This window comes from Peromyscus maniculatus, chromosome 1 (genome assembly GCF_049852395.1).
Source record: "Peromyscus maniculatus bairdii isolate BWxNUB_F1_BW_parent chromosome 1, HU_Pman_BW_mat_3.1, whole genome shotgun sequence".
NCBI lineage: Eukaryota > Metazoa > Chordata > Mammalia > Rodentia > Cricetidae > Peromyscus > Peromyscus maniculatus.
This window is the reverse complement of record NC_134852.1, coordinates 64,344,719-64,416,807: the sequence shown is the minus strand read 5'-3', so window position 1 is coordinate 64,416,807 and position 72,089 is coordinate 64,344,719.

Below are 72,089 nucleotides of genomic sequence, written 5' to 3'. Positions count from 1 at the left end.
CGGGGAACCCTTCAGAAGAGAGGAAGAAAGGAATGTAGGAGTTAGAGCAATCTAGAACACAGCGAGAACCTGGGTAACAAAATCAATCAGGGCTCACATAAGCTAACAGAGACTGAAGTTACAAACACAGACTTTGTAGGGTTCTGACCTAGGTCTGCTGCAGGTAGCTGTGGAAATGTACAGCAGTGACAACTAGGGTTTAACAGGTCGCCCACCAGACACATGATTCCCTGTTTGGGATTGGAGGCCTTGGCAGAGGGCCCTGACAGCTCAAGGTTCAGCCGATTGTTTACTGTCTGCGATACCTCACCAACTTAGAGCTACATGCATTGGGTCAATGTGACATTACTAGCCTAAGAGAAACACATGATTTATCTTGTGTTATGAGAATGGGTAGGGCCCTGAAAATGTAACTTATAGTTGACTAGAGTTTGGCTATAAGATAGCAGAGGTGGTATGGAGAGAGATGGCTGTGTAGAGCTTTGTGAGAGCTGCTACAGAATATGATTGAAGTGTGTGTGTGTGTGTGTGTGTGTGTGTGTGTGTGTGTGTGTGCGCGCGCGCGCGCTGAGTGAGAGATGAGGGTAGTGACAATACAGAGGAGGAAGCTATACAGAATGTGGGTGACATGTATGTGTGCTGAGTGAGAAATGAAGGAGAGAAGTGTTAGAGAATCTGAGAGAAATGTGAGAGAATGAATGAGGGCAAATGATCTGAAGGAACGGTGTAAGAGCTGGGCAGAGGGTAAGAGTGAGCATGTGTTGGTGTGCATGCTAAGTGAGGGATGTAGCTGAATAGGCAGAGAGAATATGCAACATCAAATTGTCCAAAGTTGGGTGGAAAAGAAGTGTGGGAGTAAGATGAGAGAATGAATGAATGAGAGAATGAGTAAAGAGTACATAAATAATGTAATATGTGAAGGAATGTAAGAAAGTAGAGAGAAGAAATGTGTAGCTATAACTGTGCAAAAGAGGTATGTGGCTACATAGAGAATTTATGGAGAATGCAACAGTGTGAAATGTAACTTGGGTGTATGGAAAAGGAAACAATGTGGAATGTATTTATGTGGAGACAGATTTTCTGAGAAAGATTTTTCTAGATGAAGTAAAAGGGTAACTTACCATCAGAAAGCACATGTGTTTCCTTATTTTATCTCTCAGATAGATAGAAACTTATTTTTAAATACCCTCAGATAGAAAAAGTCTCGCCTCTAGATAGAAAAGAATTTTTCCTAATCCCTAGCTACTCTGAGGTCTTCTATTCAAAACCATGGAGCAGTTTGGGGGAGGTGGCCTCCCCACAGTCTGGAATGCCTTATGGTTGTGTAGCATGGTGTTTTTGTAGGACTTCCAACAATGATAGTGGTATGTGTTTCTAACTCTTTTGCCTGTGCTTGGGATCCTTTTCTTTCTACTGAGTTGCCATGTCCAACTGTGATATGAGGGTTTGTACCTATTCTTAATTGTATCTTGTTAGACCATGTTTGATGGATATCCCTGGGAAGCCTGCTTTTATTTATTTATTTATTTGAAGAAAAACTGAGGAGGAGTTGTATGGTGATATTTTGTTTGTAATCTAACAAATAAAGTTTGCTTGAAGATCAGAGAATGGAGCTAAGCCACTAGTTAGCTATAGAGGTCAGGCAGTGGTGGCACACACCATTAATCCCATCATTCAGGAGGCAGAGGCATATGTATCGCTGTGAGTTCAAGGCCACTCTGAGCTACACAAGATTGATCCAGTCTAAAAGAGAAACAGAGCTGGGCAGTGGTGGCACTCACCTTTAATCGCAGCACTTAGGATCTCATGCCTTTAATCACAGCACTAGGGAGGCTGAGACAGGAAGTGATATGCTTGGGTGGAGAGAGGAATATAAGGTAGGAGGAGACAGGAACTCGGTCACTTTTGGCTGAAGATTTTGTAGAGGTAAGGACTAGTGACTTGTTTCTCTGCTTCTCTGATTTTTCAGAATTTACCTCAATATTTGGATCTGGGTTTTTATTAAGACCAATTAAGATTTGTGCTACAGAGTTGATGTGCAGGAGAGTGGAAGAGAGACTAGGAGGTATGGAGGGATGGTAAACTATGGTTGGAATGTATTGTATGGGAGAAGAATAAAAGATAAGAAAAGGAAATGGAAATGGGGTGTGATACAATGCATGGAGCAAGTATGACACACAGGAGTGCACACAATGTGCATATGCATGCAAACATATATATACATGCATGCACACATACATTGTGCATACACAGGGAACAAGCATTTGAACTTGACAACTAAAGTTATTTCTTTATTTACTCTACAGACCACACTGGCCTTTTACTCACAGTAATCTTTCTTTAATGAATTCCTGAGTGCTCGAGTTGCAGGAGTGAGCCACCGGGCGTGGCTTATTCACACTTACACTTGAGAAGATGATATACTCACAGACAGCTTGATTCACTAAAGCAAATAATATCACTCTGCATTTCTAGTTTTGCAATTAATGAGAAGCTGGACAAGAAAATATTTACATGCTCTCCTTGTGATAACCAGAACCAAGTTACCCCCTGTGGTGATTTAAGTGAGAATGGCCCCCATAGGTCCACATATTTTCATACTTGGTCATCAGTTGGTGGAACTGTTTGTGAAGGATTAGGAGGTGTGACCTTGTTGCAGGAAGTGTGTCCCTGTGGACTGACTTGGAGGTTTAAAAGACTCTAGCTATTCTTAGTTTCCTTTCTATATCTGCCTCCTGCTTGAGGTCCAAGATAGGAGCTCTCAGCTGTTCCTGTTGCCATGTTTTTGCTCTGCCATCATGGACACGGACCCTCTGAAACTGTAAGTTCTGTTAAATGTTTCATTTTAAGTTTATTAAGTTGCCTTGGTCATGGTGTTTGTCACAGCAGTTGAAAACAAACTAAGACAACCACTCAGAACCAAGAGACGTCTGAGACCAAAAAACTGCTATAAAATAAACATTTGTTGATTTAAGCTTCTGGGTTAGTGGTGATTTGTTACTAGAGCATTTTTAAATCCATATAAACCCATGACAATGAGATAGAGCCTCAGACAGTGGCCACTGCCCCAGGAAAATTTACACTTCTAGTTAAGGGGAAAACATTATATATTTGTGTTAATATTATAGTGTACCACAGACTGGGTAATGAATACAAAACAAACATTCATCACACAAAGTCCTTGGGTTTGAAGAGGCCTACACCAAGGCATCAACAGATTTTTCTCTCTGGTAAAAGCCAGTCTTTTCTTCTGAAGTGGGTTCTGGAACACTTGCATCCCTGGAGGAGAGTAATGCAAGACAAGAAAACCATTCCCACAAACCCAGCTTAATTGAGACCATTCCCTGAAGATTCCCAATTAGTAGCAACACTGTTGCATTTGTGATTAAGTTTTAATTTGTGGATTTTAAGGGGACATACATTTAAAGTATAGCAAGGAAAGAAGAAATTAAGGAGAAATACAATAAATGAGTAAATTGTTTACAAAAAAATCAACAAATAAGGAACTTCTGCATGGATCAGGGCAGGGGACGACATACTAAAAACAACTAATTTTTATCCCTGATGAAGGAGAAATTAAAATGTTAATGTTGAACATAGCAAAACAAGCAGAAATACTGAAAAATGACCACAGCAGGCAGGCTGGGGATGTCTCATTCAAGGATATTGGCATTTGGAAGGTTTGATAAAGCTTTTCTCTCTCTTCAGTGAACCTTGGCAGGCAGCTTAGGGAGACAGGCTACCTCACCATCATCCAAGCTGTTCCAGTGCACAGTGGGAAAGCTGTGGTTTGACACATTGCATTTGTGGAAACTGTATGGGTCCTGGCCTTCCAGATCTGTCTGTGCAAGGGGAGATGGCTTCCAGCCCATCTACAGGGACCAACAAGGGAGGCCTGGCCCCCACTGATCCTGGTCGGGGTCCACAACTTGCCCCTGCATGAATCCTGGTGGATGCACAGAAACAGAAGTTCTGCCTTGCCCGAGATGGCATTCTCCCTCTGCCCAGCCAAGGGAATCAGAAAAGCCAGGTTCCCATTGCTGCTCCACAGCAGCAAGCAATTCCGCAGATGCCAAGAGAGGGTAAAAGGCAGCCAGTGGTCTACCCTGCTTGGCAGGAAGAAGACAGCGTTCTCTCCAGCTCTGTAGGAATGGTGTCAGGGAGGACAGAGGTATGAATAGTCCATGCAATCTTATTTCATGATATCAAGAAATGATCATCTGAAATTTATTATTAAAGTAGACAATTGAAACTAAAGAGAAAAGGTAGCAGGTGGCAATACTAAGATGGAGGAGTGAGGGGTGAGTTCACAAATGTTTACTTTGAACACAGATCCTTTATCTGACACTATCATCATACAGTTTCCTGTGCACAGTGCTGGGCAATGTTAGGTACCAGGCTAAATGAGGAAAAGAAAGGTGTCTGACATAAGGAACACAGAGAAATAATTATCAGAGATAGACATGGACAGATAATAATACTAATGATAATAATAGATTGTATCAAATCCTATAGAACACTAGAATTTGTAGGGTGACAGATTTGTACAGTAGGAACAAAAAGGGTATTTACAAAGCACACAAACAGTTTGCAAGTGTGCTGGAGAGACGTAGAACAGGTGATGTATGTGATGGAAGCCAGCAGCACAGGCATTTGAGACAAAGTAAGAAGTACAATGTAGATGACACTAAATGTCCGGAGATGGTTTAAGAGACAGCAATGAAAGTCAGGGTCACATCCTAAGGTCCTCACCTGGAATCCTCATGTTTTAGTATTTACTTTACAGGTTGATGGTTCTCCAAGTCAACCAGAGAGGAATCAGTCTCTGAAAACCATTGCATAGTTTGTATATTTTAAAGAAATTTATAAAGTCACAAGAGAGGATTTTAAGAAGTACAGTAAGATGAGTAGATTTTTTTCAAAACAACATGGGGAACAAATAGAAATAGATAGACATGGGAAGCAGGGAATGCAGAGAAGGCAGTGTAACTGTCAGATTGGAAGGTCTGGGTGAGGCCAAGGTGCTCTGTGTAAGTGAGGAAACACTCACCAGTCACACCATGAAGAACCCTGGATGCTCTGCTAGACTCTTTGCTGGAGCAGAGGCTGCAGTGGAAGGTTTTAAATGTTCATTTACATTATTATAGAAAGACAGAAAAGGAGATGAAGAAAGGACTATAAAATTCCAGCAGATTTGCATATGCCCAGAACTGAGAAAATACACCTAATATTTAGACCCATCTGCTTCAAATATTTATTCTTATCAATCAGCTCTTTTTTTAAAATCAATTCAGAAATTTATGAATATATTTATCCATTAAATTTTAAACTATTCAATCAGAATTTGTCTTTGAACTCCCCACCCCATCCCCATTCCTGTCTTTAGACAGACTTTCTCTACATAACTCTCGCTGTCCTGGAACTCACTATACAGAACAGACTTGTCTTGAACTCATGGCTGGGTTTGAACATCATCTGTTTACCCTTTTACCAACCATAGAAATAAATATTTAAGCACATATCAAGATTGCAAGTCATTTCTTTTCTGTTTTTTATTCATTTGACATACCAACCACAATTCCCCCTTGCTCCCCTCTTCCCACTACCCCGCTTCCCCCAATCCACACCCATCCACTCCTCTTAAAGGGTAAGGCCTCCCATGGGGAGTCAACAAGGCCTGACACATTCAGTTGAGGTAGGGCCAAGCCCCCCTTTGCTCCCACGCATCAAGGGTCATCAAAGCTGATCAAGGCATTCCACCATATCTAATGGGCTTCCAAAAGCCAGCTCATGTACCAGGGATAGATCCTGGTCCCACTGCCAGGGGGCCCACAAATAGACAATATGACAGCCTACAGAATGGGAAAACATCTTCACCAACCCCACATCTGACAGAGGGCTGATCTCCAAAATATGTAAAGAATTCAAGAAACTAACTATCAAAATTCCAAATAATTCAATTAAAAAATGGAATACAGATATAAACAGAGAATTCTCAACAGAAGCATCTCAAATGGTCAAAAGTCATTTCTTAATCTTATTTGAGATGAGCAGCCTTAGAAAGTTTATACTGTTTTTCTGGTATTTAAAATTTTGTTTCTGATATCACATTTTAAACATACCACTACACTTGCTTTAACAATTTTATCTATATGGGTTCTTGAAAATTAACATATATGTACATTCAATCTAATATCTTCATTAATAATAACCATTGCATTTATAAAGAGCTGTGTAGAAATATATTCCAGTATTGGTGGACATTGAATTTTACTTATTTTTATTATATGCGTGCGTGCGTGCGTGCGTGTGTGTGTCTGTGTGTGTGTGTGTGTGTGCCCAAATGAGAGAAGGTGTCCTCAGAAGCCCAAAGAGCATGTAGGATGCCATGGAGCTTGAGTTATAGATGGTTATTAATTTCCTGATGTGGGTGCTGAAAATTGAACTTTACCCTCTGCAAGAGAAGCAAGAACTCTTAATCACTGAATTATTTCTTCAGCCACAGACATTAAAGCCTTACTTAAATGATCTTTTTAAAATCATAATGAAATGATACTTGCAAACATGAATTTCAAAGCAAACAGTGTTTTCGGGAGGACTTGGTATTATTTCCGTTTCTGTCCATGCTGAGGGATATGAGCCTCTTCCTTTGGACTTCCATGGGTTTATCATGTAAGCTCCATCACCTTAAAAACTTAAGTATTCTACTTTCAAAACCTTAAGATATCTATTTAACAAGTGTTTTCTACTATCTTGAACTTTTTCCTTCTCTTCCTTCTTGTGTATCACACATATTATGCAAGTATTCTACAACTGAATTGTAACCAGCCTTCTTTTCATTATCCCAATGAGCTCTTTGACAGAGAAAAATTTTAATTATATTAAAAACAATACTATAGTCACTTGTATTAGCTAATAACAGAATACTAGTTTGAGTAAATTATAAAGAACACAGGTTTATTATTGCTTACAGTTTTGGATCAGCCTTGGGGGAAAATCACATCGAATGTTGCAAATAACAAAACAAGGCAGAGTATGTGTGGGTGTGTCCTCAAATCTCTTTCATCTTACAATGCTACCTAGATCCTATGATTGGCTTTCAATCCTTCAGACATCGTCAAACCCAAACTCTCCCCTAAGCTTCATCTCTGAGTTTGTTTCAACTGTTAACTTAGCACAACCAAGAATCACCTGGAATTAACTATTAATAAGGAAGTATCTAGATCAATTTGGACTCTGCCCATGTCTCTGGGAGATTGTGTTGATTGTTCATTGACCCACTCTGTATGAATGTGAGAGGCTCCTTCTCATAGACTGGGCACTGAACTGTATAAGAGGAAAGAAAGCGGGCCAAGCAGAAAGCAAGCACTCAGCTTGGATTCGTTCCTTTCTCTCTGCTCTTGACTGCGGCTGTGATGTGACCAGCCACTTGAGTTCCTGCCTTGATGTTCCCCAAACACTAGTCTGAAGCCTGGAATTGTAAAAGAAATAAACCCTTTTCTCCCTCAGTTTCTTCTGGTCAGAGTATTTTCTTACAGCAACAGAAATAAAACTAGATAAACCTCCAAACATCACGATCTGTTTAACCCCTACCAATGACTGTCTTTGTACATGTTTCCATTCCAGGTAGTACAAGGGGCCCCTGTACCCACATCCTTCTCAGCACTTGTTATCATTGGTGTTTTTCATAATAGTCATTCTTACTGGAGGAAGGCACTGATTCACTTTGTTTTTTATTTGATGTTTGTGAATGTTAATGATGTTTTATTTTTCACAGGCCTCTTGTCTCTGTCCTCTTGCCTCCCTTTTATTAGTATGTACTAACAGTGCAAAATGGAGAGTTTAATTATTAAATTTCACACATGTGCTTTACATATATTGGCCATGTTCACCCTGATACCTGACACTCTTATTTATCCTCCAAGTCTTTACAGAAATATGAATTTAGATCAATTTTCAACTTAAGACAGATTACATATGTTTCTACTGTGTACCTATTAAAATAATTTGTATAATCTGGATATTAGTCTTTTGTCAGATGCATAGTTGGAAAATATTTCCCCCATTCTGTAGGTTGTCTTGTCACTCTGATGAGCCTTCCTCTAATCTCAGTTGTCAGCTTGTGTTGCCTGTGCTCTGTGGCACAGTCTTAATCTAAAATATCCTGGGCTTGACTGGAATTTCCTACAGAATTTCTTCCAAATTTTCTATTTCATATATTATGTTTAAGTACTTCAGAAGTATTTTATGATCTTTTTTTTGTACAAGTGATGAGAGGTAGTTCTCTACGTTTATGATTCTGCATATGGATACACAATTTCAAGCACTATTCTGAAAAATCAGCATTCTCCAGTGTATGCTCTTTGTAACTTTGTCAAAAACAAGTTGGAAATAGTTGCATGAATTCAATTCCAAGCTCTATGTTATATTCTACTGGTCTGTGTTCATTTGTGTCTGTTTTTCCTTTTTAATGCCAATACTATGCTGTTTGATTAATTTTCTGTAATAGTAGGAAAAGTTATAGTGCGATTTTTTTCTCAGAGCACTGTGCAACAGTGACCTTGTGATATATACGCAGCAAGATATAATGGATAACCTAAGAAATGGAAAATGTAGAAGAATTTACAAAACCAGGACTTTAAAGTGACTCTACACATTAAACATGGTGAATTGCTATTGATTATTTTCATGTGGTTAACTAAATAGATAAGGAAAAAGCTCTGTAAAACATCCTCAAGTAGGTTCCTGATGAAAAGTCAAAAGCACTTGACTTTCAACAATGGCTTCCACTACAATGTACAGAAATATTTGTCAGCAATTAGCATAGCCAAATGCTCATTTCATTTTCATTTTTGCAGCTAAGAACAGGGTAAAGGCCTATCACAGTATGAGTAGTGTAGAATATGGTCTACGAAAAGGCAGGAAGGATATATATACATTCTACAAGAGGTCTGTGACTAGTGATACCATGTAAAGTTCCTTCTTTGTATTGCCTCAGATACCCAGCAGATATGACGGTACATTATTTCTCTAGCTGTAGTGAACATCAGTTGAGATAACTGATGGATGCACTTCAAGAATAATTAATAGAATGTCTGAAGACAATGACCTCAGCGATGGTGATAGAGTAGCTGACTTTTTTTGGTCCTATCTCATATCTGACAACAGCATGGACCTCATATTTCATATTGCTCCCTCTGAGAATCATTAGTTTATAAAATCAACCCAGATTCAGAACATAAAGGCTGTAAGTAGCAGATTCTCTATTCACAAGTTGCAAAAGTGGGAAAGTTCTGTTCACAAAATGATACAGGTTAGATCAGGTGGCAATTTGAACACAATTAGATACAATTCAAAGCATATGCTGTTCTTAGCTAATGCTCGACAAATTCCTAAATATTGATAGGCTAATAGAATACATTTATTTTTTATTCATGCAAAATCCCACTTTAGCCTCTGAGACAGAAAAAAAATCTTCATAAGGACTTTCTTCATGGGTATGATTTTTCCAATTTCCACAATTTATATGCTCACTGAGAACAAGGGGCAGGGACAAGCCTGGGGACTAAGCTCAAGACTGGGTCTAGAGAAAGACTGATTAGATCTCAGCATAAACTCTGCTCTTTAGAACCTGCATGAATTTGGTCTTGTGAACTTAGTTTTTCAAATCAGTTTTATCCATATAACTTGTACAATTGATCTCTGACTCTCAAAGTTTAACGCAATAGCTGAACATAAAGAATGTGACTAAAGACAAAGATAAAAGTCAGCAAGCATTTCATTGACACTACCTTTTTTAATGTTTGTTATATTGTTGAGACTGAATATATAAATGTGTGTTTACAAATGTCTACAAGCATACATGTAGGATCACAACTTTCCAAATACATTACAAATTAGAACTTCTCTGCAGTTATTTAACATCTTTCCAAACAGTCAGAGCCTCTGAATGGAAAGTGTAAAGAAGATGAAGGTGATGAATTCAAAGCAGGCAGCTGAAAAACAAAATTACCACTTGGAGTCAATATAACTATGTGCAATTTTCATAGACTGACCGACACCACATGCCAGCACTGGAGAAGGTTGTGAAGTACAGAAAGGAACTTCCTTAGCTTCTGAGGAACCTGGAAGACCTACAGAAGGTGGAAAGGGTGGGTTTCCAGAAGGCAAATGTTTATGCTGCTCACAGCAATATTTGTAAAGAGATGATTGCAGCTTCCCTGTGGTGTCCAAATCAGAGGCAGGAAGTATGCCTTCATGTGTATCTAATATATTCAAGCTTCATAAAAGTAAATTACTTAAGGCTCTCCTGTTTTAATTACTTTTACTCATCCTGGGTCACTTGTGAGCTATGTTCTGAGTGGGTACTTGGAAGGACAGAAGAAAGTCAATGAGTTCTTGTTCTTCATGAATAATCTCTTTATTCCCTGGTCAGTCCTTTAATAAAAGCAGATTCTTAACTGCTCCAAAATTGATTGCAATCAAGTTGCTTCTGCATTCTTCATGGTGGAAACTATGCATGAGCAGAGCTGTGAGCTGTTCACACAGTCTTTTATATCTTCAATAAAAACATGCATAGGAAATCACTCAAGATACCAAGTCGATTCTATGATACACATAATATGAAGACTCAGATCGGAGGCTAAAGTTGGCAGTTAATGACAAAATCTACTGTTCTGGGAGGATTTCAAACAAAAAAATGTATTGGGACAAAGTATTCTATGGTGATTAATAAAAAAAATGAGTAGAAAAAATAACTTTTTCACTTTCTAACCTGGAGACTTGACTTAATCCTGTTAATGCTTAGTGTACCAATCTATAAAATACAGTTACATAGATACAAACTGATGGCTTGACTGTGACCCTTATTAATGATGGCATTCATAAATGTCATTGAAGTTGTGACATAAACTGATGCATCAGTTGTGTTGGGTAAACATAGTATACCATGAATCAGGAAGTATGTCTAAAGATGAAGATAAACAGAATAATTAACTGTGCTCCCTAAACTCATAATTCTTATAGCTAATACAGAAATTCAGTAACAAATTATTTTAAATTGATATGGGAAATTTAATTGTAATAACTACTATTGTGTTATACATGATGGAGTTGGGACATGATGGAGTTGGGAAATAACTCCAAACTCACTGTAATTCAAGAGCTTTAGTGGTGACTCTGTTTACTGGAGCAAAGCAAATAACAACAAACCAGACTATGTTCTTGCTGTTTGAGTAATTGAATGTAACTTAGTTTTAAGTCTTATATCTGGATAGAGAAGATACTTAAAATTTATAAGAGTGCCAAGGCCTCTGTTAAAATGGCATGCTCTTTAATTGTCTGAGACTTTATTTCATTTATTAAGAAGTTATGAAATGTTGATTATAAATCATACAACAATGAACTTAGAAATACAAATTTAAAATATGTGTAAATTCATTTGTGGTAGTTTCTGGAATTAACATATCTGGACAATAATTGTGACTGTAATTTGGTATATTATCAAAGGAAAATTGTGTAACATCTCAAAGGTATTAATTTAAAAGCAATACTTAAACAAATTAAACAGCCTGCCTAGGACCCTTAATTACGTGTTTCTGTGATGTCTTAGGTAATAAAACCATTTGATTGAAATATTTCCCTGAGCTTTTCTTTTTCTAATTAGAATCAATAAGTTGATTCAATCTGGGTGGATGAGATATGGCTCAAATCCCTAAAAAGTCATCAAGCCTCCAGGTTCCCTACTTACTCAGGATTCATATTGTCCTAATAGAGGAAATATATATCCCAGTACTTGTAAACAAAGAGTTGTTTGTCTGGCAACTCTCACATTCCCCTGAGGGTAAACCCTGTAATGTATCATACTGTCTTTTTAACGATGCTGCTCTGTGTAGTACAATTCCTGCTTGCTTTATTTCATTAAAATATTAAGATGAGCTCAGCTGTGGCAGGGAAACTTCATAGACACAGCTATTAACAGAAAACCTGAGATGCAAACTGATCAAAATCTTGATCCTGGAAATGAGAAGTAAAGAGATTCAGTTCCTCATATGATTAATTAAATACTCAATTAGCCCATTTCAAAAACTCTAGAAGAATCATAGGGAAAAATTGCAGGATGGTATTGAAGAAATGTGCCTTAAATGTGTTCTTAAAGCTGTAATTTTAATAGCAAAATTATTTTTATGTATAATTGTGGTTAAACATTCACCAATCTGTTCTTAAAAATTGACTGTTTGTATCCTGATAATAATCAACAAAGTCTCTTCTGTACTCTCCCTCTATCCCTCTCCCACCTGATCCCTCATGTTCCCATCTCTACCTGACCCCAGTCCACCCATAAAATCTATTCTATTTCCCCTTCCCAGAGAGATCTATGCAAAGTTCCTAGAACTCTCTTCTTTATGTACATTATCTGGGTCTGTGGATAATAGAGAGACTAGAATAGGTGGCCATTTAGGGGACGATATGGAAACAGTGTAGTGGAAACCCTTCTATACTACTTGTGTAGTGAAGGTGACCCTAGCCAGGACTCCTAGTAATGGAGGATACAGAGCCTGAACCAGGCATCTTCTGTACCCAGGCTAGTAGTGGGACTAGGACATCAACCCAGCCACAAAACCTGTGACCTACCACCTGTCCTGCTTTCAAGATGCCATGGAGCAATAGTGACTTAGAGCTTGTGGGAACTGCCAAACAATGACTGTCTAACTTGAGGTCTAAGTCCAAGAGGGAGCCCATGATCAACACTGCCTTGATGGCCAGAATCTGGAAGTCAGATGGCTCAGAAACCTAGGATAGAACCAAACATGTGTGATTAAAAAAATCAATGAAATCATTCCTTATGATATTCTGCTATATTCATAGTGTCAATATATAGTCTTCAAAGAGGCATCCTTCAGCAACTGATGGAGCAGATGCAGAGACCTACAACCAAAATTCTAGACAGCCAGGGGAACTCCACAGAAGAGGTGGGGGTGGAAGGATTGTAAGGGACAGTGACACTGAGGACAGCATGAGAACACAGACTACTCCATAATCCTAAAATTTTCTTTATGTCCCCCTAAGAATACAGCACCTTCACCCAGTAGGAAGTAGTAAATGAAACTATGCCCAAATTCCCATGAAATTGACTCACTTCTTCTCTAAACCCAAGTATATTGCCCCTCGCCCCCCCCAAAAAAAAAAAGTTGAGAGATTTTTCTGTCCCATATCAGAAGAGCCTTCTGTTGTGGGACAGAGCAAAACCAATATTTTTATTTAAGGCAGGTTTATTGTAAATGTGATCTCTTTCTGGGAAAAGAAAGGGGATATAGATGTGATAGGATAAATAGTAGCAACTTGTTTAACAATGTTTTACATTGCTATAGATTTTAGTTTATTGTTACAAGTTTAAACTTAATTTTGTTGTATTGTACTGTATATATATATATATATATATATATATATATATAGTTTTACTCTCATTTGAGGTATTATGTTTATGTAACTCATTTAGATTTTAATGGATAATTAAAAATACAGATTAATAATTAGTCTTCTATGACAGTCAAACTTATAGTCATGTTAAGTTATTCTTTTTCTTGTCATTTCTCTCACACAGTTTGTTTCTTTATTCTCTCATTTCTCTTCCCTCACTCTTTACCTTCTAGCTTCATTCTATCATTCCTTCCCCTACTCCTTTCTACCTCCTTTTCCTCCTTCTTCTGTAAGTTAGTTTGCTAGCCTACTGAAATTTATGCTTCCTGCTGTATGTTACTTCTGTACCTCTGAGTATCCATAAAGCACAGGGTGGTGTTCTTTGTTGGGTAAATAACTTGAAAATTGGACCATGTCTTAGGGTTTCTACTATATAGAGACACCATGACCACTCCAACTCTTATAAGAAAAACATTTAATTGGGCCTGGCTTTCAGTTCAGAGGTTTAGTCCATTATCATCATGGCAGGAAGCATGTTGGCACACAGACAGACATAGTGCTGGAGGGGTAGCTGAAAGTTCTACATCTGGATTGGCAGGCAACAGAAAGAGGCAGTGAACCAGTAGGCCTGGCTTGAGCTGCTGAGACTTCAAAGTCTGCCACCAGTAACACACTTCCACCAACAAAGCCACACCTACTCCAACAAGGCCACACCTCCTAATAGTGTCACTCCTTTTGAGCCTATGGGGGCCATTTTCTTTCAAACCACGACAGGGCAACTGATGTTTGTTGCTATTAGAAAACAAACTTCCAGGGTACAGCCTGTGATTTCCTTCAGAGATGGCATTAGTACACACATGCTTGGCTTTAAACACAAGCCTGAACCTTACAATTGCAAAAAACTACATTTCATCTTCAATTATCTTGGCGTAAATAAATAAATCCAGGAGAAAATGTTGACATGAAGTATTTGTGAAAATGCCCAGTTGCATTTTACATTAACCCAAGTGTCCACTCTATCATCTGCAACGTCCATTTGATTAACACTGAAACATGTCCACACATACTATTGACTAATCTGTGTCATCAATAGTAAAAGGATTCTGGAGTAGGAGTTGAAGCAGGTGGTTGTCACATCCTTTCTACCACTGAATTGAGTGGGACTGGATCACTGAACCAGAATTTCACAAAAAATAAGTGTGCTTGACTTTTAAATTTCAGTGATTTAAACTTACCATTACATTCATCTCAGATAAAAATGGTACAGGATTGGCCTCTTTTAAATGATAAAATTTCATTTTGGATATACTAAATGCTACAAGTCAAAATTTGATGTTCAATACAGTATTACTGATATTTAAATAAATATACTACTCTGTGCATTTCTTGTTTGATGTTTAAAATCCTTTTAACAATAGAAAAACTTAACCATGAACATGGAGTTTGTAGAATGAATTCAATACTTTTGAACTTCTTTTTATTATTATTTATTTTTATTAATTAACTAATTAATTAATTTCCAACCTAATCAGAGATTCCCCTCCCTCGCTCCCTCCAATACCTTTGTTTTCAGAGGTGAACTGCAAAGCTGGGGCTTCTGCTTCTGTGGAATGTTGCTCCTCTGCCCAGCTTGTTTACTTGTTATTTAGCAACGCGTGGCTTAGTTGTCTTCTCACTGAGGTTGGGCTGTCATGTCAAAGTCAACAATGGTGGGTCCAGCACCTACACAAATCCAAATGTCCCTATGCCATAGTATGGGGTTTTGAAATCTAAAATGACAGTGTACAGAAAGTTGTCCCTTCCTTTATTAAAAGGACTTCAGTGTTTCTCTGTGTGCAGAATGCCTGTGCGCAATGGCAGGGTTTTGACAAAACATTTAAGGAGTCATCATTTTTGTAACAACTCAAAAGAGAAGAAAAATATAAAGGGGAATTAGTCATATATTGATATGCAGGAATTCTGCCAGTAGACCCCAAGAAATGAGGGGAGAAAAAAATTTAAGCCATGAGTCACAGAAGTTAACAGTAATGTAAGAATTAGAAAAAAAAAATAGTGAAACAAAATATACTCTAGGGACTCTAACATGAGTTTCAGTAAATATATGAGATAATGACAGAAAATCTGTGAATATAGAATCCTATAGTTTTGTTTCTTAAACTACAAAAATTGCTGATATTGTCTGAAGAGACACTGTGATAATTCATAAAACAAAACCCCAATAAATCTAAATTATTCCTTATTCTTATACTGATAAAAATATAGTGAGGTGGATAGCTAATAAGCTGGTACACAATAAAATAAAATTGTAGGATAGACACAACACAGTGAAAGTCAAGAGTACAATGGATGATGGCAAAAGGTAGATCAAAAATGAGCTTTGTGTTTTCAAAAACATTAAAATTAAGTGTCATTAGCAAAGTCAGCACATTGAAAACACAGAAAAGCAAGGGAACCCAAAATATTTAAGTTGATTGAATTGTCACAATTTGACAACTGAATTTAGAACACAACCAACGACCCATGAAGTTAGGACAATAGCAAAAGAATACTATTAAGTATCAATCTGAGAGTAGTTCTGCAAGCTAACAAAGAGAAAGATACAAGTGAAATTTGAGTAGAAAGGGAAAATATGGAAGGATGTGTGGTCAGAATCATTTTCTAATGACCTATACAGAAATGTATTTACGTCTTTCATAACAAACTAGAAAGTGCTCTGGACCTCTGTGGTTAGAGAAGACTTAATTTTACCAGAAGTCATGTAAAGATTTAAGATATTTTGAGTAGGAGTCTCCACTGCCCTCAAGAGTTAGTACCAGAGCCTGAGCAGAAATGAAGACATTTACTCATCTTCATGATTCCCTTGCTTTGACACTTAATTTTATTACTGGATACCAAGCTCATGTTCCTTATCTTATTCATGGCTTTTAGAACTCACCTGACCTGCCAAGTGTGCTCATAGAGATATCTAGATTTCAGGACTCATTCCACTGCTGAGTGTCCTCCAAAGACCCTAGGTAAGATGGTTTAAGGTCAAACATGACCTTAAGGTCAAATACTTCCTTTCTACAAATGTCACTCACCCAATGTTAGTAAAGGGCTGGATTGAAAGCATGTAAACCACACAGCTACTCACTGGATTCTGTTCCCCCAAGACCCACTCAGCCACTCAACCCCACCCATCTCATCATCCTCCCCACGGCCAGGTCTCCTTCACAACCCCAGCAGACTCCATAGGCACTGGCACAACACATACCAGTTAGAACAGGAGGATACATTGTATCTAGGCATCCAAACCCTCACAAACCTCTGCAGACACAACCCTACTGGACCTGAAGACCTGCAAATCACCTAAACCCTTGCCATTCAGGCCAAAAGAAAATAAAGAAAACAGATAATAAAGGAACAACACACCCATTTGACAAAGACAGCACAAAAATCAACACCCATACCTATAATTATCCCAAACCCAGATGTGTAAACTCCAGTGTAAGAATAACTTCAACAACAGAAAGGGTGATATGGCACTACCAGACTCTAGTGGTCCTACAACAGCAAGACCTGAATATTCTCACACAGCTGAAATACAAGAACATGACCTTAAAATAACTTTTGAAGATGATAGAGACCCTTAAAGAGGAGGTTTTGTATATATTCTGTGAGCCTTTGTCAAACTAAAATTAATCAAAAGAGATGCAGAAGGACATTTTATATTCATCACAGGAATCCAACAAGATGAAGTCTCAATTCTGAATGTCTATGCTCCAAATACAATGGCACCAACATTCATAAAAGAAACATTACTAAAGCTTAAATCACACATAAAACCACACATATTAATAGTGGGGACTTCAACATCCTTTCACCAATGGATAGGTATACCAGACAGAAACTTAACAGAGAAACAAGCAAACTAATCTATGTTATGACTCAAATGGACTTACCAGACGTCTACAGAACATTTTACCCAAATACAAAAAAGTATGCCTTCTCCTCAGCACCCCATGGAACCTTTTCTAAAACTGGCCACATACTTGGTCACAAAGAAAATCTCAACAGATACAAAAAAAGTTGTAATAACCCCTGTATCTTATCAGATTACCATGGGTTAATGTTAGAGTTCAACTACAACACAAACAACAGAAAGCCTACAAAGCCATGGAATCTGAACAACTCTCAAATGAATCACCACTGGGTCAAGGAAGAAATAAAGAAAGAAATTAAAGACTTCCTAGAATTCAAGGAAAAAGAATGCACAGCATACTCAAACTTTATGGGACACTATGAAAGCAGTGCTCAAAGGAAAGTTCACAGCCCTAAAAAGAATTTAGAGAAATTTCAAAGTAGGGACTTAACAGCACACCTGAAAATGGTAGAACAAAAAGAAGCAAACTCACCCAGGAGGAGTAGATGCCATGAAATAATCACAATCAGGGTTGAAATCAATAAAATAGAAACAAATAGAACATTTCAAAGAATCAATGAATCAAAGAGTTGGTTCTTTGAGACAATCAACAAGATAGACAAACCCTCATCCAAATTACCAGAAAGCAGAGAGAGAATATCCAAATTAACAAAATCAGAAATTAAAGGGGAGCAAAACTACAGTCACTGAGGAAATCCAGAGAATCATTAGGTCACTTTAAAAATCTGTACTCTACAAAATTTGAAAATCTAAAAGAAATGGACAATTTTCTTGATAGATACCACATAGCAAAATAAAATCAAGACTAGATAAACAATTTAAATAGACATATATCCCCTAAGGAAATGGAAGCAGTCATTAAAAGTCTCCCAACCCAAAAAAGCCCAGTGATAGATGGTTTCAGTGCAGAATTATACCAGAATTTCAAAGAAGAGCTAATACCAATACTCTTCAAATTGTTCCACACAATAGATAGAGAAGGAACATTGTCCAATTCTTTTTCTGAGGCTGCAGTGACCTGTTGATGTAACCAACCGTCTTATTAAATAAGAAACACAGAACCAATGTAAAAGAGAAAGCCAAGATATCAGAGCTCAGAGCTAAAATCTCACCCTTCCTCCTGTGGTGGTCCTAGCTTCCAGAAAGAGAGCTATTCCCTGTGTGTCTGTCCTTTCATAGTATTTTGTTCTGCCTTCTCATTGGTTGTAAACCCAAACACGTGACTGCCTCGTCACTGTCTGTATGTACAGCCCTCGAGGTCTTAAAGGCGTATGTCTCCAATGCTGGCTGTATCCCTGAACACACAGAGATCTATGGGATTAAAGGCGTGCGCCGCCGCCGCTGCTGCCGCCACCGCCATCGCCACCACCATGCTCTGTCTATGGCTCTAATACCTCTGACCCCCCGGGCAACTTTATTTATTAACATACAATTAAAATCACATTTCAGTACAATTAAAATACCACCACAGTTACCCTAATACCCAAACCACACAGAGATTCAAGAAAGAAAGAAATACAGACCAATCTTCCTCATGAACATTGGTGCAAAAATACTCAATAAAACACCAGCAAGCCAAATTGAATCCAAGAACACATAAAAAAAAAAATCATCCATCAAGATCAAATAAGCTTCACCCCAGAGATTCAGGGATGGTTCAACATGTAAAAATCCATCAATGTAATCCACCATATAAACAAACTGGAAGAAATAAAAACACATGATCATCTCAATACATGCTGAACAGCCTTTGACATAATCCAAAGCACCTTCAAGATAAAGTCTTGGAGAGATAAGGGATACAGGGACATATCTACACATAATAAATACTATTTACAGCAAGCTGATAGTCATCATCAAACTAAATGGAGAGAAACTCAAAGCTCTTCCACTAAAATCAGGAACAAGACAAAGCTGTAGACTCTCTCCATATATATTCAACATAGTACTCAAAGTTCTATCTCAAGCAATAAGACAACAAAAGAAGATCAAGGGGATATGGATTGAAAGGGAAGAAGCCAGACTTTCACTATTTGCAGATGGTATGATAATATACATAAGTGACCCCTGAATTCTTCCAGGAAACTCCTACAGCTGATAAAAACCTTCAGTGATATGGCTAGAAGCAAGATTAACTCAAAAAAATCAGTAGCCATTTTATATACAAATGATAAATGGGCTGAGAAATGAGGGAAACAGTACCCTTCACAATAGCCACAAATAATATAAAATATTTTGGGATAATTCTAACCAACCAATTGAGAGACCTATATAACAAGAACTTTAAGTCTTTGAATAAAGAATTGGAGAAGATATCAGAAAGTGGAAAGATCTTTCATGCCCATGGATAGGTAGGATAAACAATAAAAATGGCAATCTTACAGTGAATTTCTGAAAAAAGGTTAATTATGGAACTGGAAAAACAGCTTAGTATTTAAGAGTATTTAACTTGCACCTTTTCTACAAGATCTGGGTTCAATTTCTAGCAGGTTTGCAAACATCTGTAAATCCAGTTTCAATGGAGGGGTTCCAACACTCATTTCTGGCATCTCTGATGACTGCACAGATATGCATGCAGGTAAACACTCATTTATATAAAATAAAAATAATGGAAAATATTTAGTAATTTATTTGTGGACATTATTTCCAATTGTTATTATATGTGGTAGAATTCTCCTTTGTAAGGTTGCACACACTAAAGCTTGGCCAATATACTTTCCAGAACTTGAAAACTCAAAGGTATTTTCTACCTATGATTGAGTCAAGGTTTGCAATAAATCCAATTCTTTGATTCTTCCCCACATTTGTTGACCTAGAAAAATACTTGGTTTATATCCTCTCATTAATTGCATATGTTTATGTAACATTCATGTATAATATGTGTCCCATGAACTATTGTTCATCTAAGAGTTTAAAGATTCCTGTAAACATGTGTGGTATTTTATATGTAATTGGCCCCCATAATCTCATAGAGAGTGGCACTATTGGCACTAGGAGATGTGGCTTTGTTGGAGTGGGTATGGTCTTGTTGGAGGAAGTTAGATTTACTATGCTCAGAATACCACCCAGTGTCTCAGCTGATTTTCTGTTGCCTGCAAGGTGTAGGACTCTCAGCTACTTTGCCAGGATTATGTCTGCCTGTACACCACCATGCTACCATCCATGATTATAATGGACTGAACCTCTGAAAGTACAAGCTAGCCACCCTAATTAAATGTTTTCCTTATTACAGTTGCTGTGGTCATGATGTTTCTTCACAGCAATAAAAAACCCTAGCTAAGACACATGGTCTCGTTTACTTTCCATTCTATCACCTTTCTTCTCTCTCTCTCTCTCTCTCTCTCTCTCTCTCTCTCTCTCTCTCTCTCTCTTTCTCTCTCTCTTTTCCAAGACAGGGTTTCTCTGTGTAGTTTTGGTGCCTGTCCTGGATCTCACACTGTAGAGCAGGCTGACCTCAAACTCACAGAAATCTGCCTGGCTCTGCCTCCCCAGTGCTGGGATTAAAGGCATGCACCACCACCACCTCTCTACCACCTCTTTTTAATAATCTCTCTCATTTGGGCATATAATCAAAGCTAGGATACTTGGATGGTTTTCCCAAGGTCAAGATTCAAACTATGAAGACAAAGAAGACAAGATAATGATAATTGAACTTCCATGTCTGTGTCACAGTTGCTGAAAATGTTAAGACCCTTCCACACATGCTGTTAATATCACGGAGCTCTTGTCTGATGGTTGAACTGACCCCTCACACCAAAATAAATAATGTCATTTTTTTATGACATTTTAGAATTTGATCCTATGCATGGTCTGATTCTAAATCAATATTTCAGTCATCACTTTAAAGTTAGAGATCAAAGTTTAAGCCGAAAGACAACTGTAATTTAGAGAATACTGACTCTAGATGAGCACTTACCATGCCACAGCTATTTGTTCAGGAAGTCACCTCTATGTGATCAATACTTAACAGAACTTGAATTTCACAGATGAATAACTTCCACTGAAAGAAGCTAAGTATTTTATCCAAGGTCACACTACTAAAGCAGGGAAAGCTGAGGTCTTTCTCTTTTAAATGTGGTCCCCTTATACTCCACAGGCTGGCTTCAAACTTGTACTTCTCCTACATCAGCCTCTCCTGTAGCTGGGATTACAGATTTCTATCCTTGTGCCTGGTTCTGAGCTGAGAATTTTAACTTATTTTTTTTTCTAATGGGAGAGTATACATGGATTTCTGTACAATAAAGTCTATGTGCCCGGGGAGAAATAACTTAGTCTTGATGCTTCCCATTGCCAGGGGCTGTGGCTAGTGCAACTTGCCTATCCCTTCATTTGAGCCTAGAATACACTAACCACACCCTCTCCCAAAGTCACTGTGTACGGAGTAACCACAATCTTCCATTCTTCTGCTGCTTTCACTCACATTGCTAAGAGCCCACAAAGCAGCTCTAACCCTCACTGGGTGTGTGCACCACTCTGGCTGCCACTCCTCACATACTAAGTTCTACTTAACATGTTAACAACTTCCTGACATGTTCCCTGACAACTTCACCAGGCACATCAAATCAACACTATTGATTGAGCTGAAGAAGCCATCAAAGGTCAACACTGCCATGTCCAGGAATTTCCTTTAACAGATCACAGAGGAAGGGAGAATAATAGGAGTCAGTGAAAAGTTCAGAGGATGAGGGAGAAACATCAGTGACTCAAGAGAATGCACATGGGGAGTCCAATAGCATACAATGTAATTATTTTTGAAAAACACTTGGATATCAAAAAATCATGCTATTGAAATGGTTATTAAAACAAAAATTAAAATAATTTTGTATGATCTAACTTAAAAACAAAAGATATAAAAACATTAGGAGCACAGCAACAAAGAAGCTGTTTAATAAGCACCTATATCAGAAACTGGAGAGATTTCAGATAATTAACCAAACAACAAACTTCATGGATTTAGAACAGAAAGGTTAAAGAAAACCAAAAAAATCAGAAGGAATGATATAACGTGTAGTGGGTAGCCATTCCAGCTTTGATCTGGAAATTCCAACCTCCATTGAGGTTTCGGCAACTGTCACTCCTGCAAGGTGGGGCCAAGGGAGGTGCCAAGAGACCCGAGATCTGGATGGGCCAGCGTGCTCTCTGTTCCTGGACCCTTGACTGTGGAGGTTGACCGAGTAGAGCTCCAGAGAACACCGCTGGACTTCAATACACCTTCCCCAGACCCCACGACCTACCTTTCCCTTTTATGTAAGTTACACACTAAATAAATCTTTTTAACTAAAAAAAAAAAAAGACATTGTTGAAATTATTAAGGCCACTCCACGTAGTTAAAAGGAGATATATATATATACTAAGTTGTAACTATAACCGCTAGTCTTCAATCCCATCAAAGACCTGAGAAGGAATATAATGGTACCTGAGAAATGGTAGATGGATGCAAGCAACTTTCGGGAATCTTGTAAGAGTAGACCAAGACAGCTGGCAGCCTGAACAATCACCTGTTTCTCAGCATTGTTGGTGCATTCAAATTGTCTACAGGCTTAGAGTATCTGACAGACCATTTTCAGAAGCAGGAATTCTGAAAGACCATCTTACTTGGCAGAGTACAGTGGTTGCTTTCCTTGTGTCCCACTTGTCCAGAAAGGACAGTACCAATAATAACGAATGCCAAAGGAGAAACAAAGGAAATGAGACTTAGAAGATCAACAAGGTTAGCTGACAAATTTTGATCAAGACAAGTCAAAAATGGGCAGATACAGACAAGAACACACAATTACCACATAATTATATGTTATTTGTATTATAGTTACTTTTTGATGCTGTAATACATCATTTGGACCAAAAATTAATTGTAGAGGAAGGGGTTTATTTCAGTTTACACTTCTAGATCAGTCTATTGTTGAGGGAAGTCAGGGCAAGAACTCGGGGCAGGAACCTGGAGTCAGGAACCTAGACTACTCTCTCTCTATCTTGCTCCAAGGCTGATGCTCAGTTACCTATCTTGTACAGCCTAAGATCACCTTCCTAGTGATAAAAATACTATCCCTAGGAATTCCTTACAGACCCCTAGGCACTATCTCTACGCAATATCCCTAGGCAATTCCTTAAAGAAGAGGTTAATGACCAATCTATTCTAGGTGATTTAATTGAGGTTGACTTTTCCCAGGTGACCCTAGATTATGTCAAAATAACAATAAATCTAATCAACACAATTAGTAGGTATTTTTAATAACTATAGTCCAACAAATTATAAAATCTAGATGAAAGAGATACACGTCAAAGAATATGCACACAATCAAAATTGAACCATAAGCACAGATTGTTGAAAGGTACATACATATGTGCATTTGGATGATCATAATATACATAAAACATACCTATATACACACATTTGTATGTTCATATATACCTATAAATCACCCAAGGTTTTTCAATGCCTATGCATATATGTATTAAGTATTTTAGTTATGAGTCTTTTTTTTTTTTTTTTTTTTGGTTTTTCGAGACAGGGTTTCTCTGTGTAGCTTTGCGCCTTTCCTGGAACTCACTTGGTAGCCCAGGCTGGCCTCGAACTCACAGAGATCCACCTGGCTCTGCCTCCCGAGTGCTGGGATTAAAGGCGTGCGCCACCACCGCCCGGCTTAGTTATGAGTCTTATACAGGGAAGACATTAATCTCCATAATGCTCTTATTCACATGTAAGAGATACTTTGTGTATGTTTTATAAGTTATATGAACATACAAATGTGTATGGATTACACTGTCTCTCACTGGAAAAGTATTTGGTAGATGATTTGGAGTTGTTTGACTCTTATATGATCTTTTAATAAAAAACCCAAAGCCAGATATATCAGGGTGAAGGCTGAAAGATCAGAAAAACAGAGCAAGCCACAGCTACCACCTATTACCTCACCGACTCTGCAAATCCTCAGACTGAAAGCCTCTGAGTCCTCACCTGAAAGGCCTCAGCCAAAAAGAGGCTTTAGTTCCTGTTTCTTCCTGCCTTATATACCTTTCTCCGTTTTGCCACATTACTTCCTGGGATTAAGAGCGAGTGTGCTTCCCAAGCAAAGGCATGAGATCTCAAGTGCTGGGATTAAAGGTGTGTGCCACCACTGCCTGGCTGTTTTCTCTCCTAGACTGAGTCAATCTCATTTAGTCTAGGGTGGCCTTGAACTCACAGAGATTTAGACAGATCTCTGCCTCCCAAGTGCTAGGATTAAAGGCGTGTGCCACCACTGTTTGGCCTCTATGTTTAATCTAGTGGCTTGTTTTGCCCTCTGATTCTCAGGCAAATTTTATTAGGGTACACAATATATCACCACAATTTGGGTTTTTACATTGAGTTCCCAGCTTGGACTTCGGTAACATACATTAAAGCAGTGACTGGAAATCTGACTTGAGGAAACACCAGACTGTGGATGTAACTTTGTAATGTTTTAGTCCATCTGAGATATTACTGAAAAAATGCTCAGTGTCTCAAAATATGATATGTTTTTACTTCTATGTTTCACAGGAGAAAAACATCAACCCTGAGATAGCTGCACCAACTCTTCTAGCAATGAGAAAAGCAATCAGATATCATATGTTAATATTCATTTTACTGTAATCCATCAGTATAAACTCTCTCACTAGAAACTACCTCTCGATAAAAACCAGGACAGTACAATAAAATGCACAAGAAAATAGGTGGACAAGTTCTAAGATGCTGGTTTAATACCTTTCAATATTTTGTCAATGTTCTAGGAAGCTTAGCTTATCAAATGTACTAATTCTGCAGCTCTCTTGTTATAGCAGACACACTGCTGACACTTGGCATTCTCTGTGCTTGATTAGCATTAATGTAATTAAGAACCGTCAGGAGATTAGTTCAGTCTCCAAATGTTTACTTGGGTTAGACAGAACTGTGTCTTAAATCACTTATTCAGAATAATAATAAGAAGCCAATTTGTCATTGGCAGAAATGTGATAAACAGAGAAAAGGAGGGAAAGGATTACGGTGGGTTCAGAGGGAAATCCGAGGATATTGGATCTCTCTCTCTCTCTCTCTCTGTCTCTCTCTGTCTCTCTCTGTCTCTCTCTGTCTCTCTCTGTCTCTGTCTCTCTCTGTCTCTGTTTCTCTCTGTCTCTCTGTCTCTGTCTCTCTCTGTCTCTCTGTCTCTGTCTCTGTCTCTGTCTCTCTCTCTCTCTCTCTCTCTCTGTCTCCATTTTTCCTTAACTCCCTCTCCCCTCCTGAATTACCTTAAGTTACTTACTGGCTTCATAACCATGATTTCTCCTCTCTACCTTAATCAAATGTTTACTATGCACTGGGACTTCAAAGTTTCAAAGTATGACGGGTGTACAGAAACAGACTTATTTTCCCTTCCTAACAGTTGAATAGAAGATTTATTATTAATTTGAGTTTCTCAACTTGGGCATTCTTCTTGATGTTATTTTCTTACAAATTTGAGAACACTCAAGTGTTCATTGAATGGCATACTGTGGGCTTCTCTTCATCTTTGAAGGGTACTGCATAGAGCATGGAAGTTGTATTAATAAATACACCCCAGGAACAGGTACAGATACTGATAACACAAAGTGAGATGGAGTAAGAGTGAGAGCTCACTGTCTATGCTCTTCATCCTGATGACCTCTTTTACTTCTTTCCTCCTTTTGGATTTCATTGTAGCCCATTGTTCCAATGTCTTCATTTAAATTCTATTCACCTCTCCATTCTCTCCCTTTCCCTTCACTTCTTGTCTTCATCCTTTTCCCTCAGATGACTCTATGACTGGGTATGTTTTCTTTGTTTGTTATCATGCTTGGAGACCATGGAGACACAAGTTCTGTAAGCTGATATATTTTATGAATTTTGGCAAATATTACATAAAAATTTTAGGTCATTCTTTCTATTTCATGCTTTTGAATTTTCATGTACATAAATGTAAAAACTTTGTTGTTTTCCGTGATGACACAAATTCTATTTCCAACTTGAACTATCTGTTCTTGTGTTTGTTTCTTTGGGTGCACATGGATGCATGTATGTGTATGTGTGTGCTGGTGGGGGTCTGGTCTTCATGCCTGCTAAGCAAGCTCTCTAATACTAAGATAGGTTCTGAGCTCATCTCTATGTTTCCATTGGTCTGTGTTTTATTAACACAGACTTTAGTAACATGATTTCTCATTAATCCTTATTTGCTAATACATTCTCTTTTAAGTATTTAATTGTTTTGTTTAAAGTTTTCTACTACTTGAGGTATTCCTAGCCAGGAATAACATTCCTGTGTTGTTGTTATTCGGCACTAAAGATGACACAAGAAAATCTGAGGCTACCAGCTAAAAGAATATTTCCTCGACAATTCAAATTTACTGCTTAAAAAACATAAAAAAAAACAAACAAACAAACATAGCAACACCAACCACCAGACTGCCAGTTAAGCAGAGAAGAGAAATGAGGTCCAGGGGCATGCTTTTCTTAAATACAAAAGTTGGATTGGATGTATGCCCTATTTCTTCTTGAGCAACGCTTGTGGTCACCTTGGGACTCTCTCTTCCTTCTTTGCTTTCACATTTTCTCTCTGCACATACTCTGCACTTTGTTTCTTTTCTTTCTTTTTTCTCTGTGGAGACTAGAGGAAAAAGGAAGTTCTGCTGAGACTTGGATTTCAAATAATTCACAGGTCCCTTCACTAATGAAAGTGCTATTTAAATATCTGGCATTCACTAAATATTTTCAATTAAGAAATAAGTAAACCGTGAAGACTTCTGCTTAACATAAAGATGATCAGTTTCCTGACCTCATTTTTCTAATTAAAATAAAAAATAGTTTCAGATATTTTCTGCAGCACACCCGTATTTTAGAACCTCCAAAAGTCAGTTTATGTTGGAGCTAGTTGTTCTGGTATCTGCATTTTGACGCTCAAAGATTAATATGACACATTTTAGATTTAGGTAATGAGTAAAAAAAATGGAAGATTTTAAATATACATTTTAACAGTTTCTGTCTGGTGAACAACTTTAACAATTGCTCTTCTAAATTAATTGACAGAAGAAAAATCAGTGCACGGCAGTATGTCAACTGAACAAATTGGAAGAATACTTACTTTTCCAATGAATCATGAGAATTAACTTTCTGAGTGAATCTACACAAAAAAATAAATGGTCTGGGTAAAATAAAGAATGACTGCTATAAAATGAATTAATTGAGTAGTTAATTTGATTATTTGCTGAGAGATTCTTTTGAGGTACCGAATATTAGCATTGTAGTGAAATTTCTGTTTTTGAAGTTCTAATATTTCTTAGAAGTAGAAATGAAAGGAATATAATTATGCAAAAGATGTTTAATTATGTATGAAATCAAGATAAATTAATATTTCTTTTAAAGAACAGTCTCCTGATAATGTGAATAAATGATACATAATTTTAAAAAGAAATGAAAAGCTAATGATATGTGTGTTCTTTCCTTGCTTGGCTGCGTTTTACTTCAAAGAGCTAGTTTTAATTTTTTTCAGACTTCTTGGTAGTTTTTAAGTCATTGTTTATCTTGAATACTTCTTCTGTCTCAATTAGACTCTGTTCTGCCTTTTTAGAGCCCCATGGAAACTCCCCAAGGTGTCTTCACTTATTTCAGGCTACAGGATCTCTTTATGCTGTGTAGCTGGAGTTATCTCCAGTCCTGCCTAGGACTTTTATTTATTTTTTTATACATAAACCTTAAATCTAATGTCCTTTGCTTAGCCATTTTCCTAACCATTAACAATAATTTTAACCAACAACCTAAACAAAGACAAACATCTAGTGCTGTGGGATGTCTTTGTATATGCTGTGAATGTGTTGCTCTGATTGATTGATAAATAAAATGCTGATTGGCCTGTAGTCAGACAGGAAGTATAGTATAGGCAGGATAAGCAGAGAGGAGAATTCTAGAAGTGGAAGGCTGAGTTAGGAGATGCTACCAGCCACCGCTGCCATGAGAAGAAAGATGTAAAGATATTGGTAAGCCATGAGCCATATGGCAAGGTATAGATTTATAGAAAAGGGTTAATTTAAGATATAAGAACTAGATAGCAATAAGCCTGCCACAACCAGACAGTTTATAAGTAATATAAGTCTCTATGTGTTTATTTGGATCTGAGTGGCTGCAGGAGCCGGGTGGACACAGGAAAGCTCCAACTAAAATGCTGTTTCTTCATTCTGCTTTCATTAAGCTGGGATACACCTATGCCTAAAGCCAGTGTCCCTCATCTCTGGATAAAAATGTCCCCCAAGAAATTTTCCATGGTCACTACATTCAGAAAAAGTCTATTGCAATTTAGTAATTTCAAATGGTTGCATTCACAGGGACATGTGAAGAGTCAGGTTTGTCTGTATCTCAAAAATGGTCAACTACTCAGTCCCTCATATTCTCTTAAGTATAGCATTCAAAATGTGGATAGATAGTGTCAACTATCAGAAAAACATGACTTATATTTTAAAAGTATAATTAAATTATTCTCACCTTTTCCTTCCTCACTCCAACCCTTTCCATGAACCACCTTGGTCACTCTCAAATTCATAACAGTTTTATTTTATTGTTGTTATAGTTTCCTAAATACATAAACACAACTTCTTCAGTCCATACAGTGTCATCTGCATGTATGTGAACTCTGGGATGAATTAACTTGGAGTCTCTACCCTGGGAATAATGATTTCTCCAGCTCTTTGTTTTCCAAGCTGCCTGTAGTTCTTTGTCTAAGGTTGAGGTCCAGCGAGCTTAGTGATTATTTTCTATAGAGTAACAGTCCTCTGCCATGCCTTTATTTGAATATTCCATATATTTTCTTACTTAATCCTTTTATAAACCATTTACTCAGGTAATTACTGTAATTAGACCTATTTTATTCATGAATGAAGGAAAAGGTCAGAAAGGACTCTTCACTGTGAATATAGCAGCTACCAACAGTGGTGTGATTAGTACAGCTGTGGGGAACTGTGGTTCTCTTCCCATAATGGAAATGATGAAGGAGGCAGGGATTATATTTTCTCCCACAGAATGTAGGATAAGGTCATGCCCTTCAAGTTCTGCATTTGTGTGTTCACGTAGCCTCTTATATTTCCAGTTCCTGCTTAAGTCTTGTGGGAAGACAGTTAGTCTAGCTCTATATTTTTATCCATTTACTGTATCTTCACTCTCTCAGAACTTATGTTTTTCTTTCAGAAAATGTTGATATTAAGAGAAGCCAGACAATGAACTGATTTATTGAAAGTCTTAACTGTGGATACTTTCTGTTAGAGGATGAATTATTTAATCCATTTATGCCATGGCTTTCTCATCTCTTAAGCAGGGATAGAGGTAACCATGTATGACATGCAGAAAGTGGTATGAGTCACTGTACTTATCAATTTCCTTACTAATTACTCCCCCTCTGTTAGGAGATCTTTATCACAAGCAGTCTTCTTACCATACTTAATTTTCATACTGAATAATGACACAGCGTGCACATTGTTTTTCATGTTTACCTACTCTATAAAAATACAAGAAACCAAATGCAGAAAGAAGAAAATTTCTAATTTTCCAAACTAAATTAGAAGTTTAGGGAAATCTACCAAGGCCCCTTTTCTGTTATAGAAGAGATGAGGAAATGTCGATGAACATGATGAATTCAACAAATACTTCTTTTATTTATCCAAAGAGGAAATATGGATGAACATGAACTCAGCAAATACATTTTTAATTTATCCAAACATATTAAAGTAACAACCAATTCTGGTTTTAATTTATACCCCAAGTATTGGGAAACGTTTGTAGTATGATCAAGCCAAAATCATTACCTTCTGAAAGACACAAAGTCCAAGTTTTATTTATAAACTCTTACCTCCTCTAATGAAGTGGTGGATGCCACCTGAAGAAGGAGCTTAATAAGTGAACTTGTGTCCCTTTCCAAAGGAAAGAGAGGGAGCCAGACAGGATCATGGCAACAGAAAATGAATTTCTACCTCACAGGTGTTAACCAAACCTGATGCAGACAGAACCATAAAAGCAGAGTAAAGTGTAAATATATAAACTTCCTATATTTGTGTACAACCTGTATAGTGATATATATTATACACAATATACATACATATATGTGCATATAGCATAAATATAAACATACAGAAATATTTTGAATATATATTCATTTAAGTCAAATGGAGTTCCCAATTATCATTAACCTCTTCAAGAAGAAAGAGAATTAGATTGGGGCAGGATAACATAAACATTTTTGCAAGAGATTGTCACTTTGTCTGAGCTGTCTCATTTGATGTCTTAGTCCAAATCATCACTAATATTCGTAGCCAGAAACACTAAATGAGCTTTTCTTCACTGTAAACTCAAGCAAATGGCATTCCTGCTGAGCTTCTCAGCCTCAGTGTTGTTTGGGGGTTGCTACCAGAGACATTCTGACTACAATGTTTAATCGTGGTTGTAAACTTGAATAGATCTTGGATCCCTTAAGCGATATCACTAGATAGGTGTGTGAGGGTATTTCCAGGAAGAACAGAGAGAGAAAACTTTCACCCAGAGCAGACAGCACCTTATCACAGAGACCCAGATGTAAAGATCTCTGAAGATAAAGCATTTGCTTTTTGCCTGCCCTCCTTTTCTATTTGTTGGTAAGCATACCTAACTTCACACGGGATGGCAGCCCACTAAGAATCTTTCATCCTCCAGACTGAACTAGTACTGCACCTAGTTTTGTGGACTGATCAGTTATTGTGAGCTCGGTCTCCCCAGTGTGCAGACAGCCATTTTTTTGTATTATCAAGTGCACATCATATGTAACAATCTAGTAAATCCCCTTCATAATATAGATCCATTTTCTCAGCTTTGCTCCTCTAGAGCATCTTAAATAATTCACCAACCCAGTAACCTGAAAATAAAGGCAGAAAGGAAAACTATCATTCAAAGATAGGTTGAGAGCTAGACTTGGAAGGCTATAAAATACTGGTAACAAGATCCTGAAATAAGAGACTTCATGAAGATTAACTTTCTTCTCTATGAAAGATACTGGGAACAGATTTGATCAATGCCATGTGTTGGATATATTAAAATAACTGTTAAAATTTAGAAAGAAAATCAGCCAGACAAATTAAGGTACATTTTTTTTACATAGATCCTTCAGAGTCTTCACAAAAGACACACACACACACACACACACACACACACACACACACACACACCACACATACTAAAGTTGCTGATATTCAAAATTGTAATTATTAAGTCTCTTATTGCCCTTTCATTCCTATCGGGTTTTACTTCTACATTAATGTTGAATGAACTCTTGGGTTATATGTATATTCCTGGTATGTTCATCCTTTTATGATTTCGTATGTCCTATTTAAGTAACTTTCTCTGCCACAAAATCACTGCATCTATCGAAAACTGATATAACTTAGTCATATATATACATATACACACATATACACATATATCATTTTAAGGACATTTTTATTTAGTGGACTTACTTTTTATAACTGACTTAAGCTCCTTGAAGCCTCTAATGGAAGGGTAGCAATATCCCTGTTCCCATTCTCTCTTGTCAGAGTGCTGCACTTAGTAAGATTTGGGAAACAATATTGAATACTCTTACCAATGAAGCCCATCATGGGTTCAGCATGCACCTTGGTTTGCATGGATTTCCCATGACTGTACAACCAGCACAGAAGATCAACTACCCAATCAGCAAAAGACATTTTATATACCATGAGTGCTGCACTCTGTGATGTTTAACAAAGTCTCCTGCTGAAATTAACTGTGTGGTAATAGTGCTGTCAGGGAGTGTAAGATGCAAAGAAACAAAGCAATACAATCTCCAGTCCACCATGCTTCTTCTGAGATGCTGCAGCTTCTTTGTGACTTTTACTGAGTTGATCCAACACAGATATTTATCTCTTCAATAGAGAACATATTTGCTATACACCACTTCTATGTTACACTGCCTGATGGCAGTTATTCTTAATATAGTATGTACAAGTCTTTTGGTTTTAGCTTGTGTTTCCCTTCATGGGAGTTCATGATGAGAAATTGTGTACTACCTCTCACTGGTTTTGAGACTTTCCCCAGAGGAGTAATGTCAAGAATAGAATGCTTTTAAATGAAATGGTTTACTTTAAATGGTTGACCAAGAGCACAAGGAGTGTGGATTAAGAACAGCAGAGAGATTTATAATGTTTCTTGACTTCTAAAAATACTTCGTCTGCCTTTGTTCAGTGTGGATGCCTTTAATTGTTCCAGCACCTTCTCTCCTTGACTCTCTTAGTGGCACTGACAGGTTTGTCTGAATGAAAACCTCTCCCAGGAGACACTTTTGTCACACAGCCTGAGCCATCTACCAAAAGCAGTGGCAGTATGCTGTGGGAGGCCTTTGTGTGAATGTCCCTCTCTTCAGTGAAGGAAAGCATGATGGGAATGAGCTTCTAAATGCTTTAAATATTCTGGTCTGACAGGGTTGCCATTATGAGCAAAGGTAATGAAACAGTCTTGAATAGTTGAAGCTGCATAATAAAAGAGCTATAAAAAAAGTTACAATATAAGAATTGTCAGTATTCCCATAGAGTAAACTGCTCCCTTTAGAAGGTCCTTGCTAACAGAAATCACTTCCTCCAAGGTCCAACTCTGCCATTTTTCAATGTTTAATGACCTCAAAAGGCCCTTAGCTTTTCCCCTCTAAAATTTAATACTGATTTCCAACATGGTCATTTGTTTCTAGAGTTTACTTCTTGCATGAAGAGTATTGATAGAAAGCTATCATGAAATAACAGTCACAGCATAAAATATTCCTTACAAGGCATGGGATGTTCATGTTTTCTGACAGTAAGGCCTTGAGGACTGTGGCATTTTTTCCTGGTGACTGCTGATTTTGAGGTGACATTGCTGTTCTCTCCCACACTGTTGGTACCAAGGCTCATCTTCCCACTCTGTCTTCAAAGAACTGTGTGGGTGGACTTTCTAAGGCTGACCTGATTCCTAGTATTCTTTTTTTTTTTTTTTTTTTTTGGTTTTTTTGAGACAGGGTTTCTCTGTGTAGCTTTGCGCCTTTCCTGGAACTCACTTGGTAGCTCAAGCTGGCCTTGAACTCACAGAGATCCACCTGGCTCTGCCTCCCGAGTGCTGGGATTAAAGGCATGCGCCACCACCGCCCGGCCTGATTCCTAGTATTCTAATAAATGTTCTTGTAGCCTTCCTGGCCCTGTCCCCAACAAGTCTTCAGCCTTTGCTTTCTGAAATGAACATATCTTCGAAGCCCAAACAGTTAGCCACCTTTTTCCTGCAGTTTCTCGGGCATGAAATTGTTGTTTCAGTTATATATGGGTTTTGTTAAGATTTGGTTTATCTCATGTTTATTAATGTTTGCTCTGAATAAATACCTGTGTACCAGAAGAGGGTGTGGGATCCCCTGAAACCAGAGATACAGAAAGTTATGAACCACCACATGGGGCCAATTCTAGTTGTCTGGAAGAGCAGCAAGTTCTCTTAACTACTGAGCCATCTCTCCAGCCTTGATAATACACTGTACCTCCATTAATTTACCTTTTTCCAATTGTGTGTATCTAAACCTTATTTTAGCATTACTTCCCCTACTTGAATTTAAGAAAAAAGTAATTTTCACTATTTACTCATTGTTCACTCTTCATATTTCAATTTCTTACTTAATATAATGTATAATCAACTCACATTTGTAAATAGTTTGTTACCCATTAGGCCTGTTACTTTATACCATGTGTTTTCTTGAAGCCAGAGTTTATTGTAGTCGAAGTGCACTAAATAAGTCTTGAAAACATATCCACCCAAAAGTCTTTATTGATTGATTAATTTATCCTTTATTTTATTCAATTTCATCTTAAAATGGCCAAGGTGAATTACAGCCTAGGCACAGAAGGGGAGAGAGAAGCATCCTGTACGAAGTTGAAGCTTTCTTTAGCAAGATGGCTGCTGAAGCCTGAGGGATGATAATTCTGCTTCAGATAGCTTTGGAAAGGGCACAGCTAGTGTTTGGAATTGGCAGTAAACTAATGTCTTTGAAGAATTGGAACTCCCTCTGATCTCTTTGCTGTCAGAGAGTGGAAATGATTTAGAGTCTCTACCCCAAAGCAAGGAGAATGCTCAGTCAATTCACACACATTCCAAAGACCAGCTGGGTTCCGAAGGGATAAGGCGAACTTAATTTTCTTCTGGCATAAATTCAGTGGTACAGTGAAGCATAAAGGGTGATCACTTCAGTTCACAGCATATCAATAAATTCCTTCTGCAGTTCAATCAGCAGGTCACCCCACCTGCCTTGACAGCTTAGCCCCCTTCTGTGTGGGAGACCATCTCATTTTCAGGCCATTTTGATTATTAGGAAACCTTTTCCTCTTCATCTGTTGAATCTACTGAAAGCCTCACTCAATGATTAATTTTACCTTTCATGTTTTTAGGCCTCAAATACGGCCAACTGGCCTGTATGTCTTCACTAAGTAGCAATGAGTCCTGCTGTAGTGTCTCATGATACTGCATTTTCTCATCATGCCATCTTCAGTTTGAATGTGTTCCGATTTCTCTATGTTCGAAATATGAAATATGTGAAGGTGTTGTGACAGGTGGAGATGCTGCAGGATATTTGTCAGGCATTTCTTTATTTTCACTTCCTTTTCTTTCATTCTTTCATTCTCACTTCCTCCATTTTTAGAGTTTAGATAATATTCCCCTGCTTGGCCCATAGTGATACTGCAGCTAGTGGCTGCAGCTTCCTGAATGTTTTTAAATCTTCAAGTTGCTTTTCAACACATCATACTGGCTTATTCTCAGAACTGAACATAGAAAATTGTTTTGAAGCTGTAGTGTCCTTTGCTCATGTCATTTCCTCATTTTTAATTTATGCCAGCCATTACTGGTTTCAGAATCACCAACAACTTCATCTGTTAGGCTGGGATGCGTGTGCTTGAACCTGTGACCCAATTAATGACACTGGGAGAAGTGGTGTCTGCAAGCTCCTCTGTAGGTGAGTACACACATACCTGGTGAACGAGGATGTTTGGACAGGCAGCTCAATGCAAATGATGACGACTTATACCAGTCAATTGTAGAAATGACGTGTTAGTCGCTGAGTAGTGCATGCTCCATCTGAATAACTCCAACCACTCCCTTCTCCCTAGCTGTGCTCCATCATGGTCACAATACTCCTCTGAACTGTTGATGTCTGAGCTGTTGATGTTTTGGTTAATACATTAATTCTTAACATTCTGTAACTCTACCCATCAAAATAGTTGAGAGTAAATGAGGCATGCCTTGAACATGACCTCACTTAATCTACAGGAACAGATCTGCAGATTCGTAAGATTCTTATGCAGACTCCTCTTATTTTTTTATTTATTTTATTTTTTGGTTTTTCAAGACAGGGTTTCTCTGTGTAGATTTGGAACCTTTTCTGGAGCTCACTCAGGCTGGCCTCAAACTCATAGAGATCTGCTTGCCTCTGCCTCCTGAGTGCTGGGATTAAAGCCATGCACTACCACTGCCCGGCTTCCCTCTAAGTCTCATCTCTACATCGACTCCAGGGGCTGTCATTTGTGCCTACACATAAACTTTTCATCTGCAATACCGTCCTGACTTCACACATGACATGATATCATCTCTGGCATCTCAGGTGAGAGGTTGCCATTTCAGAAGCCTGTGTTTGTCCTCAGGTGGGACAAGGTGCTTTTCCTTTGTTTACCATGAGGGCCATGTTCTTCAATCACAACATTTAATCCTAGCTCTTTGCTTTTCATTGTTTAAGAATTCCATTCTCCAGTTCCTAGGATGTGGATTCAAAATGAAAGAATTGTGATTTAGTGTTTAACAGATCATGTGCTAAACACCTCATGAATTTCTCTTGGTTAATTCTTCTTTTAGATAAAAGAACATTGAGAGAGGCTCTGCTCTGCTAAAAATTACATGAAGTTTGAAATGGATTAGAGTGCATCCAGCAACAAATCTTTACCTGGTCTTGGTACCAGATTGTGTACCATGAATTAATCTTCCCTCTTCATCAAGCCTTATCAGCCTAGGAGCCTTTGCAGTCTACCAAGCTACTGTTCTCTCACACGGGTCACGTGTCCCCTCACTGGGATCAGAGAATTTTTTAAATTGCTTCTAAAAAGGTTTAGTCTATATGAATCCTCAGCACTTAGATTTGGTTCTGTACGTGGTTGTTAAGCTCAAACTCCACTGAGGTTTAGAATTTCCTGTATCATTAGTTCAATAGACTCTTATTTCCATGTGCTTTTATGTCCCCATGCTCCCTTAATTTACTGCTTTTTCTTTTGATCTGTGAGTTTTTCTCAGCACTTGGCAATTTGAAAACATTTTGTCAGCCCCATGCTTTGCACAGGTGTGTCATTACCTAGTAATATACTATGGGGAATGCTTTTTCAGACCTCCCTCTCTTACAATGAACTTTGTTAAATTACAGAGTGTTAAAAGTTAACTAGTGCTGCCGTGACTCATAATTTCTTTAGTTAAGTTGATATTTGTTCTGCTGTTTCAAAATAGCAAGGATTTTTTATTGCATTTTATTTAAAAAATTCATGTATGTCGGCAGTTTCAGTCAGATGTAAGTATAATTACTTGCTCTGGGTCTAAAGGAATTTTAGAAAAATATTTTTCATGTAACATATATATATGTTACATTACATATATATGTTACATCACATATATATGTTACATTACATATATATATATATATATATATATATATATATAAAATGCTCTAAACTAAACAGATTTCAGCTTCTAAGCACAAATTATAAAAGTAGGTTTTAAGCCGGGCGGTGGTGGCGCACGCCTTTAATCCCAGCACTCGGGAGGTAGAGCCAGGCGGATCTCTGTGAGTTCGAGGCCAGCCTGGGCTACCAAGTGAGCTCCAGGAAAGGCGCAAAGCTACACAGAGAAACCCTGTCTCAAAAAACCAAAAAAAAAAAAAGTAGGTATTAAATATATATATATATATATATATATATATATATATATATATATATATATATATATATGTTGGGTACACCTGTGAAGGTCAAAGATAACTTTTGGGAATCAGTTCTCTCTTTCCATTATGTTGTCCCAGGGATCAAACTAAGGTCTTCAGGCTTGACAGCAAGTGCCTTTATCTGATGATCCTGATCCACCTTGATGACCTCAAAATAGATGTTTTTGAAATCTCTGAAATATTAGATTATATTTTCATATGCTTGATCACAGTAAAAATGACCCCCAGGCTTTTCACTATTCATTTGTTCAGAAAATTAAAATTGTACAAAAACTGTGTTCTGATGCACAACAAAATATAACCATAAGCAATTTAGGGGAAATTTTTAGTAGTTAAAAAAGTATTATTAAAGGTTATCCAAGACTGAATGGCTAATAAATGAGAGCTTATAGTCACATAGTGATGAATGACTTTAGTTCAACTTAGTTTATGCTTTTATCACATGGTCTGTATGGTATATCACACAGACTCATAGGGACAAATCAAAAGCAAAAACATAACCAGTTTCTATTGAAACAGTGGTAGGTAGATGGGTGTTTCAAAAAACATCTCACCTCTAATTCCCTGATATCTGTGGAAATGTGTCTTATATGGAAAGTAGTTAGACTGTGTATGGAACTAAGGCTGGTTATCAGCTGACTCCACAGAAGGAGGCTATGTGGTATGATGTGGGTCCTAGCATGGTCACAGGCTTCTCATGTGGGAAGGAGGTAGGCAGAGGCTTTCTTGTCAGAACCTGGGAGTGTAACAGAGCAAAAGCTCAACATGGCTGCTCTGAGGATGGAGAGGGCACAGAAAAGTAGTCAGCTTTTGCAAAGTAGAAAGCACGGGCATAAAACTGTTTTAATGCCTCAGAAAAATCCAACTTCATCGTAGCTGTGCATGTACATGAAACCAGTATTTGTTTTTGTTTTACCTAAAACACATAATTTCATTGAATTTTATTATATTGAACTACCTAGTTTGCAGTAAATTACTGAAAAGAAACAAAAAGCAATACCAAACATCTACCTTGCACATTTGATCTGTATGTCAAGAGCCAATCATGTGGTTGTTGTTATATTACTGGTACTAAGAATAGAGCCTGGGTCATAATATATATTCAATAATTATTTGTTGACTTTAACTAATTCTTAGTGCTTTTATGTAATGATTGCAGAATACTGGTCAAACAATAACTGCAACACTTTGAACTGTGTAAGGCATGTTCATAATTTATGTTATGCAATGAAGGACACTGGTAGACAGTATTGCTTTGTTTTTAACTTGCAGTTACAGAGAAGCTACAAGATGTGAGAGAAATGTGACTGTTTCACACAGATTGTAAGTGGAGAACCTTGTGCACCTAGTCTTTTCTTTGAATTCCATTACCTTATGAGCCTTTGCTCCTTAACTAATTAGTTCAGATGTTCACATGAAGAAGTGAATACTTAAGAATTTTTTTATGATACCAGTGATATGAAGCAAAATAGATGAACTGAATCATCCTGTAATTCCCCAGACACTGACAGCGAATAAAGACATAGGAGTAACTATCCAAGGAAATGATGTAAACTCACTAGTGAAAGGCAGATTCAACACACGTTTAAATGTCATTCAAACGTAGTTTTAAAATGTCTTCAGATAAATAATACATGTAAAGTAATATTTCAAAGCAAAATCAGGAAGCTTAATTGATTTAGCTGAGTGTTTCAATTTAGATTTCCAGATAGGAGATGGATGAAGAATGGTGATTCCATGTATAAAGACAAGAGTTCACAAGTAGATGAAGCTACACATCTGTCACATATATGTAGAAGGCCTAGGTCCATTCTATGAGGCTTGCTGGTTGTCCATTGAGACTATGTGAACTTTCATGAGCCAGGTTTGTTGTTTCTGTGGGTTTTCTTGTGATATCCTTCTCCCTTCTGGCTTGTATAATCTGTTTTCTCTCTATCTTCAGCAGGATTCCCAGAGCTCGGCCTAATGTTTGATTGTGGATCTCTGCATCTTTTCCCATCTATGCAGAGAGGAAGTGGGGTGAGGGAATGGGAGGAAAGGAAACTGAGGTGGGGATGTAAAATAAATAAATAAATTTAGTTAAAAAAAGAGAGGACTTCACGGCTACCAGTTATCACAAAGATGGATCCAGATGACAAAATCTAAATGAGCTAGTGGATGGAGAAGCAGGTTGCATACTGATGGCAAGGTAATGAACAAGAGAGACCAGGGAGTAGGAAGATAAAGGATGTGTGATAATGGTGAATGTGACAATCAATTTTCATTTCCTTTGTGAAGATTGATGGAGCAGAACAAAGCCTCACATCTCCCTTGTAATGACCTGCTAGAGAGGCTGGGAGGAAGACAGAGAAGCCATTAGGAAATGTTAGGTTCTTGTACTTCCCAGTATAAAGCTGAGGTCACTGTGTACATGGGGACCTAGTAGATTAGAAAAGGACACCAATGAAGAGCTCTGAAATAGTGCATCATGGGAAATCAGATAACCAAAATGTGAGTGGGGACAGGTGTGATGGCAGGGGTGACAGCAATGAATTTCAGCAATCCATCTCTGTGGGAATGACAGGAGTGGAAACTTTAGTGGGTAAACTAAAAACAAGACTATGTCTCATTTTTGAGAATAGATTTAGCACCAAGGAGGCCCCAGGCTCAACCTGTAGATTATATAATGAAATGAGAGCTATGGTAATCAAATACCACCATGTTTTACTTTTGAAATCTTATACATGTTTCCTGATATCTTGAGGTTCATATTTTTGAATTCAAAAGAGAAGATAGTGATGTTTAACCCAGCAGTTTGTGAGGCTGAGAAGTCAGTCCCTATGCAGAAGTTTTTGTTTACTTCACAGGGAGAGCTAGAGATGCATGTGGCTCTACACTCAGTCTGGTAAGGAAACCCTGGGGAGAAGATCTGTGCTCCTGTTGTGGCATCAGTACATCTGGAAAGAACCCACAATCTACCATTCAGGTTTCCTCCAGTGATAGCTACCTTTGATCCACTAGCTTACAGGAGAAAACAAATGGAATGCTTGTCGACTGTGAAGGATAAAGCCTTCTCCCAATTAGAACTTCACACCAGATTGTAACTGTGTTTTTCACCTTTAGACATTTCATCAATAAATGTTATTTCTTTGCCACCTTGAGGCTTCCATCAGTAAGAACATATAACCTTTGAGCTAGGTGCCAAAAAGAGTGAGGAGACCAGCGATCAAATCAATGAGTCACTCAAGGTTTTGTGAATGACAGTGTGAGCTTCATGATCCCTAACCTTGACCCCATGATAGATATTTGTTAGGAAAACCAAATAATAGAAAATAAAACTGTGTGCAAGCTCTCCACCAGATAATCATAACAAGGGCTAGATAGTCATTTTGTGATTATTAAGGTCGATGCAAAGGAGTTGAAAATATTGTCCTACCACTGTTAAAGTTACATTGACAAAGTTTGTTGCATTATTGTGTCTTAATATTCAAATTGGATTCATATCTGATTATGAGTAAAATCAACCATGGGAACTATGAACCTGCCATAAGAGATAACATGGACACCAAGAGGGCTGGAGAGAGGGCTCAACTGTTAAAGTGACACTCACAACCAGAACAAGAGAGTCAGAAGCAGTTCTGGATGTCAGTCTTCATGCTGTGCTCTGGGAGCATTTCCTTTCCCACCCAAACAGTCAATAATTAATGAGAAGCTGCTCCCTGCTCATGAGTCACACAAGGTCACACTATATTTTGGACACATAGCAGCTCTAAGTGAGGGGTTTATTTTGCTTCATCAAGTTTTGTTTTTGTACTTTTGTTTTTACAAAGCTGAATAGTTCTCAGTTTAGCTATGGTCAATTAGTGTTACAATTACCTTTTCATTAAGTTTTCTAAACCAAATTTGTCTCTGCAAAGATTGGCGCTTTGTTTAGTTAACAATCATGAAAAGCTATTATAAACAGCATTTTGATTAAAAAAAAATACTGATTCTTATGATTTAAACAGGATTTGAAGATATTTTTGACTTTTGGTTATTTAAATATGCTAATGAGAGAAGAGGACAAAACTATATATAGATGTGAAAGAGAATCATCCTTTCCTTTGTTAGGGGTTTAAGGAAGGCTTCATTCGGTGGGTCTTTCTTGATATTGGTAAGGATGGCTTCAGTGTGTTATGTAGTGATAGGGAGTCAGGATCTTGTATGCAACATGGTGATAGGGGGATGCACAACCATAATCCAAAAGGAAGATCACTGAGGTAAACTGTGAAGAGAAAAAGTCAGGAATAAAGGCAACACTTGTTAAACTAGTAATGTGCATCAATTATGACAATAACACATAGGACAGCTCTTTTAAGTGAATCCTCTGGGTATCAGCTGTTTGTCCCTCTTCCATGGTCAGGCCCTATAAGGAAACTGGCAACTACTGATCCCATTAGATTTGTCAAAGTTACACCATTTTGAAAATGACAATTTAAAATCTGACATTATTTAATCTTTTTAGATTGTTCTTTCACTTATCCACCTGAGGTTATCATTTTTATATCTTTCATGGTTTCATGAAATTTTTTGATAATCAATATTCTATCTTGAACATAAACAATTTCTAAATCCACATACATACTGGAGGTCATTTTGATTGCTTGTGGTTTTGTCAATTATGAACAAACTTCTATATACAGTTCTTTGAATGCATACATTTTCAAAGCAATAAATACCATTGTGCCTCAGTTATAGGTGAAAGAGTAAAAAAACGCTTAGAATGGCCAAGCCCCATCAAAGCAGCTTCACCAAATTGTAGTCCATCAACAATGGGGTGTGGCTCTTCAGCCTCCATCCTCAGCAACATTTGGCGCTCTGGGAATCTTCATTCATCTTTGGTAAAGGAATGCTCTTGAGCCAGCACAAATGTTCTCTCAGTGTGTTCCCCAAGAGACACAATGCTGAACATCATTCTATATACCGATTTCTCATCTGTGTGTATTCTTTGGTGAGGTGTCTCTTCTAATCTTTTACCTATTTTTTTAAACTAAAAAAATTACCCTTCATAATTAAGGGTATGGAGAGATGACTTAGTGATTAAGAGTGTATACTATTCTTGCTGAGAATCTTAGTTCCTTTCTCAGCACCCATATCAAGTAACTCACAAGCACTTGTAATGCCAGGTTCAGGGGATCATACTCCCTCTTCCAGCCTCTGTAGGTACCTGCAATCAAATTCACATACTCATACGCATATACACAGACATATATATAATTAAATTTTCTAAATATTTCTTTAAAATTAATATGTAATGTCTTAGAGAAGCCATTAGAAAGCAAGTCTCATGATGTACAAACACTGAGATCTGATCATGAAGAAGACCCTAAACATTGAAGTGTGTGACAATTTCTCATTCCAAATCCTGAGTTGTGATGCCCGTTCAAGCAATGTGTAGTATCAGAATGCATGCTCTGAATAATTCCCCAATTGATCAGTTGGAATTGTCAATCCACTTTATCAAGATATGATAAGACATTTGCATTTAATAAATATATAATTCATTTTGTTCTAAGACTCCTGACCAAGAACTCTATCTTAAATAATCTTTTTTCATAATTATTTCTCTCCACTGTGAGGAAGTAGAGATTAGGGAGAGAGAGGAGAAGGGAATTATTCTTCCACTTGTTTAACATATATTTAATAATTGTGGTTGGCTCTGTTTTAGGTTCAGAACACTGCAGAATGAGTCAGACAAATTTCAAGAGGAAGTTCTTTGATGTTGGGCATGTCTGATTATATACTAACATGTGCAGCAGGCTCACACACAGAATGTTAAAAATGAAAAATCAACAACAAAAAAAACAGAATTAATGGGATAGAAAAGTGTTTGGAAAAGCATTGACAAGCTGCCCCAAGGAGGGGAAGCTTGGACCAGACCTAATGGAGAACCAGGATGAAAAAGTGGCAGTGACAGTGGAGATCTTGGCTTGCAGAGACTCCTAAAACTGAAGGAAAAATGGTGGCAAAGGTTGTGAGGAAGACATGAGTTGTGTGTATTTGAGAAAAATATGGAACGCCAGCCCAGCCAGAGGACCTGAAAAAAAATTAGCAGTGATGGCCAACCTCTCAAGTTGTTCAACTCCTATTTCTGTTTCAAGAATAAAAACAAAGAAAAAAACCACATAAAAATTTTAGGTACAAAATAAAATCTCCTTACATCAGCTCCTCGTTAAGCTTCAGAGGAACTAAGCAATGAAAAGTTTGTAGTATCATATTCCCACAGGCAATTCAATATTAAAACAATAAATACTAAGCTGTAAAAATGAGTATAGGAAACTTCTAACCAAATTATAATGTTTCCCCTGATAACTATTACAAAAGACAATAAAATATTACCTTGTATCTCTTTCCTATACTCTTTCCTGCTAATATAACCTTGAATTTGTTTGCTATTTTAGAACATCTTGCAGCCAGGAATAACCTCCTGACACAGACAGTACTACTGAGACATCAGCAATATTCCAATAGGAAGTTGGGGAAATAATGGCTTCCCGATGGAAAGGCAAGAAGCAGAGGTACTGCCCCACCCCAACTCCATCACACCTTGAATGTTTTTGTGATGTGTAACTGAGCACCAGCTGTCTTGAAACTGCTAAGAGTTCAAGCCATCTACTCTGACAGCACCGCCATGCAGCTAAACACAGGAGAGAAACTGCAAATCTCCTCAATTACAGTAAGAGAGAAGCGCAGTTCTATGGCTTCAAGATTAACAGATACAACCTTAATTGCTACAGCTAATTGTGTTTGTTAAATGAAATGCCTAATACAGCCTCATTTACTTCTTCTAAAGGGTATTTTGACACACATTGTTCTTGTTGGTAATACAATTGCTCTGAGCTCAATGAATAGGCAATAGGCACAGAAGGAGGTGATGTTTATTGGACTCTTATGGGGCCAGGCAAAACCCTGGTAATCATGTTAGCAATGTGCTGAGGCCAGTGTGGTTCCTATTCTCATTGTATAGAAGAGGTTTTTGAGATATAGGAGAATTCAAATAGGAATCCATGGCCAGATAACTCAAAAGAAACAGAGGAGGGTTTGACCTGGGCTACAGAAACTGCCTGTAATCACTCTTTGGTCCATGTCATACAACTAATGAGCTATTCAATTGCTCAACAAAAAACCTAGGATTTTACGTATTAACTCTGAATCCTAAACAGTCAATGTGAAAATGAGTTAATGTGGGGTTATGTTCCCCAAAGCTGTGTGCATAATATGTACACATTTTATATGTTATATATTATATTTATATGTGTATAAAATATGCCCCATATTCTTACAAGAGCATATGTGTATTACATGCATTCACATTCAATACACATACATTTCTATTATTATCTTTTGAATGAACAGTCAATATTTATTGATACATTGTTGGGAAAATATCATAATATTATTGATAAAATAGTTCCTCTAGAATCATTGGAATGGAAAATAGCTAAGTGACACAATTTTTATTCTTTTAGAACGCTATTTTAAGGAAAACAGTGACAGATTGTTAAGAGACCAAATTAAAGGACAACCTGCTAATTAAATTTATTGAACACAGTGTGTTTCTGTTTGTTTTGGAAACTAGAAGCTGTGAAAACATTTGGACACAGACTCTGCAGCTGTCAAATGCTATTCTTGAGTGGGTGGTCCCCATTCACCATTATGGCAGAGCTTCAGTGTCTGGCTAATGGAAGAAACTCCCAGCAACCTTCATTCCAGAATGCAAGCAGCTGCAGTCTGTCAGTTCAAGGCCTTGAGGATGCAGGGAACAGATTCATAGTAAAAGGACTTGAAACAGGTAAAGTGAGTGATCACACGCCTCTGGTGACCACCACCTCACATTTTATGTGCTGTTCTATGACTTAGTTAAATGCTGACATTTCTCTAATCACTAATTGTCATCATATGACATCCCTTGAGTGTGTAAATGCATATAATAATGATGTTCTTGTCAGCAGGGCTTCTTAGAGTTTCTTCTTACTAATTTGACATCATTGTTAAATATTAATACATTTTTACCATTTTGTTGCTATATTAACAAATAAATGCAAAATTCACATATTTAGAAATATCATTTTATATATTATAATATATCATATACAATATATGCATATAATATATAACCTTGAGAATATACATAATGTATATTGTTTTATCTAAATAAACTGAATAGATTCCACACAACGTAAGCATTTAAATCAATTCATAAATTATGTGAAATACACACCCAATTTCTTTAGCTTGTTGATTCATTTTTGTCAGGAAGACTTCCTTTGTATCCTATATTATATAAAATGGTATCATCACTCAAATGTCTACTGAGGTGGATAAATGATAAATGTGTCACAGTATCTAGCATTTGAGTATTCAGTTCCCAGTTGGTAGCTGTTTGGGAAGGATTAGTTGTGGGCTGGCTGGAGGAAGTATGTCACTAGGGGTTGCATTTGAAGTTTCAAAAGGTTTATACCATTTTGTATTAGTATTCTCTGCTTCCTGTTTGTGGCTCAAGATGTGAGCTCTCAGCTGCTGATCCAGACAATTTCTTCCTTCTATAAATTGCCTTTCTCAGGATGTTTTATCACAGAGATAAAAAAGTAACTAATAAAACTACCCTCCCTTTATCTTCTAATCTCTCCTGTGAAACTAAAGTGTTCTATGTGGATTTATTTTCATATTTATATCTTCTAGAATGGAAGTATCTCTTAGACACTCTTGCATATTTAACACCTTGAGTGCTGGCTAGCCTTTTTATATGCTCATAGGATGCTCAGTGACCTAACTAATAAGTGCATAGTTCTGAATTCTTTGTGAACTGAATTACTGACCAGTGAAAGCCATAGCAAATGCATAATGGATGACTCATCTACATTCTTGTGAACTGTGGGCAGTACTAGATGTGATTAATTTCAGCACCTAATTGCATTCCTTTCTTCCTCCACTGTGATTTCACAGTTTAATCTGGACTGTAAGAAAATCACATTTAAGAGTCAAATTCAATGCTTTTAATAGTTATTTTGAAAATACAAAGTTATTGGCTTTACTTTGAAGTAAGTATATCCTGGTTATTATGTTTGCTCCCAGCATAATGTGACTGATGGGTGACTGTATAATTTCAATACAGAATATTGTTTTAAAATTTGATCATAAGGACCAAAGAGGGAATTTGAAAAATCATTTGGTAATCAATGCTTGACTGGAGAGCTAACAAAATATAAGAGGAAAAATAGAACTTTTATTATTTTCCTTGGAAAATACGAACAAATGTTTACTCAATCCAGACAGTGCGAAGAACACAGAGATCAAAGAAACAGTTCAATGCCTGCCCAGCTTAGGGAATCAGTGAGTTTATTAGGGTTGCTTACAGGATGGGTGAGAATTTGCTTAGAGGAGCATGGATGGCTTAAACGCAGTGACACCACCAAAACCCCATCCCAGCATGGGTGACTCATGAAAGCTGCATCCCTGGAGGTCCCCAAACAATGTTGAGGTAGGCCAACAAGTCAAGAGTCTTTCTTTCCCAGGAATCCTTACCTTGGGAATGGGATGTGTGAGTCTTGTAAGTTCCAGGATTTCCTGAGATTTATGAATTATTTCATAGGCCTTGTCAGTTTTGTTGACTTCCAGAGTCTTAACCAGTCCCTCCAAGATATGATGTTTAAATTCAGAGGAAATTGCTGCATACAATTACACATTACAAGTTTTATGTGGCTGAAAGGACATCTTCCTCTCACCAGGTGGCCATCATCATATGGCTAAAAGGATGGGTATTAAGTCTGATCATGAGCCTTGTGTAATTTACATCCCTGGAAGAGGTTTTGCTTTCGACGGTTTATAATGATGGTTCTTTCTTAAGTTATGCTTAGTTGTTTTGATGAACTCCTGCTTTCTATTTAAAGTGAGTATTGTTATAATATTTCATTGATTTTTATAAAATATTACATGGATTCTTTGTATTATTTCAGATATGGCAACTGAACATTAAATAATTTACTTTGAAATATGGAACCAAAAGTTCATTATATTTAGTTTAAATTTAAGTTATCAAACATACCAAATTTGTCTACAAATATATTAAAAATGGCATGCCTTGTCATGATTATTTAGGTATTTCAAAAAAAATTTTTAGATAAGTTTCAACATATATCATGGGCTTTCCTGGAACTCTCTCTGTAGCCCTGGCTGCCGTAGAATACACGATCCTCCTGCATCAGCTTCCAAACTGCCTGGTCACAGGCAATGCTGCCAGAGACAAGCTGTTTACTGTGATTAGTTTCATGCCCATACCTCCAACAATTCAATTTAGATTGATGTTCACTGTACTGTGGCATTTAAGCAAATCACACATGGCAGCAAGCCTCTTAAAGCATTTTATAATAATGTTAGTTACTTTGAAAATTATTTTTGGGGGGAATTAGAGATAGGGGTGAACAGTTAAGAACACTGTTCTATTATAGGATCCAGGTTTGATTCTCATGTCCTGCATTTGTCATTCTGATTGCAGGATATCGAATGCCCTCTTATAACTTCCATGTTGCCAGACACACACACTCAGTACACAGATATACATGCAGATGAAATACCCAAATCCACATCGTATAAATTATTTTCAGGTTTCATACCAAAAAATATAAAGTGAGATGAAAAGCTTCTGGTTGGCATGGATATTGTGACCTAACATATCTTTGAGACTCTTCATTCACAGAAATGAAACCTGCACTTACATATAGCTATCATTCAAATTTTGGTTTTGATGATTTTTTTTAAAGAATAAAAACAAATAGGTTAAGTTTAAAACCACTGCAGTGGGCAGCAATGATTCCTCCTGAATATTGTCCCCTATCATGTTTTCTGTATTGTTAGATTCAGTATAAAAACACTCAAGTATTAATTCAATGGGGACAAGTAGTATTTTACTGATTAGTAGACACATAAAAGCAAGGTTATCACAACATGTTTAATAAAATAAGCATAGTAAATACTGTGCTAGTATACTAACATTCCTACATCCTAAGACTGTGTAGGTTAGCACTACAGGATGGTAATGTGAACAAATAAATGATGGGCACATAAATAAAAAAAGACACAGCTCAGTGAGGTTATCTTTCATGCTTTGGAGATTTGAGCACAGAAAAAAACAATCTTTACAGAAGTGACAGTGTGTTCACCATGAAATCTCCAATGTCTACAGCTACTAGCATCAGGTAAGCAATAATGAGTGGTAGAAATCATAGGCAAAACAAGTTTTCAATTTGTGTGGAAATCCCCTAAAGTATTGTCTCAATTCAGGTCATGGTGACATGTTGTGCAGACCATTCTAGAACACCATGGAAAGCTCAAAGTCCCAAAGTTATGTCAAAGTTCTTGTAACTGCTAGTAAAATTTTCAAATCAGTCATGTGTGATAATGTTCAAACATGTCATTTTGTCTGAGAGATTTGAACTAGGGACACTTGAAATCAAATCCCCCTTTTGCTGACTTTTTAAAATAATTTTTAAATGATTGTATTAATAAATTGAAAAACATCTATGAGATGAGATACAAAGAGAAATTTCTCTGTAATAAGTGGTAAAATTTTAGAAAGGGATAAGCAAATTTAAGGGAGAAAACATAAAAAAAGTAATTTTACAGGCAGACCTCCACAGATTATCAAGTTTTCTACAAATAGAAAGGAAAACAATAGAGATTATTAAAGTTGATAAAGGGTACCTGTGATATGTTTGAAATTCCACAAGAGTCCTACCTCCTTTCTCACACTCCCTCTTCTTTTGTGTGTGTTTGTGTGTATTACTCATAAATGAAATTCTTAAAAAATAAAATAAACATTAAAAAAAGGTTAGTGTTTTTTTATCCATGTGTAAATAGAAATACATTTTAAAGTTGTTAATGTGACATGTACTAGATATACTAGACAAATTCTAGATGTAAAGTACTAATTTAAAATCATTTTAGTTGATGCCTTAAATAGTTTGTTACTATTTTCCTGCCCATTGCTTTCTTCTGAGAAGCAAATAGTGTTTTATTAGATATTAATTAGTTCATGCCACTCGATATTAAAATAATAAATCACTGAAATTTTATCATAAATAAAATTTTAGGATTTCTTCTCTTTGTAATAGGATAGTGCATATCTACTATGTCCTTTATGATTTAGTCAGAGGGTAATGTCTGGAAGTAAATCAGGGAGGCACAGATATAGACTCTGTAGAACAGACTGAAAACTACGAAGCAAGGACACAAAGAGCAGAGATGAGGCTACAGTGATGCTCTGGGGGAAGGTGATACCTGACAGCAGTGTGGAGCGGGATGGAGCTGCGGAGATAAAGGATTAGATTGGAAAGCAGTTCTCAAGCATTTAAGTGACAAACTGAATTCCGTTTGAAGAAACTTTCAAATGCATCTTTGTGCCTGCATTCTAACTAATTTCTTTTATTAACCATCAATAAGATACTGTATCCAGAGTTTTCTAATTCAATCTTACCTGAATATTTTCTCATTTCAGGAGGAAAGGTGTAAATTATGGATGTGATAAATTGTATGCATTTACTGAACTCCCAATGAAGTATCCAAGTTAAAGACAAAAATGACATAGAGTTAAATCTCACTAAAAGTGTCCATTCCAAGCTTCCTTACAGCCAATGGTCAATGTGACTAAAGACTTACTTCTGCAGCCACTTGAGCAATTTCACAGGTTTCTGAATGGAGAACTTGATGAAATCCCTGGAGCCTCTTTCCTGAAAATTGAGACTGCAGCTATAATTGCAGATCCAGTGATCTAGTGTCAGAGATGCTGCATGAGTGACCCCTCCCTGTCATTCTGTCTCTGTCTGTCTTTGTCTTTCTCTCTTCCTGTGTGTGTGTGTGTGTGTGTGTGTGTGTGTGTGTGTGTGTGTGTGTGTGTGCATGGGTGTGTGTTTGATGGTACAGCATCACTATGGCCCAGGAATATTTTGAAGTCTTGAACTCATGAACTACAGAGATCTTCCTACCTCAGCATCCATGGTACTTAAGAGAACAAGCCTGTTCTCAAATACTCTGCCCTTTTCTTTCATTTTATACAATCCTATGAAGATAAAAACTGACAATTAAAAATCACTTCTATATTACCATATTCTATGTAACTCTTGCAAATCTTGAGATCAAGTACATAGACTAAGAAATAATTGGTTAATACTCCATCTCATTATCAATTACAGTATGATAAAACCACAATCAAAGACTATGGGGGTGTATTTTGACTTCTTTTTCTTTTTTACCATGTCTCATATAAGTTTTTGACATTATTTGCAAAACTAGAGAACTTTGTGAGAAGGTAAGCATTGTGATCTTTGCAAACAGATGGACTCTGGACTGTACATGGTATCAATAATTGCAGAAACTGCAAAAACTGAAGAGTCTGACAGCAGTTATATGCAAATACTAATGCTGTGATGTAGCTAGAGTTTTCCTGCCTTGCCCACAGTCAGGACAAATCTCTGTCACCTACCAGTCCCACAGCTGCTCAGACCCAACCAAGTAAACACAGAGACTTATATTGCTTACAAACTGTATGGCCGTGGCAGGCTTCTTGCTAACTGTTCTTATAGCTTAAATTAATCCATTTCCATAAATCTATACCTTGCCACGTGGCTTGTGGCTTAACGGTGTCTTCACATGTGGCTTGTCATGGTGGTGGCTGGCAGTTTCTCTGACTCAGCCTTCAACTTTCCAGAATTCTTCTCCTCCTTGTCCCACCTATGCTTCCTCCTGCCTGGCCACTGGCCAATCAGTGTTTTGTTTATTGACCAATCAGAGCAACAGATTTGACATACAGACCATGCCACAGCACTGTGATGCCAATAGTAAATGTAAGCTTATATATATATATATATATATATATATATATATATATATATATATATATTTGAATACATATTCACACACACACAGAGACAGAGACAGAGAGAGACAGAGAGAGAGACAGAGAGGGACAGAGAGAGACAGAGAGAGACAGAGACAGAGACAGGAGAGGTATGATGATGACTCTGGATGTCTGGGGAGTGACATGAGTATGATGTCTGCTAAACAGTGTTGAATATTTGGAACAAGAATTTCTAATCTCTTTAGAGCAGAGTGCTTGACAGAGTGCAGTAAAAGGTCACAACAGGAAAATATGTAGATTAGAAGCTGAAATACTGTCTTTAAAAGCATAAATCACAGGAAACATATGCCTAGTAAGGTGAGCTTGTATGCCTGCTGGGGAATTCTAAGAAGAAACATTTGCATGTTCTGAAGTGCTGGAGGCCATAAATTCAATGCTTGGACTGCAATGTCTAGCACTGTCAGCTACAGTTGGCTGCATCTAAAAAATGGTTTGAATTGTGACATTTTAAAGACATTTTCTCATGTTCTCTTGCAAAATTGTGTGGCAAGGATAGGAAAATAATGTTTTCTATGTGTCTACTTATTTTTGCTGGATAGTCTACTTCTTTCACTCTGGTATCAGCTATAATTTCTAACTCTTCCTCCAGTTAAAATGTAATCCTATTATGCAAATTAAGAGTTGAAACTCTGTAGGATTAGATTTTTCTCCTGTGAACAAAATAAACCATCACTCCTCATACCTGAATAAAAATCTGTCTTACCATCATGGTAACTTGGTCTGAGCCCTGCCCTGATCAATTCCAGTTTATGATTCTTTCTTGGTAACTGTCTTCATAAAACAGCCTATACAACTTGAAAGTAGCAAGAACTATATTATTTTATTTTGTTATATAAAATTCAAGTCTTAATCCTTATATGATTTCATACCCTCTGGTTCAGCTGTTTTTTTTCTTTCTTCATTTTTCTAATTAGACACACAGTGACTTTGTGTGTGTGTTTCTGTGTGTGTGTGTGTGTTCACTTCCAAAAGGAAATAAAGAAGAATTAGTCATCATTATTGTTGATTATACTATATTAAACTTCAAACTACCTTATCACAGTATTTGTAAATAATCCTGGACTTAATTTTCTGGTAACTCTCAAGTTTTTTCCAAAAAGTGACTGCATTTCTAAATTAGTATTGTAGATGGGCTCCCCCAACACCCCAAGCTTTACTTTGTCTCTTCCATAATAAAATATTTAATCTAAACAATTTTTTATAGTAGCTCATAGTGGAAGCAGGAGGAAGATAAGACATTGAGATGCTTGTTGACATGGGATCTAATTAGGAGAGAGCAGACAATAGAGCCCATCTAAAAGCTGATCAAGGTGAAGCAATCTTCATATCAGTCCCCAGGATCTCACTGTGGGTAAGCATAATATGTTCTGAATCTGGATTTAAATAAAAAGGAAACATCTAAGCTCAATTAAGAAGGCATGTGTTATTCAAATCTTAGATGGTCTTTTAATAAAATACCTAGAGCCAGATATCAGGGTAAAAGCTGAAAGGTTAGAGAAGCAGAAAAGCCAGTCAGTAGTTCTTACCTCTATGAAATCATCAGCCTGGCTGGGCAGTGGTGGCACACACCTTTAATCCCAGCACTTAGGAGGCAGAGGCAGGCCAATCTCTGTGAGTTTGAGGCCAGCCTGGACTACAGAGTGAGTTCTAGGAAAGGTGCAAAGCTACACAGAGAAACTCTATCTCAAAAAACAAACAAACAACAATAACAACCAAAGAAATCCTTAGCCTAAAGAGAGTGAGTTCCTGTTTCCTCAGACCCTATATAACTTTCTTTTCCCTGCCATATTACTTCCTGGGATTAAAGGTGTGTGCATCCACTGACTGGCTCTATGTCTAATTTTGTGGCTGCCTTTGTCCTGTGATCCTCAGGCAAGTTTATTAGGGTATACAATATATCTTGACATGGGCATGTCACAAACTAAGCTCTTTATAGGGCTCTAAATAAATGGTTAAGTTGTGAGTTTAAAAAAAAAAGAAGAAAACCAAATTTGCAAATCATTGAAGCAAGAGCTGTATAAAGCAATATATTCTCATTGTTAGTCTGGGAAAATATCCTCTCATATAGATAGATAAAAAGCTGCCATATCATCTCTTACTAAGAATGACTATCAGGAGTGTGGCTCATTTCTTGTCTAAGAAAATTGACAAAGACAGAGTAGATGAGAAAGAAAGACTTACAGAAGAGATTGTGCTGTGAGACTTAAGAAAAGCAGCCACCTCCACAGCTTTCAAGTACAGGGTGACACAGTGAATTAAGGAACAGAGTCATGTCAACAGCTTTCAAAACAAAGTTAGGAGTTAAACTACCACCACAGCATTCAAGTTCAGGGTGACACAGTGAATTAAGGGACAGAGTCATGTCAACAGCTTTCAAAACAAAGTTAGGAGTTAAACCACCACCACAGCATTCAAGTTCAGGGTGATACAGTGAGCTCTGATGTAGAAGTTGCAAGAAGTTAACTCAGACTATCAAGGAGAGATACTGGATGAAGGTGTCTATGAGAGACAGACTTGTCATATAGAAAACAGCTTTGTGTTAGAAGATGCTTCCTAAGAAGGACTCTAAGAACCGGTGTAGACAGTGGTGAGAGGTCAGTGCTCAGTCATGAAGCTCCAGGGGTAGCCTGTCTTTCTTATGGCATGGTGGAACTGATGACTTTATGTCAAAGCCAGTACTTAAAACCATACCTCATGAGATTTAAAAACTATCCTAGACCTGCTCTGCTTGTTTAGCAATAAAGCCTAGGTGACAGAGCATTCGTATATAGCATAGACTACTGGATATGTTAAACCCATCTTTGACTCCCACTGCTGAGAAATGCAGTTGTTTTAAACAAATGTCAGTTTATTGACAATATCTTATAAGAACTGTTATTGAGATGCAGAACGTGTTTAATCCCTTCATGCCCTCTCACTGCTTTATTCTATAGCCCATGGATCAAGGAATTATTTTGATGCTCATGCCTTAGTATTTAATAAATGCATTTCATAAGTCTGAAGCTACTATAGTGATTCTACTGAAAGTTTTCTGGAAAAAGTTTGCCCTCCAAAGGGCAATTTCAGAATTAGCATGACTTGTGTGGTTCCTACTTGTGGTCAAAGCAATAACCTCAAGAAGACATTGAAGGAAGATGACTCTAGTCTTCATGCATGATTTTAGGGGCTAAAAATATGCGTGGCAGAAGCAACTATGGATTTGTAGGAATCACAAGATAACTAGAAACAGAGGTGGAACTGTAACTCTTTTGAGCTGATCAATTTTAGTAAAGGAGAGACTGTTTTATTACTCCTTGATAAAGAAAAAAAGTGTTACCATTAAGAGTGCAGTCTTGCTGAGGAGGCCCTGAACAGTATAAAAATGACAACCGAGAATAGAGAACACCATTTGGTCTTAGTTACTAAAACACTGGAAGAATTCCAGAGGGTTGAACCAATTTCCAGAAAAGTGACATTGTGGGAAAAGGGCTGTCGAAGAGCATAGCATGTTAAAGGGATACAACCACAAAGGAAAGACTTCCACAGTGCTGCAAACAACGCTACTGGTATTCCTTTTATCAACCTTTATTCCTCTTGGTAAGGTAGCAGCCTTCCTTAACCAATCAACATTCATCAGCACCGAGGCCACACCTCTCACCAGGACAAAACTCACCACTTGCTGAAAGCTGAGGATACTGTTAGAGTTTCTAGGAAATATTTTGACTTAAATCACACAAAATGATTTTAAGGCAAAATGCCACTGCATAAGTAAGAAGATACAGTATATTTAAACATGAAATAATCCAGGGGACAGTGGAATTCTTAGGACTTATGATTATTGCTTTTCTCTTAGTTCTGATATCAAGCCTGAAATAGCTTGAACATTTTCCAGAAGAAAATTATAAAATAATATTAGCACTAAAGACTGCCAGAATTGTGATAATACTTCTTTCCCTTTTATTGAAAACTGTTTTGCTTTATCACATAATGTGCCTGATAAGGGTTTCTCCTTTCTCTACTCCTGCTAGTTCCTCCCCACCATCCTGCTTATCTGGATCCAAGGCCTATCTGCTTCTCATTAGGAAACAAACAGGCCTCTATGGGATAATAATAAAATAAAATATAATGTAATAATATACAATAAAATAAACACACATCAGAATTAGACAAAACAAGCAACAAATAAGGAAAAGAGCCCAATAGAACACACAGGAAACACACTCCAGGAATCATATAAAAACACTAAAATTGAAGTCATGATATATATGTAAAAACCTGTAGGGTTAAAAAAGGAAGATAAAATATACGAATTAAATAAAAAAAAATTTTAAAAATGGCTTTAAAAAAAGAAAAGCCCTAACACATTAAGAGTCAATAAACCTTAAAAGATGCCATTGAGATCATTCTCTGTTAGACATCTACTACTGGCCCTTCAGCCTATCCTTAAAAGTAGTTTGTTTTCCAACTGAGACTCTTTTGGAAGAAACTAAATTTATATTGGCAAATGGCCATCAATTGGAAATTGCTTCTGGGCTAGGGATTGAGTCATGTGTCTACTTCTCCTTTCAGCTCTAGGACCCCATCTGTTGCAGACCTGTGCAGATCCTATGCCTGCTGCCTCAGTCTCTGTTCATTCTTTCATATGGACATCAAACATGTTGATTTAGATGGCCTGGTTTTCTTGGTGTTTTCTATCCTCTCTGGCTCTAACACTCTTTCTTCTCACATTCCCAAAGGGTTCCCTGAACCTTGAGGGATGAGTGTTATGGAGACATCTCATTTAGGGCTGAGTGTTCCAAGGTCTCTCATTTGTTACCTAATGTTTTGTAGTTGGTCTCTGTGTTTGTTCCCATTTGCTTCAGGAGGAAGCTTCTCTGATGATGGCTGAGAGAGGCACTGATCAATGAGTATAGCAGATTGTCATTAGGAGTCATTTTATTGCTACATTTTTTTTCTAGAACAGTAGATTTTAGCGTGAAGTCCATGGGCTATTAAGTCTCCCGTGCTTGGTCACCCAAGAAGGGTCAGGTGAGGGTTCTATCTCATGGAGCAGGCCTTAAATCAAATCAGATATTGATTGGTTATCCCCACAATCTTTGTGCCACCATTACACTAGCATATCTTGCAGGTAGGAACCATAATAGATTAAAGTGATTCTGTCTGGGTTGGGGTTCATATTTCTCTTTTGGTACTGTAAAGAGTAACTTCCTGTAACAAAGACACTGGATTATAGGTGAAGGCTCTATGTAGGCACCAGCTCAAATTCTCCAAACTTATTGAATATTTTAGGCATTGTCTTCATCAATGGGGCCTTGCTGTCAGCTTGTGGAGAACACACTGTAGTCTTGGCAATAGCCTGGATTTTGAGAGGACTCCAATGGGACCACTTTGGCCATCAGCTCAATTAGACATAACCCATTCCTAGTACAGGAAGCTTCATTTTGTGATAAGAGATGGCCAGTTGGGGCTCTGTATTCCCCATTGTTTGGTGATTTTATTTAGATCACCTGCATATATGAATATTTTTTAAAAATCTTCTATTGTATTGGGTTTCCATACTACCCCTTAAACGGCCTATAATTTTAGCTGTCTTTCCCTATGTTCCCCTCCTCATTCACCTCTCTCCTCCTCCACACTTGATGGATAAAGTTACAGCAACCATATCCATCCATAACTCTCTATTCTATTTTCTTCCTCTAATGATATCTACCTGTACCCTCTAATACCTTATTTTATACCTAACCACTGTGGTTGTATGGATTGTACCTTGGTTGTCATCGACTTAACAGCTAATATCCACATATAAGCAAATACATAACATATTTCTATTTCTGGGTCTGAGTTACCTCACTCATAATATTTTTTTTCTACTTCCATCTGTTTATCTATGAATTTCATGATTTCATTTTTAATAGCTAATACTCCATTCTGTAAATATACCACATATTCTAGTCTTCTGTTGAGAAAAATCTTAGTTATTTCCAATATCTGTATATTATGAATAAAGCATCAATCAACATGGTTGAGCAAGTGTCTTTGTGGTAGGATAGAGCATCAGTGGCTGTATGCCAAAAACTAGTATAGCTGGATGTTGAGGTAGGTCAATTCCTATCTCCCCAGGAAGCACTACAGTGATTTTCATCATGGCTGTATGAGTTTGCACTCTCATCTGCAACAGATGAATGTTCCCATACTCCATATCCTTGACAGCAAGAGTGTTGTCATTTGTTGATTTTAGCTATTCTGACAGGTGTATGATGAAATCTCAAAGTAGTTTTAATTTGCATTTCCCTGATGACTAGAGATGTAGAAAATTTCTTAAAGTGTTTCTCAGCCATTTGAGTTTCCTCTTTTCAGAATTCTGTGTTTAAATCCAAGCCTGGTGTGGAGGCTCACACCTTTAATCCCAGTACTCCAGGGAGAGACAGGTGCATCTCTGAGTTTGAGGCTAGCCTGGTCTACAGAGTGACTTCCAGGACAGCCATGGGAAAAACAACAACAGCAAAATAACTGTACTCCATTTATTAAATGAAATTGTTTTCTTGATATCTAGGTTTGTGAGTTCTTTATATATTTTGAATATTAGCCCTCTATTGGAGGTGGAGTTGGTAAAAATCTTTTCTACTTTGTAGACTGCTGCTTTGTCCAAATGATGATGTCCTTTGCCTAGCAGAAGCTTTTCAGTTTCATGAGTTTTTATTTATTAATTGTTGATCTTAGTGCCTGCACTAACAGTGTTCTCTTCAGAGTGTTTATTGTGTCAAAGTATTCAATACTATTCTTCACTTTCTTTTCTATGAGGTTCATTGTATCTGGTTTTATGTTGACATCTTTGATTCATTTGGAGTTGAGTTGTATGCAGATTGAGAAATATGGGTCTGTTTGGATTCTCCTACATGCAGACATCCATTGTGACCAGCACCATTTGTTAAAGATGCTTTCTCATTTCCAGTTTGTACTTCTGTCTTCTTTATTAAAAATCAGGTGTCTATAGGTGTGTCAATTTATGGCTGGGTCTTCAGTTTGATTACATTAATTAACATGTCTATTTTTGTGCCTATATCATGGAGTTATTGTTACTATAACTCTGTCATACAATTTGAATTGGTATTTTTGTAATCTCCAACATTTCTGTTGTTAGTCAGGATTGTTTTAGCTTACCAGATTTCCCTCAGTTTGTGTTTACTCTACTGATTCTTTGCCCACTTTCATGTCTTGAACTATTTTATACATTGCCTTCCACCATTTGTGTTTTACTAGATTACTAAGAGATTTATTCATTTTCTCTCTAAGGACCTCTATCATACTTAAATAGGTTATTTTATGATTTTTATTTTCTGCTTCAGCTATGTTTCATTACTCAGGAAATACTGCGGTAGGGTTTTTAGGTTCTCATAGAGACAAACAGGCATCTATGCTTCTAAATTTGGGAAGATTGTTAATCTAGGTGCTGATATTTAGTCTTGTCTTTATTAGGTGTGTTTTTTGTTCCCTTGTCTCTATTTTTTCTCTTGTTCTTAAGAAAATGTGTGTGACCTAGAAAGAAAATCTTCTCGGATCCTGATAGGTGTGTACACTTGAGGTTTCAGGTAAATGTTTCTAGGTATTGAGACCTGACACTTAGGAATGGGGATGAACTACGAGGTACCTTGGGGGGTCCACTGGAGGGAAGAATGCAGGTGTTCTTTCTTTCAGAATCTGCTTAGTCCCATGATAATGGGAATACAGAGAGAGTATGGAAAGGCCACAGCAGGTTGTCTGCTACAGAGCTTGGAATGAGACTGGGAGATTGGACTTGAGGAGCAGGGGAGAGGTAAAGATTAGCCTACTTGTTTCCCTGGGAAGAGTGGGCTAAGGGTACAGGTAATGCATGTTGGAGTTGGGGGCTGTGATAACAATGAGTTGGGGGAGGAAATGATCTGGGAGAGAACCATTGGAGATGACAGTAGAGAAGAAGGGGATGTGGCAGCATGTGGTCTGCTACAGAGTTTGAGATGAGCTGGGGTCATTGGGCTTGGGGGAGCAGAGGGAGAGGTGAAGATCTTCAGTAAGTCTACCTGCTCCCTTGGCCCGAGTTGCTTGCAGATTCCCTGAGTTAAAATACATTCTTAACATGTGTCCATAAGTCATAAGTATAATCTCACATATTATTTTATAGTACTTATACTATTTTATATTCTGATACACAAATATTATAAAATTATTCCACATTGAAGCTCTTTAGTAAGGTTTTATTAAGATGATTAAAATGTGGAGGGGTGGACAGCCTTCAAAGAGTTGATTTGGGCTCCTGAGTTTAAGAACCAACTCCCTTCTCCCAAGTCCATGAATATAAAACTGATTGACTTTGTGGTTGGGAACAACCTAAAATGAAGACAAAAAATGCCCTAAAACTGTCTTTTTGTGGAAGCTCAGGCTGCTAGGATTATGTCATCGTTACCACTAGATTTAGCTTTCTTTTTTAATAACAGCAAAAAAAAAAAATTCTCATGAAAAGTGTTAAGGAGCATAAGAAAATATTTCAGAGAGAATGATGCACCAAGTTACTTACAAAAGAACATTTCCAAATCTAAACAACTTACAGAATACCCATGTAGGAGTTCTGGGTTTCTTATTTTCTTTTCCTATTTCTGTGACAGAAGCAAATTAAGGGAGAAAGGGTTTATTTTGGCTCATGGTTACAAGTTAGCGCCCACCATGGTGGGAAAGTGACAGCAGCAGGGACTTGAAGCAACTAGTAACATTGGATCTCATCTCTGTGCCAACACTTGTAAAGATTCATGAAATAATTAGAAGATATTAAAATCTAGAATAAAGGCTCAAAACAGCCTGCAGGGAACATTTCATATTGAAATTGCAACCCACAGATACATGAGGATGAGGAAGTGGTGCTGGGATCCAGTGGTAACATCACATGTAGAAGAATGAGGCTAGACTCCTCATAGGAGTCTATGTCAAACTATTTACGAAGTAACCTCAGGATGGACAGATCCTTGAAGATCTCAAATGATAAAAACAGCATAATAAAACAGAAGAAAGGCAGTGCTTTATCTACAAGATTTCAAATAAGTAGGGAATATAAGCAAAAGATAAAGTAAATTAAACGCAATCCTTCTATACAGCAAAGGAAACAATCACCAGAGTGCAGAGGTAAATTGCAGATAAGAATTGTTATCCAAAACATATGTGGAACAGAAAATTTTTGTGGCAGTTTGAAAGAAAATGACCCCCAAAGAGAGTGGCCCTATTAGTAGGTATGGCCTTGTTGGAGTAGGTGTGTTTTATTGGAGGAAGTGTGTCACTGTGGAGATGGGTTTGAGTTCTCATACATGCTTAAGCCATGCCTAGTAGGAAAGACAACTTCCTGTTTCATGTGAGTCAAGATATAAGAATCTCAACTCCATCTCTAGCACCATGGCTGCCTGCATGCTGCCTTGTTTCCAGCCATGATGACAATGGCCTAAACCTCTGAAGTATAAGCGACCCAAGCCCAATCAAATATGTTCTTTATGAGAGTTGCCCTGGTCATGGTGTTCTTTCAGAGCAATAAAAAGCCAAACTAAGACAGAAGTTGGTACCAGTGACTAGGGTATTGCTGTGATAGGCCTGTCCATGTTTTTGTTTGAAGAAATATGGTCCTTGGGACTGTGGCTTAGAAAAGCAGTTAAATGCTTTAAGTGCTGCTTTATAGGCTATACAAGTAGGATCATGGAGGACAGTGGTGTTGAGTGTAAGTTGAAGTCTAGGTGCCTAGATCAAGGGGCTTCAGAGGAAAAGAATGTTAATATGTAGCCTAGAGACCAGTCTTGTGATATTTTGGTGAAGAATGTGGCTACCTTTTGACCTTACCCTAAGAGTCTGCCTGAGGCTAAAGTGACTTGTTTTGGATTAATTCCATTGACAGAGGAAATCTCAAAACAGCCTAGTATAGACTCTGTCAAATGGTTATTAATGGTAACTCTAATGAAGATTTATAATGAAATGGAACAAACTGAGCAGGACAAATTACAAAATGTAAACTTTGAGGAGAAAAGGACCACACCAGGATGTAGATTGGAGCTAAATCCTGTGGTATAGGAGACAAATAGATTAAGAAATCAAATGAAGGGAGTGGTGACCTTAGGGCAAGATCTGACCCAGTTAAGTTTCCAATTTGTGAAAAGGAATCAAATAAAAGTTTAGAGCAAGGTGTGGTGGTGCATACCTTTAATTCAGCACTCCAGAGCAAACATAGACAGATCTCTGAGGTTGAGTTCAGGGTCAGTCTGGTCTACAGATCCAGTTTCAGGACAGCCAAGCTTAGGCAGTGAGAGTAGAAAACAGAAAGCTGGTGAAGATATAATTGAACAAGGGGACCATGTTCTAGCCCCGGGTTGTTTTGGCATTAGAGTCAAGAATAGAATAAAGGAATTAGGGAATTTACTTTCTCAACTAAAGAAAGCTACTGAGGCCAGGCATGTTTCAGGGGTGTCCCAGAAGAGAGGTTTAGAGAGTCCATTGCATGAAGTTGTGATGGTGAAGTCTTTGGCCATGGGTTTTCTGTCTTGCTTTGGCCTCACGATGCTCCCTTTCCTGTGTTTTGGAATGGTAATGTGCTAGAGAGTGTCTTTCTGTACATTGTGAATATATGTTGTTCCCATTGGTTAATAAATAAGCTGCTTTGGCCTATGGCAAGGCAGGTTAGAGGCAGGCAGGAAATCCAAAGAGAGAGACAGGAAGAAGAAAGGCAGAGACGGGAGAGACACCAGCTTGCCTCCCAAGGAGCAACATACCAGCAGACTGGGAAAGCCACAGAACACGTGGCGAAACATAGATTAACAGAAATGGGTTGATTCAAGATATAAGAGCTAGCTAGTAAGAGGCCTACCACAGGTCATACAGTTTGTAAATAATTTTAAGCCTCTGAACAGTTATTTTATAAGCAGTTGTAGGACTGTGAGGCCAGGTGGGAACTGAGAAAACTTACGACTCCAGTAATGTATATCCTGTTCCATTATATGTTGGAAGCATGTGATCTGTTTTTTGAGTTTGATTTTATAGGGGATTATAGTAAAGAGATTGCATAAAGCTAAGAAGAGACTTTGAGCTTTGGAATTTTAAACACTGTTGAGACTGTGATAGACTATGAGGACTTTTGAACTTGGACTGAGTTCATTTTTGCATTATGATATGGTCACAGGCCTTTGAGGGTCAGGCATGGAATTTGGTGGCTTGAGAGAAAATAGCCCCCAAAGGGAGAGGCACTATTAGTAGGTGTGGCCTTGTTGAGTAGGTGTGATCTTTTTGGAGGACAAGTGCCACTTTAGGGGCAGATTTTGAGATCTCATATATGTTCAAGCCGTGCCTAGTGAGGCAGACCACTTCCTGTGGCCTATGAGTCAATATATAAGAATCTCCACTTGTTCGCTAGCACCATGTCTTCAGGCAAGCTGCTTTGCTTCTGGCCATGATGATAATGGACTAAACCTCTGAACTGTAAGTGAGCCACTCCAATTAAATGTTTTCATTTATAATAGTTCCTCTGGTCATGCTGTCTCTTCACAGCAATTAAAAACCCTAAGACAATATTCTATAAGCAGAGTTTTTCTTCCAGACCATAATCAGCTCTGTTCTACCAGCCACTTCACAAATAACCACTCAGAGAATTAATGTTAAATATGAATAATCAGCCATTAGCTCAGGCTTGTTACCAGCTAATTCTTACATTTTAAATTAACTCATATTTCTTATCTATGATCTATCACCTGGCTTGATGCCTTTTCTTAGTACAAGTTCATCTTCTTCTCTCTGTGTATCTTCCTGATTCTGTGACTCCTCTTCTCCTTTGCACTCTCTTTTTGTCTGTATATACCACCTAAACTCTACTTGTCCAGCTATTGGCCAGTCAGCTTCTTTATTAACCCATTCACAGTGATATATATACACACAATGTAAAGGAATATTCCACCATATTCAATAACAAAATATCACATAGCACAAAATGATTTATAAATAGCCAAGGAACCTAAAGAAACATTTTTGAAATTAAGTCATAAATGACCAGTTGATAACAAATTTAAAAACAAGCCAAACAAAACAAGATATAGTCTTTTAAATAATTTTTATTGAAAAGAATTATATATATATATATATATATATATATATATATATATTCTTATACATATAGTACATACAAACAATATATTCTTATGTAAATTAGAATGACTATGATGAAAAATTTAAAAATGAATGCTCATGAGGATGAATTAAAGGAAAAACTCCCCTTATACTGGTGGTGGGAATGAAAATTGGTTCAGTTACTGTGGAGAACAACATGAAGGTTTCTAAAAAAATAGAAAAGAGAATGACAATGCAATCTACTGATGAAAGATTGGATATTTTCTAAAGAAAATGAAATCAATGTGTCTAAAATAATTATTTCACTATGGGTTAAAATATCCAAGAAATGGAAGCAGTCTAGGAAACCACAAACTTATGAATAAAAGCAGAAATGATACACAGGCATATCATGATAAATAGCGAGATGTCATTTGTCATAACACGGATGAACCTAGGTGAAATAAGACAGGCACAGAAAAGGATCTCTCTCATCAAAAGGATATTAAGATACTTATCTTACAAAAGCAGAGAGTAGAATAGAGATCTCTAGAGACTAGAGAGGGTCAGGTGGGAAGAAGGAAGAGTGATTAGTAAGTCAATGCAACAGTTAGACAGCAGGTCACAGTTATGTTAGTCTATGTCACAATGGGATGATTATAGCATTCCACCAAGCACTTCAGAATAGCCATGAAAAGAGGATATTATATGCCCTCACTATGAAACATTCTAAATGCATGGCATGAGGACTGTAATAAATATCCTGCTTATACCATTATTCTCTCTCTCATAGGAATAGATATATATCAAATATTTAACAAGTTGACACAGATATGTATCACTATCTTACATAAGTTTTAAAAAACAATAAAAAATATTCAGTACAGCATATGAGTGTGATGAAGTTTATGGACATTTCTAAATGTCCTCAGAAGTATCTCAATTATCAGAAAAGTTGACAACTCTAACTGCTTCCCAAATATTTGAAAACTAAGTACTTCTATAAAAAACTAGGAAGAAAAGATGTGAAATTTCAAGCAGAAGAAAAACTACAAGCCCATATTAGAGGTGCCTTTGTCCCTGTCAAATCAGAGGTGATCAGGGGCCAGGCATCCAAGAAGAAGGACTCCTCAGGAAATCATCAGAATCGCACACAGCAGCTGGCACATCTGGAAAGGACTGCTCTTTGTGCTACAAATACTCAGTGATTGCTAAATGCTCCCTTTAAGATACTTACAATGCACATTTGATTGCATTATTTTTAATAGACTTATAATTTTATATTTTGAAATTAAAATATAGTTATACCAGTTTTCCTATGCCCGTTCCTTCTGCCCAACTCTTCTGTGTGCCTGCTTACTCTCTCTCAGATTAAAATTCATGCACTCTATTTCTTTAATTATTTGTATATATTTGTGTGTGTGAAACATATACATATTTCTCTTCATTTACACATATTTGTAAAACATACATATTACATACATATATATGTATACACACGTTTATATACATATATATAGAGAAAGATGGGTAGAGATATAGATATAGACATTCTTCTAAACACAGCTGCCTCAGTCTATATAGTGCTACTTGTAGTGATTACATGATTATATTATGAAATGAAAGGCACTAGGACTCTTTGGATCCTTAAACCAATTTCAGCCTGGACTTGATAGTGATCTCTAAGCTACAGCAACAAGCTAATAGAATTAAACCACATGAAAAGTAAAACAATAAACCAGTGGACATTAGCTTGACTAAGGGACTCATGTGTGGATTTAAGCATGAAGAGCTTCAAGCAGTGATGGATCCAGGTATCAAATAAATATCCACCATGCTGAGTTGGGGTTTCTTAACTGCCTTTCATATGTGTTTTAGTAACAGAAAAGCTCTCATTCCACTGAAATTAAATGTCTACCAAACTTTCTGAACCACAAACCTTAGGATGCAGCTATCCCAGTAGAAGAAACTGGTTTTTTTTTTCCAATATTTCATATGTGCATCCTTGTGTGTGTAAGTCTCTTTGTGTGTATGTTTGTGTGTATGTGTTAGAGAGACAGATAGGCCATCAGACAGGTGTGTGTGTGTGTATGTATGTGAGAGAGAGAGAGAGAGAGAGAGAGAGAGAGAGAGAGAGAGAGAGAGAGAGAGAAAGAGAGAGAGAGAGAGCCAGCCAGCCAGCCAGCCAGCCAGCCAACCAGCCAGCCAGATGGATGCTGAGAGACAGGGAGGTAGAGAGAGACCCACTGCATTTAATTAGAGTTTTCGGCATGATCACAAATGATCCGGCTTACTTAATTGATCAAAGGTTAAAAGTAAATAATCGAATGGAGTTTAATATCACATAGAAAGTTCAAATGTATAGTAACCTCTTTGTGTGATTTTTATGGTGTTTTAATCATCATTCTTGCTCAGAATAAGAATCAGAAATTGTGGATGCTGGTTCTGACTCTGCCCTAAGCACCCAGATGGCTGTTTCCAGCCACTCCTGCTGAAAGTCTTAATCTCTGGAAAGTAATGAATCTGTCTTTGGTCACTTCCCATTTTCCTTCATCGTTTAAATTATTATTTTGTGAACTTCTTACAGTGGGCTATGGTCTACCCCAGGGCAAAAAGAGAATGATAAATAACTCAAAATGACGAGACACATGAGAGTAGGAACTAGGCTATGAGAAATTACTTTTATCACAAACTTGCTGGGCAATCATTTCAGTGGTTCTCTGATGGTGCTTGCCAATGGTCACTGGTCATTACCAGCCTGTTATGGGCAACACTAATAAACACAGTAGCATTATATGTATATAGGATATAAGTAGAATTATTTGTGTTTATTTAAAACATAAAAGAAAGATTGCATACAATGCCATTTTGAATTCTAATTTAAATCTTGTTACTTAGACACAGCACATGAGAAGAAATTTACGAGTCTCTGCCTCCTGGACTGTGGAAGCACTCATCTAAACCCACCTTGCTCTATTGTATCCCCAGAGAAATTGTTTTAGTTTTAATTACTTAGAGCATCCCTGCTTTGTCAATAATTAGAGCAAATATGTGATCCTGGGAGGTTTCCTGCCCCAATCACTTTCTCTGTCAATGTTCCTTTTTGTAAGCAGAAATAGCTACTAGATGTTATTTCTCCAATCTACTTTGTTTTGAAATCATTTCACAGGGCTGTACATCTGAAAACTGGATCTGCTTCTCTGCTTACTTCTTGTGTTACATAAATAGTTTATAAAGTAATATTGTTATCACTACTGGGTTTTTGGAAGGGGTGGTATTTGCGTTGTTTGGTTTTGTTGTTGAGACAGAGGCTCATGTAACAAAAGCTGCTCTTGAGCTCTCTGTGCAGCAAATGGTGGCCTTGATATCCTGATGCAGGATGTACACATCTCCCACCCACCGGACCTGCATGCTAGCACCACCATACCTTAGCAAAGGGAGTCTGGACCTGAGAATTTTCTTTCCAGTGAGCAAAATTGTCTTTGCTTTTAAATTCAATTTTGTCCATAGGCCTATCTCTCACTCTGTTTCTCTGTTCCTATTTATCTGTCTGTCTCTTTCTCTCCCTTTGTCTCTATGTCTCTCTCTTACTTTCTGAGTCTGTCTCTGTCTCCATCCTCTTTCCCTCTGTGAAGGCTTCCTCCTCTTTTCTTCCTTTTACTTTAAGAGAAGGTGGGAAGCAAGAAGAGGATGGGGAGGTGAAGGGCAAAGGAGAAGAGTGTTGGACAGAAGAGCACTGCTTTGAACAAATGATTCCTGAGGGACCAGTGGAGTTAAGAGACGGGGATGCCAACAAGCTGTGAGCAACTAGGACAGGACTGTGATGTGCTACTCTGAGGCCCCAGCAGGTGGGTAGGGCCATTTCTCATTAGTTAGCTAATGTAAGGTTGACACAACCTCTACTGAGCCAGCCATGGAGGTATGTCCAGTTCCAGCATTTAGGAGGTAGAGGCAGGAGGCAGAAGGATCAGGAATTGAAGATGATTTGGGCCCGTGTCACAGTTTGAAGCCAGCCTGGAAAATATGAAAGTCTGTCTCAAAAGCAAAAATAGAAGGAAAAAAATCTAAAATGTTTAAAATGCAGAATGTATTTATCATACATTCTGTGCCTTCATAATTAAGTGTGGGACTAATTATTAATTAGGGCCTGTTAACTTTATCTGTGTTGAAACAATTCTAACAAGCCTTTCCATGCTAGAACATAAAGGTTCTCTATTTGTTATGTGTCCAGGGAAAGCTAGTAAACCATTTAAAACTCAAGAGAAAATGCAGTGACCTCCTTTTCCTTCAGTGTTTCTTGAAAACCCTCTTCAAAATTCTCATGAGTTTTACTTCTTTTACAATTAACCAAGTGACAAATACTTAAAAACCTGTATTATTAATAGAAACTCCCAACAGATTGCCAAGGCAAAGTCAGTTCTCAAATGTATAGCCAGAACAGTTCAACACACTAATGTGGGCATTTCAGCCTTTTGCTCATTGTTAGAGACTCATTTGTCAAAACTGAGATTTAATTAACCTGAGGTAAGAGTTGGCTTTAAGCCTTGTTTTGCATGAAGAATGTGTTATAGATAAATTCTTTTATTTTTAATTACATAAAAAATGCCTGTTTCTGGGAAAGATTTAGCAAATATCTTGAGTATTCTAGTGTGTATAATATCCATTGGAACTCTAAACTAATAGTTTCTAAAACACAAATCATTTTCAATGCAATGAGAGTTTTTTGAGGGCTTAAATACATGCATTCTGCATTTTAACCGGAAGTGTGCTACTATCCTTGATAAACACCTAAATGATCATAATCTTGATAATGAAACATTGTTTATTAAATTTTTAATTATAGTTAGTTGTTAATTAAGAATGCTATACTGATGAGCACTGATAAGATCAAAGAGGAAAGGCTGTTAGAGAACAGGCTTTTCTATATGAGTGTTTCTTGATATTGACCACAAGATACAGGCAGCTTGGGGAGCCAGCCTCCAGATACCCAGCATATGCAAAAAAATTCACAAAAGTGACAAGGGCTAGAATTTTTCTATCTGAGGGGAAAAATAAAGAAACACACACTTTCTAATGATAACTTTCTCTTTTACTTCATCTCTTCTATACATATTTCTTCTCTCTACTCTGCTACATTCCTTCACACACTACAGGGTCATTAATGTACACATCTCTCCCCTACATCTCTTTTCTATATAGCTACACAAGCTCTCTCTTCTACATAGCTATTCATCTTCTACTTAGCTCTCTCTGCACACATTTCCTGTTCTGTCATCACAAACACACACACACACACACACACACACACACACACACACACACACACACACACACATACTTTCAACTCTGCCTAGCTCTTTACCCAGACATACATTTCAGAATCTCTTTCTGAAAATCTCTCTTGCTCTCTTTCCTGTCTAGCTACTCATCCTCTCTCCTCAGCTCCCTCTGCACACCCACACACTCACACATTCTCTCACACTTCCTTCTCCCTCTTGGGGCAGATGTGCATGTCCACCTTTTTCTTGATAAACTTGAGCATGCTGCACTTTTCCTTGGACCCCTTGAACAGCTTCATGGTGTGCTGCTCTTAGGGTTTGAAGCTGCACACCTCCCAGATCATAAATACAGAAAATGTGTGACTTACATAATCAATAATCACACCATAAAACATTAGCAAAATGTCACTAAGAGTTATCTGCATACTCATGGGTATATGGCCTTCCACATGTGTGTGGTTGACTGTAGCAGGAATATTAACAGTTCTTATTAATAAAATCAAACCTGAGGCCACTTATTGGGGTGAACTCTGGAAGATCAGAGAGACAGAACGAGCCACAGCTACCTCACCTCGCCAGATTTCTCAGCTGGTCTTGTTTCCTCAGACTGGAGGCCTCTGAGTCCTCATCCAGAATAGGTCTCAGCTGAATTGCTGCTCAAAACCCTAAATGCTTAACCAGGCCAAATGCTTCTAGTTTCTGGTCCTCACACCTTATATACCTTTCTGCTTTCTATCACCACTCCCTGGGATTAAAGGCTTGCTTTCTGGGATTAAAGGTGTGATGAGTCACCATGCCTGGCTGTATTATTGAACACATGGATTTCTGCCACTGGAATGCTAGGATTAAAGGCGTGTGCTACCACTGCCTATCCTTTATGTTTAATATTGTGGCTGTTCTGTCTCTGATTCCAGATAAGTTTATTAGCATGCACAATATTTGGGGGAATACAATACCACAGTTGACCTTCCATAGGTCACACCATCTTCCATCCAGATGAATACCAATTATCAAGAGCTCCTCATCTAGGGTGGACTCTCAGGTGCATTCTCCTAACCACTCTGGGGTTTTACTGGATTATGTTTGTGCCGGTCTTGTGCTTGTTATTACAATCAATGGGGCTTCATATGCTTAATTATGCTACTGTGTCAGGAAAATGATCTTTCTTTTCAGCCATCCACTGCTTCTGGCTCTTAAAATCTTCCCGATACAGAAAAGCAAACAAACAAAACACCCAACAACAGTAACAACAAATAACAAAGACATAGAGTTAGGCAGGTGTGAAATGTAGGCTGAATCTGACAGAGAGGGGGTGACAATATATGAAATTTTCAAAGAATGAAACAGAAAATAGTTTTTAATGTGACTAACTGGACCCTGGCATGAATTTCCATATTGGAAGCAATTTTAATTCTGCAACAAGTATAATCACTGCATGGGCCACATATACTTGTGATAGTAAGGTTTAATGTCTAAAGATGGGACAGAGGCCATGACAGTGTGCTACTAGCTTTTAACAGTGTGTTTACAGCATCCACATGCCTTAGGAAGTGGCTTGGCCAGCACAATAAACATCATTGTTTTCCAGATTCAACTCCATTAAATGTTTCAGTTTCACAGCTTTTTACAGGTGATAGCTCAGATATGGAATATAGCACCGAGGCCTGTGTCTTAAAATCTTGATCACAGGGTAGTGCTTTTGGAAAATGATAGAACATTCACAAGGTGGGACCTCCTGGGAGGTCTGTAGGTGACAGGGGCTTCCTCTAAAAGAGGGCTGTAGACCCTGTCATTGTCTACTTCTTTTCCTCCCCCTTTTATTTTCATCTTTTTCCTTCCCGTTCCTCCTCTTTTTCTTTACTCCCTGAACATAAAGTGAACACTTTTCCCCTGCATATGCTTCTATCACAGTGTGTGACCTCACTAAAAAACAAAAGGATCCAGCAACCATGGATTGGAATTTCCCAGAGTGCAGCCACTCGGCCTCACAGGCTTGATAAGCAAGTGCTCTGACACTGAACTGCATCTCTAGCCTTGTTTTTACTTTATTTTATTTATTTTAAGTTAGAGTCTTACTACAAGCAAATCTAACCTATCAGGACAGTCTACAGAGATCCAGTCCACATTTATCTTCTTTTTCCACTGTTCAAATGTTAAGCTTACTTTAACCTTCCTCTCTCTCTCTCTCCTCTCTCTCTCTCTCTCTCTCTCTCTCTCTCTCTCTCTCTCTCTCTCTCTCTCTTCTCTAAAGAAGCAATCTCTGATAATAGCTGGTGTGTTTTATAAACATTTTTAATTAATTAATTAACTAATTAATTAATTATGCAGTGTTCTACTTGCATGTGTCCTTGCAGGCCAGAAGAGGGCACCAGATCTCATTACAGGTGTTTGTGAACCACCATGTGTTTTCTGGGAATTGAACTCAGGACCTCTGGAAGAACAGCCAGTGCTCTTAACCGCTGAACCATCTCTCCAGCCCTAAAAACAATTTTTAACAGCTGAAGAAAATGAATTATAAAAAGTGTGAGCATAAAGGTATAGGAACATCATTAAAGCACTGAATAATACATTCATTTCAAGATATTTAAAGGTATACACAGGTTACTTTGAAGAAACATAAACTACTTCACATTTGTTATTTACTTACCAGTGACAGAGATATTTTATTCCCAGAACATTTGGTTCTTCTTGGTCATCACTTTCTTCACCAGACTGAACAAAGAATGACTTTATCTGTTTCAAAAATTAAAATTTAATATTCAGGTGACAAAGTCAGGGCACATTAGAGAAATTACAGAAGAGTCTGTTTCAGTGTCTGAAGTCAAGGCCAGGGCTCCTGGAAGAAATGGGTCTCTAGCTGCCCATCACATCAGCATAATTGGAAGTTGGATCATTAACCACTTGTAGATAATAGGAAAGGTTATAGTCATTGTGTCAGAACTGTCCATGCAACCATATCATGAAGGATTAATGAGGTTTAAAGTCTATAGTATCTAATATGGAAGTACTTAGAGAAGAGACATGAAGATCAGGTTACATTACTGCAATGTACTTTAGCATTCTTCACTCTTACTTGTTTTACTGACTAAATTCAAGTATGAAAGTCATCATAGAGGTATATTTCACAGAGAGAGAGAGAGTGGATGTGAGGATGTCAGCATGCTGCAAGAGTGATAGCTCCTGCCCAAATGTGTGTGTCTATGTGGTCTTCCAGCCACAACCAAAAGGTAAATCTGTCAAATTATAGACTCTCCAAGTTATATTTTCCTAAATAGTAGAATCAAAGCAGTCAGTTCCACCTCACACAGTTGTCATGAGAGTAAGACACAGTGAAAGCTTTGTAAGATGTGCAGTTGTAGCTTGACACAATGGTGGTTGCAATTCACAGGATTACTGATCTCAACTAGTTGTTGAAGATGTTAGTACCTGTAGCTGTAAAAGTGATTGTTATTTCACTG